Below are 55,387 nucleotides of genomic sequence, written 5' to 3' on the forward strand. Positions count from 1 at the left end.
ACTGAGGCCAATAGGAAAAGGGGACCAGGAACTAGAGAAAAGATTAGATCAAAAAGAATTAACCTAGAAGGTAACACCCATGCACAGGAAATCAATGTGAGTCAATGCCCTGTATAGCTATCCTTATCTCAACCAGCAAAACCCCTTGTTCCTTCCTATTATTGCTTATACTCTCTCTACAACAAAATTAGAAATAAGGGCAAAATAGTTTCTGCTGGGTATTGAGGGGGGGAGCGGGAGGGGGTGGAGTGGGTGGTAAGGGAGGGGGTGGGGGCAGGGGGGAGAAATGAACCAAGCCTTGTATGCACATATGAATAATAAAAGAAAAATGAAAAAAAAAAAAAGAAGAATTAACCTAGAAGGTAACACACATGCACATGAAATCAATGTGAGTCAACTCCCTGTATAGCTATCCTTATCTCAACCAGCAAAAACCCTTGTTCCTTCCTATTATTGCTTATACTCTTCTTCAACAAAATTAGAGATAAGGGCAAAATAGTTTCTGCCGGGTAGCGAGGGGGTGAGGGGAAGAGGCAAGGTGTGGAAGGGTAAGGGAGGGGGTGGGGGAAGGGGGGGAGAAATGACCCAAAAATTGTATGCACAGATGAATAAAAAAAAAAAAGTAAGTGAAAAAAAAAAAAAGAAATAAGTGAGAAAATTAGCTAAAGTTTTGTTTTTGGTATTCAATGTTAAAATTTTCCTTTTGTCTTTGAACTTAGGTTGTTATTTTATTTATTTTTTTTTTTTTACTTCTGCAACTGTAAGTTTTATTAGTGATGCTCTATGATGTTTGGTAAGTTTATTTTTTTTTATTCATATGTGCATACAAGGCTTGGGTCATTTCTCCCCCCTGCCCCCACCCCCTCCCTTACCACCCACTCCACCCCCTCCCGCTCCCCCCCTCAATACCCAGCAGAAACTATTTTGCCCTTATTTCTAATTTTGTTGTAGAGAGAGTATAAGCAATAATAGGAAGGAACAAGGGGTTTTGCTTTAAAAGAAAACTTTTTAAAACATAAAGATTCATTTTAATCACTTTTGGTTTAGCTTAATTTTGGTTTATCTTAATTTACATTTTAATAAAATGTGGCCACATTTTATATACTTAAAAAAAAAAAGAAAAATGAAAAAAAAAAAAAAAAAGAATTAGCAGGAGGGCCATGACAACATCTCAGTGGAAGTCCAGCCTCACGATCTCATTCTTCATGACATATTTAAGGCTTTGTTTCCTCTTTTCATGGAGGAGAAAACTGGGGCTCATATAAAGAAGGTGGCTTGTCCAATGACCCCTTGCCAGAAGGCATCAAAGTAAAGACTTGATCCATTTGCTTACAAAATATAATATGGAGACCATGGACTTTGGAATCAGTTGGGTTAGAATCTTTCTGACTATGTGTGAGGTTCAGCAATTGATCTGACACCTGCAAACTGGGAGTAAAGAGAGCGACACCATCATCTGGTCATGGTGTGAGGATAAGTGACTACTCAAAGGGCTAAGCCCCCCAGCTAGAGAGCATTAAGCTCTCCCCAACGGTAAGTCCTAGTTTACTGTGTGCCAGACACAATTCGTGGAGGAAATTATCCTTCCTTACTACCTAACTGGGAGGATCTTATTATCCTATGTTTCAGAAGGGCAAACTAGAGCAACTCCTCAGCCGCTACCTGGTGGAGCTGAGATTCAGACCTATAGTTCAGGGCTAAATGTCTGAGCCTTTCCTTGCCCAGCTCTGCTCCTGTCTGTACCTGTTTTCAGGATTGGAATGGTATGGGCCATGCTTGGCATTCTTTCTACCACACCACAAGGCTTTCCTTCCAAACAATACTCTTGTGACCAGCAAGGAGGGAAACTAGGGACTGGTGGGCCACTCAGCAGTCAAGCAGGAAGCAGTCATCCTGGACTGCCCAGGCAAAGACTCCACAACTCAGATGGCCACCAAGGCCTGGCCTGGATCCCCATCTTCACAATTCATTCACTTTCAGCTGAATATACTCAGGAAAAATTGGGCCCATGTATGGGTAGGTTTGGAGGTGTGACCAAGGTGTGCAGAAAGTCTGGCTGTGCTGATCCTAGGAAAGCAGGTTTTTCTGGATTGGGCCATGCCCAGCCTGGCTCTCCTTAGCCCAGCAGTGGGCAGGGTGAGGAGGGTCTGTCCACTTTGCTGGAAATAAGAGCTATAGAATCAGCCTCACTGAGTATGATTGGCACTTCATCAGGCACCACTGGTCTTCTTTTTAGTGGCTTTGTCTTCTTGGAGCTGCAGGGCATTTGGCTGTTCTTCCTCTTCATGCTTTCTCACTGCTCCTTATTCAGGCTCCCAGCTCTGTAGTGTGTTTTAGAAACAACAGAGCAGAGACCTGAAGGAGAATCTTCTCTTTGTGGTTAGAATGCATTTGCATCACATCTCCCAAAAGCAGAAGAGAAGGGTTATAGTTGCTAGACTTGCATCTTTCTGCCTTTCTCTCTCCCTTCTAGTTTCCTTGCCCAGAGTGAAGGAGAATATGTTAGGATCTACTCTTCCCTGGGCTCTTGCACTCGCATGTATTCACAGCTCCAATTCCACCATCACAGGGCATAACCTTTTTTTTTTTTTTAATTGTTAGACTTCTTTATTTTTTTTATTTTTTTATTTTTTTAAATTATTTTATTATTCATATGTGCATACAAGGCTTGGGTCATTTCTCCCCCCCTGCCCCCACCCCCTCCCTTACCACCCACCCCACCCCCTCCCTCTTCCCCCCCACCCCCTCAATACCCAGCAGAAACTATTTTGCCCTTATTTCTAATTTTGTTGTAGAGAGAGTATAAGCCATAATAGGAAGGAACAAGGGTTTTTGCTGGTTGAGATAAGGATAGCTATACAGGGAGTTGACTCACATTAATTTCCTGTGCATGTGTGTTACCTTCTAGGTTAATTCTTTTTGATCTAACCTTTTCTCTAGCTCCACAGGACACAACCTAACCAGCCACCTGTGCAGGAGGCAGAGATTGGCAGGGACAGTGGAGATCATATGAATGCATGGGACTTTGACTAGATAAACCCCAAGGTTGCTGCCAAGGCAAGGATGCTCTGCTTCCTACAACTTTATGTGACATGTGAAGTGGGTAGGAGGGGGCGAGCAGCCACCTTGTGAAGGTAGTAAGACTAAAGCCCTATAATTTTACATCTAACTCACTAAATGAAGGAACTGAAGCACAGAACTGAGTAACCTAGCCAAGATCACACAGGCAGCTCATGGCAATCCTGGGATCTGAGCCCAGGCAGTCTCCTGAGTCTCTCTTCCATTTTTTTTGTTGTTGTTGTTGTTGTTTTGTTTTGTTTTTTGGCACTGGGACTTGAACTCAGGATCTTCACCTTGAGCCACTCTGCCAGTCCTTTTGTGATGGGTATTTTTGAGATAGGGTCTCGAAAACTATTTGCCCGGGCTGGCTTTGAAACTTGATCCTCCTGATCTCTGCCTTCTGAGTAGCTAGGATTACAGGTGAGAGCCACCAGCACCCAGCCTGAGTCTCTCTTCTTAAACTAAGTAGTGCAGCCTCTCCAAGGCAGTCCAAAAAGACAAAGTGACTTTCCCACAACAACCAGTGTCCTGGCTTAGAATCCATCTTGTGACCTTGGCAAACAAACTCTACCTCTCCAGGAGTAGCTCTAAACATTATACTTGGGTAGGGGCATTGGAGGACTCTTCCTTGGGAACAGAAGGGGAGGAGAGGGGAGGGAGCAGAGGTAACCCCTCCCCTGGAACAGGTCAAACCATCTGACCCAACACAGGGCTAAATTGTGCAACTTCACATCCTGCTCTGCCTTGGTCCCATCTCTCACAATGCATCTAGAGCCTTTAGAAGGGGTCAGACTGGCTTGGAATGTGTTTAGGTAACTCTGGAAATGGGAAGTCCAGCTGGAAAACTTTGGAGAAGAGCATGGCCCTGATGTGATTCACAGCAAGGTCAGAGTGCAGATCCTGCCAGCTCAGGACAAGTGGCCAGCACACCCCCCACTTACACTGCCCACCTGAGGCCTATAGCTGTGCCTTCATCCCTTGGAGACGCTCTTCACCACCTGCTTTGGTAAGGAGTCCTCCCTCTCTCCTGAGCCACACCACACACTCGATCCAGGCCCTGCTCCATGAACACTAATGTAATAGCAGAAATCACAACTCATAAACTATCACTTCCCATCAACTGAGTCCTCAGGGACCAAGTAAACAGCTTCATATACTTTCTCTCATTTTGTCCTTTGAATGAATCTCAAATCATAGGTATTCGTTTCACAGGCAAGGAAATCAGCAGGTTTACAGGCAACTCGATGGCCCAGTGGTTGGAAAGCTAAAACTCAAATCCAGAATTATCTGACTCCAGTTTTACTATTTGCTCAAGGTAATCCATCCAGATACTAATTCCTTTCGTCTTAAAATGAAGGAGACCCAGAAGTTTGAAATCAAAGGGCAAGTTCCTATCCACAGTACCTGGTTACCTATGACAACCACTAGCTGCTGTTTTAAAACTGAGTCTCCTCTACCATCAGCTGTGGCTCCCAAATCAAATCTAGTTACCAACCCTCTCCCCACAAGGTTGTACAACACGAACATCTCCAATGGACTAACAACCCCACTTCTTCAACCCACCCGGCCCCAGAAGTCAGGAGTTCCTCAGAATAGAGGGGAATTTGTGGTTTAAACAAACAAACAAACAAACAAAAAGCTTCTTTTGCTTGGACTATCCCTGAAAAGCCCAGGGTTAGTATTTAACTCTGGGCATGCCGTGGAGACCAGTCTAGCCTGTGAACTGGGCTCAGCAGAACAGTACAAGAAAGAGACCAGCCAGGAAGCTCCTGGCTGGTCTCAGCATCCAAGGAGGGCACAGACCTCCAGTCCAGTAAAGAAGGGAACAAATTAGAAACTTGAGGAAAAGGTACAACTGTGGCCAACTTCATACAGTCTCTCTCTGGGTCTAGACCTGTGCTGTCCAATACAGCAGCCAGAGCCATCTGGGCCTCTTACAGTGTCACTAGTCTGCACTGTGAAATCCATTCAGGCTCAAAGACTTACCACAAGACAAACAGGTCAATAATCATTTTCATATTAAATACTGAATTATCTTTGATGTGTTGGATTAAATATATTAAAATTAGCTTCTTTTGCTGTTGTAACAGGGGTTGGAAATTTTTTAGTTACTTATGTGGGTGGAATTGTATTTCTATCTGACAGTGCTATTCTGGATAAAGGGTACTGTCATCCCTAGAGCCAGGTCTTGGACACAGCCACATCTTGGGGTTTCTTTCTCCACCCCCTCAAAGCCAAACTGCATAGTCACCAACGCCACCTTCATCCTCTTTGAAGCCTGCCCCTCCCTTGCTCCAGGGCTCCCCAGTTTAGGTCATGTCAAGCCCAGGCTGCTCACCTCAACCTTCCAGGCCACCCTGGTTGATTCATAGCCCTGTCCTGTCCTCAGTAAGTGACCCCTGGGAGCTGTCTCATCAGCCCTTCTGGCACACCAGGGCCTCCAGTACACAATATCCCTTCCTGCCTCCACTCTTGTGGTATTTACCTTCAGAAGTTGGTATGTAATTGTTCCTTCCCTCCTCTTTAATGAGCTCCTGGCTCCAGGGTGCAGGAAACATGGGTCTAGACTTGCCCCTCTGTCTAGAGCTCCTTGCTGCCCTGCCACACCCACCTCACCCAAGTGCTAATGCCCAACAGGTGTGGTCCCATGGAGCCCAGCCTTGAAGCCGAGCTGCACACCTGTCAGACGTTTACAGTGGGCAGAGCCAGGGAGACTGTATGTTCCCTGCTCTCATGTGCAATATCTCCCCGGAGCTGTTCCGCTGGCACTGATCTCCCTGCCTCCTCTTTGTCCATGGATACAGGCTCTACCTCCCCACCCCCTCATTCCTCCCCCATCACCCTAGTCTTCCTTTTCATTTATCAACTGAGCCCTGTGCCTTCTACTCTTAGGAGCTCCTAAAAGCACTTACCAGGGGCAGAAGAAGGCCCCTGTCTGAGGTCATTTGATATTTATTGCAGTGTTTAGTCCAGGAAGCAATTCCATGTGCTAAGAATTAGTCCCATTTTGCAGAGAAAGAAACCAAGGAAACTGAGAATGATCTGTTCAGCATCACCCAGAGCCAAGCTTGAACTCAGTCTAGATATGGCCATGCTATTTAATGTCACAAAAAGGGCACACACAGGTGGACTCTTAAATCCCAGTTTTACCATTCTCTAGATCTGTGGCTTTGTGCAAGCTTCTTTATCTTATTTTACTGACACATAATCTTTGTACAGATTTATGAGATACAATGGGGGTGTCTTGATTCATGCATATGCTCAGTAATAATCAACTCAGTAATTAACATATGTGTCACCTTACACTTGTATTGTCTAAAATGAGTCCATTCAAAACCCTCTCACTATTTTGAGATAAGTCATGCATTATTGTTAACTGTATTCACCCAGTTGTATCATAGAACACCAGGATTTATTCCTCCTATCTGTCACATTGCACCTGTTGACCACGCTCTCCCCATCCCTCCTACCTCTCAACTTCTATGAGTGCAACATTTTTAGATTCCATAAATGAGCAAAGACATGAAGTGTCTGTCTTTCTATGCCTGGCTTATTTCACTTAACATGTCCTCCAGGTCCATCCCTACTGTTACACATGACAGGTGCACACTTCCTTTGACTGGGAGTATTCCATTGTGGATATGTACCACATTACCTATTTGCCCACTGATAGACAATGGTTATTGGCCATTGATGATCTGGCTATTGTACACAGGGCTGTAATAAATATGGGATTGCAAGTCTCTCTTCAATTGGTTCCATTTCAACTTTCTTGATCCCTCTACACCTCGGTTTCACTTGTCAATGGAAAGGGAGAGATTATCTCAGAGTTGTGACGTTCAGTAATTGGTGCAAGAACCACACTTCAGACAGTGCCCAAGGAATAAGTGCTCAGCCAACACTAGTTGCTGATAGTGTAAATACCGAACCTCCTTCTACACTTGGCTGTGAGCCCTTGGGATTAAAAAAATGAGGCCCGGGCCATTCTCAGCCCTCCTGCTTACATCTCTAGTGATGGTCTGTGAGGATACAGGATGCTATGATAAAGACAGCAAGACAGGGATTTTGATAAACCCAGGTATTTTGGACTGGGTGTTTGTGTTCCCCCAAAATTCATGTTAAAGCCCAAACCCTTCCACTGATGGTATTTGAAAATGGAGCCTTTGAGAGGTAATTTGGGTTACATGAGATCATGAAGATGGGGTTCTTAAGAAGTTAATACCTTTAGAAGGGACACCAGATAGCTTGCTCTCCCCCAACTCATGTGAGGACACAGTAAGAAGGTAGTCATGTGCAAGCCAGAAAGAGAGCCCTCACCAGAAACAAACCATGCTGGCACCCTGATCTCAGCATTCCAGCCTCCAGAGCTAGGAGAAAGTAAATTTCTGTTGTTAAAGTTCCCGGTCCATGGTATGCTGCTACAGTAGCCCAAGCAGATTAAGACAGTAGGTTCATCTGCTTTCACTTCTTGTTGAGGAATGCTCAGGAGAGAGATGGTTGCAAACATGACTCTCCAAACCTCAGGGATCATCACACAAGATCCCGCTGGCTAATGCAGGAAGACAGCCTTCCACCACCTCCCTTGGACCCCTTAGCCAAGAAAGGGTTATAGGAGTCTGGATAAGACACACTGACCAAGTGGGATGTTCTACCTGAGGGTTATACCCCATGGAGTCCAGACTACACTTTACAAAAACACTACAACCTCTCTTCCTGATCACAAAAGGAATGGTAAACACTGTAGAAAATATGGATCAATAGAAAGAAGCTGGACCCAGTGACTTATACCTGTAATCCTAGCTACTCAAGAGATGGAAATTGGGAGGATTGTGGTTCAAGGCTAGCCTGGGGAAAAAGTTTGGGAGACCCCAGCTCAACCAACACCTGGGAACCTGTCATCCCAAGCTATGCAGTAGGCTGAAATCAGAAGCATCACAGTGCCAGGCCAGCCTGGGCAAAAACATATGCAAGACCCCACCCATCTCAACCAATAAAAAGCTGGGCAAGGTGGTGCATGCCTATCATCCCAGCCACGTGAGAAGTGTTAACTAGGAGAATTATGGCCCAGGCATAAAGCAAAACTCTCTCTCAAAAATAACCAAGGCAAAAAGGGCTAGGGTCATGGCTCAAGTGGTAGAATGCCTGCCAGCAAGAGCAAGGCCTTAAGTTCAAACAGCCACACACAAACAAAAGAAGAAAATACATGTCAATCTTACAAGCCAGAGACAATACACTGTTCATTTGTGCATTTCCCTCCTCTTTGTAAAGCCAAGCTGAAGGAAAAAATATTCCTTAAGATCCTTGCCCAGCTGAGATCATGCTATATATGCTCTTCTGTGGCCTGCCTTTCCCCTTCCAGGTTATGTCAGAACTGTTTCCCCTTGTCATTAAAATTCTTTGTAAACCACATTTTAATGGCAGAATAATATTTTATCATCTGGTTGTGCCATAATTTATTTTTTTTTTCAATTTTCTTTTATTATACATATGTGCATACAAGGCTTGGTTCATTTCTCCCCCCTGCCCCCACCCCCTCCCTTACCACCCACTCCACCCCCTCCCTCTCCCCCCCCCCAATACCCAGCAGAAACTATTTTGCCCTTATTTCTAATTTTGTTGTAGAGAGAGTATAAGCAATAATAGGAAGGAACAAGGGGTTTTGCTGGTTGAGATAAGGATAGCTATACAGGGCATTGACTCACATTGATTTCCTGTGCGTGGGTGTTACCTTCTAGGTTAATTCTTTTTGATCTAACCTTTTCTCTAGTACCTGGTCCCCTTTTCCTATTGGCCTCAGTTGCTTTAAGGTATCTGTTTTAGTTTCTCTGCGTTAAGGGCAACAAATGCTAGCTAGTTTTTTAGGTGTCTTACCTATCCTCACCCCTCCCTTGTGTGCTCTCACTTTATCATGTGATCAAAGTCCAATCCCATTGTTGTGTTTGCCCTTGATCTAATGTCCACATATGAGGGAGAACATACGATTTTTGGTCTTTTGGGCCAGGGTAACCTCACTCAGAATGATGTTCTCCAATTCCATCCATTTACCAGCGAATGATAACATTTCGTTCTTCTTCATGGCTGCATAAAATTCCATTGTGTATAGATACCACATTTTCTTAATCCATTCGTCAGTGCTGGGGCATCTTGGCTGTTTCCATAACTTGGCTATTGTGAATAGTGCCGCAATAAACATGGATGTGCAGGTGCCTCTGGAGTAACAGTCTTTTGGGTATATCCCCAAGAGTGGTATTGCTGGATCAAATGGTAGATCGATGTCCAGCTTTTTAAGTAGCCTCCAAATTTTTTTCCAGAGTGGTTGTACTAGTCTACATTCCCACCAACAGTTTAAGAGGGTTCCTTTTTCCCCGCATCCTCGCCAACACCTGTTGTTGGTGGTGTTGCTGATGATGGCTATTCTAACAGGGGTGAGGTGGAATCTTAGCGTGGTTTTATTTTGCATTTCCTTTATTGCTAGAGATGGTGAGCATTTTTTCATGTGTTTTCTGGCCATTTGAATTTCTTCTTTTGAGAAAGTTCTGTTTAGTTCACATGCCCATTTCTTTATTGGTTCATTCATTTTGGGAGAATTTAGTTTTTTAAGTTCCCTGTATATTCTGGTTATCAGTCCTTTGTCTGATGTATAGTTGGCAAATATTTTCTCCCACTCTGTGGGTGTTCTCTTCAGTTTAGAGACCATTTCTTTTGATGAACAGAAGCTTTTTAGTTTTATGAGGTCCCATTTATCTATGCTATCTCTTAGTTGCTGTGCTACTGGGGTTTCACTGAGAAAGTTCTTACCTATACCTACTAACTCCAGAGTATTTCCTACTCTTTCTTGTATCAACTTAAGAGTTTGGGGTCTGATATTAAGATCCTTGATCCATTTTGAGTTAATCTTGGTATAGGGTGATATACATGGATCTAGTTTCAGTTTTTTGCAGACTGCTAACCAGTTTTCCCAGCAGTTTTTGTTGAAGAGGCTGCTATTTCTCCATCGTATATTTTTAGCTCCTTTGTCAAAGATAAGTTGGTTATAGTTGTGTGGCTTCATATCTGGATCCTCTATTCTGTTCCACTGGTCTTCATGTCTGTTTTTGTGCCAGTACCATGCTGTTTTTATTGTTATTGCTTTGTAATATAGTTTGAAGTCAGGTATTGTGATACCTCCTGCATTGTTCTTTTGACTGAGTATTGCCTTGGCTATTCGTGGCCTCTTGTGTTTCCATATAAATTTCACAGTAGATTTTTCAATCTCTTTAATGAATGTCATTGGAATTTTGATGGGAATTGCATTAAACATGTAGATTACTTTGGGGAGTATCGACATTTTTACTATGTTGATTCTACCAATCCATGAGCATGGGAGATCTCTCCACTTTCTATAGTCTTCCTCAATCTCTTTCTTCAGAAGTGTGTAGTTTTCCTTGTAGAGGTCTTTCACATCTTTTGTTAGGTTTACACCTAGGTATTTGATTTTGTTTGAGGCTATTGTAAATGGAATTGTTTTCATACATTCTTTTTCAGTTTGCTCATTGTTAGTGTATAGAAATGCTAATGATTTTTCTATGTTGATTTTATATCCTGCTACCTTGCTATAGCTATTGATGATGTCTAGAAGCTTCTGAGTAGAGTTTTTTGGGTCTTTAAGGTATAGGATCATGTCGTCTGCAAATAGGGATATTTTGACAGTTTCTTTACCTATTTGTATTCCTTTTATTCCTTCTTCTTGCCTAATTGCTCTGGCTAGGAATTCCAGTACTATGTTGAATAGGAGTGGAGATAGTGGGCATCCTTGTCTGGTTCCTGATTTTAGAGGGAATGATTTCAGTTTTTCTCCATTAAGTATAATGCTGGCTGTAGGTTTGTCATATATAGCTTTTATAATGTTGAGGAACTTTCCTTCTATTCCTAGTTTTCTTAGAGCTTTTATCATGAAATGATGTTGGATCTTATCAAAGGCTTTTTCTGCATCTATTGAGATGATCAAGTGGTTTTTGTCTTTGCTTCTGTTAATGTGGTTTATTTCGTTTATTGATTTTTGTATGTTGAACCACCCCTGCATCCCTGGGATGAAGCCTACCTGGTCGTGGTGAATAATCTTTTTGATGTGTTGCTGAATTCGATTTGCTATTACTTTGTTGAGGATTTTTGCATCAATGTTCATTAAGGAGATTGGCCTATAGTTCTCCTTTTTGGAGGTGTCTTTGCCTGGTTTTGGGATAAGTGTAATACTGGCTTCGTAAAATGTGTTTGGCAGTTTTCCTTCCCTTTCTATTTCGTGGAACAGTTTAAGGAGGGTTGGTATCAGTTCTTCTTTAAAGGTCTGATAGAATTCAGCAGAGAATACATCAGGTCCTGGACTTTTCTTTTTGGGGAGACTCTTGATTGCTGCTTCAATTTCATTTTGTGTTATAGGTCTATTCAGGTGATTAATTTCCTCTTGGTTCAGTTTTGGATGATCATATGTATCTAGAAATCTGTCCATTTCTTTTAGATTTTCAAATTTATTTGAATATAGGTTCTCAAAGTAGTCTCTGATGATTTCCTGGACTTCCATGGTGTTTGTTGTTATCTCCCCTTTTGCATTCCTAATTCTACTAATTTGGGTTTTTTCTCTCCTCATTTTAGTCAGGTTTGCCAGGGGTCTATCGATCTTGTTTATTTTTTCAAAGAACCAACTTTTTGTTTCATTAATTCTTTGTATGGTTTTTTTGGTTTCTATTTCGTTGATTTCAGCTCTTATTTTTATTATTTCTCTCCTTCTATTTGTTTTGGGATTTGCTTGTTCTTGTTTTTCTAGGAGTTTGAGATGTATCATTAGGTCATTGATTTGGGATCTTTCAATCTTTTTAATATATGCACTCATGGCTATAAACTTTCCTCTCAAGACTGCCTTAGCTGTGTCCCATAGGTTTCGGTAGGTTGTGTTTTCATTTTCATTGACTTCCAGGAACTTTTTAATTTCCTCTTTTATTTCATCAGTGATCCATTCTTCATTAAGTAATGAGTTATTTAGTTTCCAGCTGTTTGCATGTTTTTTGTCTTTACTTTTGTTGTTGAGTTCTACTTTTACTGCATTGTGGTCAGATAGCATGCACGGTATAATTTCTATTTTCTTATATTTGCTGAGGCTTGCTTTGTGCCCTAGGATACGATCTATTTTGGAGAAGGTTCCATGGGCTGCTGAGAAGAATGTATATTGTGTAGAGGTTGGATGAAATGTTCTGTAGACATCTACTAGGTCCATTTGATCTATTGCATATTTTAGATCTTGGATTTCTTTATTGAGTTTTTGTTTGGATGACCTATCTATTGATGATAATGGGGTGTTAAAGTGTCCCACAACCACTGTGTTGGCGTTTATATATGCTTTTAGGTCTTTCAGGGTATGTTTGATGAAACTGGGTGCGTTGACATTGGGTGCATACAGATTGATGATTATTATTTCCTTTTGGTCTATTTCCCCTTTTATTAGTATGGAATGTCCTTCTTTATCTCATTTGAATAATGTAGGTTTGAAGTCTACTTTGTCAGAGATAAGTATTGCTACTCCTGCCTGTTTTCGGGGGCCATTGGCTTGGTAAATCTTCTTCCAGCCTTTCATCCTAAGCATATGCTTATTTCTGTCGGTGAGATGAGTCTCCTGTAAGCAACAAATTGTTGGATCTTCTTTTTTAATCCATTTTGTCAAACAGTGTCTTTTGATGGATGAATTAAGTCCATTAACATTAAGCGTTAGTACTGATAGGTATGTGGTGATTCCTGCCATTTAGTTGTCTTAGTTGTTTGAAGGTTTGATTGTGTGTACCTAACTTGATGTTACTCTCTACTGTCTTGCTTTTTCTTATCCTGTGGTTTGGTGCTGCCTGCCTTTTCAAGTTGGCTGCCTGCTTTTTTAAGTTGGGTGTCACTTTCTGTGTGCAGGATCCCTTGCAGAATCTTTTGTAATGGTGGCTTTGTGGTCACATATTGTTTTAGTTTCTGCTTATCATGGAAGACTTTTATTGCTCCATCTATTTTGAATGATAGTTTTGCTGGGTAGAGTATCCTGGGGTTGAAGTTATTTTCATTCAGTGCCCGGAAGATCTCACCCCACGCTCTTCTTGCTTTTAATGTTTCTGTTGAGAAGTCTGCTGTGATTTTGATGGGTTTACCTTTGTATGTTACTTGTTTTTTCTCTCTTACAGCCTTCAATATTCTTTCCTTAGTTTCTGAACTTGTTGTTTTAATGATGATATGTCGTGGAGTAGTTCTATTTTGATCTGGTCTGTTTGGTGTCCTGGAGGCCTCTTGCATTTGTATGGGAATAGCTTTCTCTAGATTTGGGAAATTTTCCGTTATTATTTTGTTGAATATATTACGCATTCCCTTCGCTTGCACCTCTTCTCCTTCTTCGATGCCCATGATTCTCAAGTTTGGTCTTTTGATGGAGTCAATGAGTTCTTGCATTTTCTTTTCACAGGTCTTGAGTTGTTTAATTAATAGTTCTTCGGTTTTTCCTTTAATTACCATTTCATCTTCAAGTTCTGACATTCTGTCTTCTGTTTGTTCTATTCTGCTGGATTGGCCTTCCGTTTTGTTTTGCAGTTCTGTTTCGTTCTTTTTTCTGAGGTTTTCCATATCCTGGCTGTTTTCTTCTTTAATGTTGTCTATTTTTGTCCTGAGTTCATTTATCCATTTATTCATTGTGTTCTCTCTTTCACTTTGGTGTTTATACAGTGCTTCTATGGTTTCCTTTATTTCTTCTTTTGCTTTTTCAAATTCTCTATTTTTATTGTCTTGGAATTTCTTGAGTGTCTCCTGTACATTTTGGTTGACCCTACCCAGTATCATCTCTATAAAATTCTCATTGAGTACTTGTAGTATGTCTTCTTTTAAATTATTCTTGTGGGCTTCATTGGGTCCTTTGGCATAGTTTATCTTCATTTTGTTGGAGTCTGGATCTGAGTTTCTGTTCTCTTCATTCCCCTCTGGTTCCTGTACTAATTTTTTGCTGTGGGGAAACTGGTTTCCCTGTTTTTTCTGTCTTCCCGTCATTGTCCTTGGTGTTGTTACTGTCCCTGTACTGTGTGCAATTAAGTATTTTCTAGCTTGTAATTATAACAATGGTAATATTGAGAATGGAAGGGTGAGCTGAGATAGAAAGCAAGAAGTTAAAGAAAAGGGGGAAACAAATATACAGACAAGAGGGAGAAAGCAGAACAAGGTATCAGACAAGAGAGTTTCAAAGGTATAAACAGGGAGTGTTAGTGTACTAATCTACAGTAAGCTGAACAGACATTAGAGAGACAGAGAGAGGATTGAAAATCAAAGATAAAAAATAAAAAATAAGTAAATGCAAGAAATATCTATATATAAAAATGAACTAAAATAAAATGGAAAGTAGAAAATTAAAAAAAAAAAACTTCCAAGTTTATATGCAATGCAGTTTCAGTCTTAATAATTTGGGTGTCCATCTCAATCTCCAGTCCTGGAGTTGGTGCCTCAGATGTTGTTCTGTAGTTGTCTCATCAAAGGGGATGCATAAAGTAGAACAAAACTACACACTCACACACACACACACAAAAGCCCCACCAAGTGTCCCCAGTTCAAATGCAATACAGTTTCAGTAAGTTTTTCGGCTTGCAGGTGTAATTCGGTTGTTCTCTCATCAAAGGTAGGGAGAAAAAGAAAAAAAAGCGTCTGGAGGCAGTTCTGAGAGTGGTATCTGCAACTGTGGCTTGCCTGCCTGCTGCTCTCAGCCTGTAGCTGGCGGCGTTATTTATGCAGATCTCTGGGGTGAGCTAGCACTCACCTGGTCCCACAGGCTTTGTTTGCTCAGAGTTCTCCTGTGTGGGAGCCTCTACTACAGGCTTTCCCCTTTCCAAGCACTGGGAAAGGTGACACTGCCCCCGCATTGTCAGGCCTGCATGTTTATTTACAGTTCATGTGGGAGGTGGGTCTTCCCTATTGTTAGACATTTAGGTAGTTTCTAATATCACACAATCATAAATAATTTTGCAATGAACATGCTGCTATGTAAATTTTTATTCACCCACCTATTCTTGATTATTTCCTTATGATAGAATTCCAGCAGCAGGAATCCTAGAATTGACTGCATGATCCAGTTTGTATAAGAATACCCATCTCACCACATGCTCACCAGCATTGAGTATTAGCTCTTTTTAATCTTTTAGCAGTGTGTTATGACATTTGCTTGTGCAACACCTGAATACAAGAACAATTGATGTTCAGATTTTGGTAATCTGTCTTGGGGGGGGGGGGGTGGAAAAAGCAAATAGGAGAAATGCTTTGATTTCAACACCAGCCAAGATTAAACATTTGTTTTCAAGAAATTCAGGGTTACTATGTTTACCTGCAGTTTGTGACATTAACTGTAGCTAGCAAAGTAAATGAAGCAGAGGTTTGAACAGCCAAGCTTTATGGAACAGATAAGCCAAAGGAAAGGCAAATACCAAGTTACTGAGTGGGTCCAAGTAACTTACTCTTGACAAGCAATATTATCTTTACTCTTCCATCCTATGAAATATTGGTAGTCACAGAGCATGAGACACATACCGTGCAACTAGAATTTGAACCCAAGACTGCTCCAGGTCAAACACCCCATCTCTCACCCCTTCCCTCCCTCCCTCTCTCCCTCTCTTCCTTGATAAGTTCTTGAGATCTAACCCCAGGGCCTTTCTCCCTACACCCCATAGCTCTCTCTCCCTCTATCTCTCTGTCCTTCTCCCCCTCCTTCCCTCACCCTCTCTTCTTCCCTTTCCCTGTGAATTCTTGAGAAATTCATAGTAGGCAAGTGTTCCACCACCAAGGCACACCCCCAGCCAAACGCAATTCTCTTATCCAGAACAAAATCACCTCATTCCAGTCTATTTTACTAGATTCTTTGGGACTTTTCCCCATAGATAGGCAGGGAGACTTCATTAGCCCTTACCTAAATTATGAAAACAGTAGTGAATTCCAAATAACCTTGTATGTTTGCATATATTCAATTTCTAAAAATGATATTAAATGTAAAAAGTGTCCAGTACAGGACAAGTATGTGTTAAAGAGAAATCTCTGTCTTAGGGTTGAAAGTGATTTGTGAAATCCCCATTTGCTGTATAACATTGATAGGATTATTTATAAAATACCAAAACCTATAAAACCCCAGCTCAGAGAGAAAAAGTTAATTCTCTGAAATACTTTGGTACTGAAAACCTGGTTCTATACTCATGTATAATTTAAATTATTTTAAATTTAAAGTTACATTCAAAAGATGCAAAAGATTCCATGCTGGGAAGAGAGGATGGAGCAGTGAGCAGAGTAAAGGATGGCCTAGGGGATTGCTGACATTGACTTTAAATGCCTTTGTACCAACTAAACAGAGGTACAAACTTAAAGCTTAAAATATGACAGTGATTATAATCAGTATAATGAGCTAAACTCTGTAGTTAAAAAAAACCAGGATTGTTAGATTCTATCTCTGGATTTTAAAAAGAAATCTCTAAAACCTAAAGACACAGAGCAGTTAAATATAGAGAACAGAAAGAAACAAATCCAAACCAGAAGATGACTATCACTGCCATATTAACACCAAACCCAATAGATTTTTGATGTGAACATCAGGCACATAAAGGACACGATATAGTTTCCTTTCATCAGAAAGACATCAAGTGACCAAATGAGTACATTGCCATCAATCCCCTTGCATCTGTGAGTCATTGGGAAAACAGCCATAGAAACAGGGCAGCAGCGTCCAAACCTCAGGGGAAACTCACAAGTGGCTGGAGATGTACCAGCATGCGAGGGGGGCATGTGACCATTCTTCATCACCACCCTTACCTCCTCAAGCAGAAAGACCTCTCAAGCTCAATACATCATTTCCCTGGACTCTTAGCCAGTGGTCTGACTTACGCCATTATATGGCACCCTCACTCAGTTGCCCCACGTTGCTATTCAAATGTCCGCTGCTCTTTCAGCCCCAGGACAGACAACAGAGGGCATCAAATTCTCTGAGCCAAAAACCTTTCTTTGTCCTTCTTCCCCAAGTCATGAGTCTGATTTAGATTCTTTTGGTTCTTAATGTTGCTTCTTTATTCATTTATTTGTTCAGTCACTTTCCACACTTTCTAGGTGCCAGGTACCATCTCATCCATATGAAAGTCCCCATATGGATTCCCAGGTGCTGGTGTAGAACACCATGAAGAATGAGATTCCAAACTGTCAAGCTGTTGAGCCTTGGAAGTTAAAACCTGTCCCATCTTCAAGCATAAAGGTGTCCCATAATTCACAGAGATCTTTCCCCCCAATGTTTTCATGAGGGTTAATTACAAAGATGTCAATCATGACCTCATTTATCCATTTTTATGTTAAAAACAGCCTTTATTGCAAAGAGAATGCATGTTTATCATAAAAACTAGAACAAAAGATTAATAAAGTTAAAAAAACAATTCTGCCTGTTAATTACAGGTTACACTTTCATGTACTTTTTTTTCATACATATACATGACTAATTTTACCTGTTCATTTCCACTATGAAGCAGGACATTGAGTCTGGCAGCAAAAAGAAGATAAAAGACTGTCGGATGCCACCAAGATAGACATTTGAATCACCCCTAAATATCACATTCGAAGGATTAACTGCAGGTTTTTTATTAAACTGTTGCACAATCAACAGCACACTAAACAGTAAGAAAGATGTTTTCAAGGGGTGGAGTGGCTCCAGTGGTACAGCACCTGCCGGGCAAGTGTGAAGCCCTGAATTCAAACCCCAGCACTGCCAAAGGGAGAGGGGAGAGAGGAGAGAGAAAATATTTTCAAGTTACTCCCTCAAAAGAAGAGAAATCCTAGCTATCAGTCCTCTACTTGTCTATTTGTTATGATATAAAAAATTGCCTCTTTACTCCCTAGAGGTCACCGAGAGGAATGAAAATGGTATTACTCCCAAAGAAGATGTATTTGTACATCTAAACTCTTCATTAAAATTTAATTCTCTTTTCTTTCACTCCTCTCTCTACTCCTCCAGAACACAATGTGAGCTCTACCTTCAACACATTTTTCAGAGTGTTGGAATTAATAAACCTCTTGTGCCAAAAACAGATACACAAGGGACAGAAAATCTTGACAAGGCAATTTCTCTTGATCAAGATGGTGTAAGCATGTGCTCACTCCAGCTAAGCAAACACGCGAGCACAAAATGACTGACAGTGGCTCCTCCTTATATCCATGAGGCAGTCATAACTGCTTCTCACCTAGGATTTTTCCAGGTCAAAAGTTCACAATCTCCCTCCATTGGCTAAAAGGCTTGGGAGATGGGTTAGGGCATCTCCTAGGGCATACAGTTGGATTGTACAGGAATCCAGAAGAAGCAGCAAGGACCCTTTAAATATGCAAGTCACCTAAGATGGCAACCTGAGGAATTTTTGAGTAATCTAAGATGGTAACAAATACTTCGATAGAAAAGATCATTTTTCTTACAAGAGCACAATACATTAACTAGGCACAATGTGGTCCAGCTGATCCCTAGAAATCAGCGATCAGCATGGCTGAAACTTTACACCAGTGTACCAGGCATCTCCCCTCCCCCACCCACCCCATTCCTGTAACCACCATTTCTGTGTTTCTGAGTTTGACTGTTTTAAATACCTTCTCTAAGTGGACCTGTGCAGTATCTGCCTTTCTGTGCCTGGCTTATTTCACTTAGCAATGTCCTCTAGATTCTTCTGTGTTGTCTCAAGTGCCAATAATTCCTTCTTTTTTAAGTCTGAATAATATTGTGTTGTATGTGAATTCCACTACTCCATTATCCATGTATCCACTGGACACTTAGGTTGCTTCCATATCTTCACTACTGAGAATGAAGATGAGGGTGCAGCTATTTCTTCCTAACCCTGCTTTCAATTCTTGTGGAGGGATTGTTCTAGGAACTTAGCCCTCAAGAGAGCTGGGTCCACAATGCTCCACCCCTGTCCCCACCTCCAACTGTGCTGATTGGACAATGGGCAGACAGTTGAGCCAATCAAATCCCTTAACCCAGAAAGTGGTAGGTACTCTGTAAGCCCTAAAGAGCCAGATAACCAGGAGCACAAACTCTAGGAGCAAGGGTTTCCAAATTGCTGCTTGAATCTCACACAGGAGCCTAGGAAGATACAGATCTAAGCACTCCTTCCAAGGACAGTGAATCTCAATATCCAAGGGAGGGCGGTAGATCAGTACTTCATTGATATCTTAGTTCTGAAGTTTTCTTAAATTTGGAAAACACAGCCAAGGTGAATTCCTGTCCCAGGTGCCCAGAGCCACTCTGATTCCTCTTCGGATCCCAGACCTGGACAATGTTCTTCCAATGACTCTGCATTTTATTGCCACCTCTATCTGAACTTGGATTCTACAATTGTACTAAAAGAATTTAACTAATGCAGTCCAGAGCCAATGGCACTGTGAACACCTGTGTCTTACAGCCTTCTGTTTTGCAGTTTTGGGAGCTCCTGTGTTCTTCTGGCCTCTCCGTGGCTTTTTCCTTGTTTGATCTGAGAGTTTCACATTCTAAATCCTGAGGGTTTTGCTCTCTATAGTGTGTATTTCCAGCTTAACTTGACACATCATTGACTGCAAGTTTCTTGTGCTAATGAAAGGCAGTGAAAGTCACATTTCTCTCTCAGATGTTTAACTGAATATATATCTAGTAGGGTCAGGTGTGGTTCTAGGCCAGTGCTGATCCAGAAATTTTCATGATGGGAAATCCTGCAGCTCTGTTGTCATTTCGGGTTTGTTATTGAGCCCGTGAAATGCAACTAGCTTGACTGAGGAACTGAATATTTTAATTAAATTGACATAGCTTTGCATGGCTAGTGGCTCCTATTTTGTATAGCATTGTGCAGGTAGTGCCTAATTAATTCTGCAAGGAAGGAAGCACCAGCTGAGTGTTGCAGATGAGGCTGTTGATACACAGAGAGGGAGAATGACATCCCTGAAGTCACTGAGGGAGGCAGAGGGAGGATTCAAACTGCAAATTCAATCTGTGATACAACTGTTACACTTACACACACACACACATACTCAGACACACATATACACACACAGTGCAAAAACTTTGATAGAGGCTAAAATAAAATGGAACATCCCATCTCCTAGGCATTGACTCTGTTTTAGTTACAAAGCCAAAACAGAAAGGAAAGCCACAAAGCAGGACGCACACTATCAATTCTGCCTAACCATGTAGACGGTCCGGCCAACGGCCTTGGCATTCAGCACTAGCTGTCCTGGCTCAACAGAGGCCTTGTGGTTGAGTATGTTTTATTGCATGCCGAAAACTCCAAGATAGCTCAGCCTCCAAGAACAAAAGTGATTGCAGGGTGAAAAGGGAAGGGGGCCAAGGGGCTGTCCCTCTGTCTCCTGGGGTGGACACCCCATCTGGCAAGCTGCCTTTAAAATACCGCACCCTGTCTTGGAGAGGCCCCAGTGCTTGGGAAGTGTCTCCAGCTGCCTGGGCTCCTGCGCCCAGGGGAAGCTCCATCTCTAACAACCACGGCCAGCCATTCAAATCGCATTACATTGTAAGTGGATATACAAATTGTCAGCCCTAATGAAATTTAGCAGGAAGCAGTGGGAGAGGTGAAAACACTTAGAAATGGTTTCTTGGTTTTTGAGACCCGAATTCAAGTGGTTTAACCTTGCAAATACACACAATGTGGGTTTCCTACCAGCATAGGGATGCTCCCCTGAGACTCCTTTCCTGGTTCCCCATAAAATGGCACCAGGCAACAGACCTTGACCTAGATATCCAGCTCCCCCAAAGAAGGAGTCTTACTCATTTCTGCACCCATCAAAGGACCTGCCACACAGAGGCACCCAGAAATGTACAAGGAAAGAATAAAACCCGAGAGGCCAGGCTTAGCTTGAATCATGGAAGTCAGAGAGGCCCTTGAAAAGAAAAAGCATCTCAGTGCCAAAAACCCCTCCAATAAAGACCACGTGCAGGCTGGGTTGGGATGGGCACTACCCTCCCTCTGCTCTCTCAGCAAACACAGGCTCGTGTGATGGCGAGCTAAGCAGCACATTGGACGTACCAGTGAATTATTGACCTCTAATAACGTATCGAGCTGCTATCTCCAGGGCAGAAGGGGTTCCCACAGAAGTAGGGGCTAGCAGATTAAGATAGTAATACTTACATTTATTGAGAGATGCTGGTACTTCCTGTGAAATCCTCAGTAAAGCCCTGCACAGTGGTAGGGTTTGTCCCTTTTACAAATGAGACAATGAGAGCTCAGAATGGTGGAGAAACGTGGCTAAGCTTGTGCAGGTGAATCTCATTCCACAACTCTTAGTTTTCCTGTGTGCCCCCCTCCCCGCACTGGCTATAGAAGACCTGGATGGATGCAGTGAGGGTAGGATGAGTGACAAAAAGATGCTTTCGCTACATCCTCATGGTGCTCTGTCAAAGCAATTTAGGCCAGGTTCCATTTGCCTTCCTCTCGTTCCCAAAGATCAGGGTTTGAGGTCCTGTTCTCCACCTCAGTGTAGAATCAGCTTCCTGGAGCATGATTTTGCTAAACAAGAAAGGAAACTCACACACATGACCCTGTCCAAACCATTGTGCTATGTTGGGGAATGAGGCCCAGAGAGGACATAGGATTTGCCCAAAGCTGCACAGCAAAGTGGTGGCATTGTTGCACCAGAGTCTGGACAGAAATATTTCTTTGGGATCAATCATGAAGTCTGGGTCCAGGATCCTCTCCAGCTTCGCTCACTTACAGGAGAGCTCCTTGCCTGACACCCAGTGGGGCCTCCAGTAGGTGGAGAAGAGTGAAGAACTCTGAGGTGAACTTCACTGGGAAAAGAGGCCAGTGTCTCTGGATCAGGAAGAAAATGTTAGGTTTCTAGAATTTTTTTCTGATGAGTGAGCAAGATGAAGCACAGAGTTGGCCTGTTCCAGGCACTGAAGGGTCATTATTGGTGGGGACAGCTCTGGTAAGAGCCTCTGAGGTGAGGGACACAAGAGGACCCTTCCATGGGTAGGGGAGGGTGTGTATAGAAGGCCACCCTGGGATCAGAGCATGAGGTAGAATGTAAGACAAGTGGCACTGGTGAAGTAGGGGTGGCAAGCATCTGACTGGTTCCCCCAACTTGCCTTAGACTGTGGAGTTCAAGCCAAGATGATGAGACACCAAAATATCCCCAAGATCATAAGGCCTTGAAGTTCCATGACCAAAATGAGGGTCTGAACCTAATGAATTGAGGAGGCAAAGTGGCTCCATAGAGTCTTTATAGGTCAGCCCCTATGTGCTCCACCCTGCTGAAGACCTTTTCCTTGGGAGGAAGTCACAGGCTAGCTGTCTGAACCAGGTTGCAGTGCTTAGCCTCATCTTCCTCTGTGCCCCAGTGTACCCCAGACTCACCTCTTCTCCCACCCCTGGGCCTTTGCACAAACTGAACCTTCTTTTTCTAGTGCTTTTGCCCACTCCCCCCCACATACACTTAACCTGGATATCCCCTACTTGTCTTTTTTTCCTTTTCTTTTTTTTTTTTTTTGGTGGCACTGGGGTTTGAATGCAGGGCTTTGTGCTTGCTAGGCAGGCACTCTACCACTAAGCCATGCCCCCAAGCCCTCCTACTTGTCTTTTGAAAACTCAGCCAAAGCACTTTTTTCTCTGTGAAGCAAACTTGAGCTCCAAATCTGAATTTGTCTCTCCTCTTTAAGCCATCTGTGTCACCCTGTCCTTCCCTGACTTCTTGTCAATGTGACTACAGGTTACTAAGACGTGTGCTCTGGGGGACAGGGACTGAGTTTGATTAGATTCCTCTCCAACTCCTAAATCAGCACTCAACACACAGCAGGTGGTCATGAAATGCTCCTTCAATTGTGTAAATGATAAATTGAGTTGGATGGATTCTTACAGAAACAAAAGTAATGACAAGGAAGTCAGAGCTCAGCAAGGGAGAGACTTGTCCTATTGAACACGAGCTGGGTCAGAGTGCAGACAGCACCTGTCCTGACCAAATGACACCCATTCTCCTGGGTTCCTAGAGGCAGACAGGTGGATGGAGGAAAACAGCCTGGTGTTGATGAGTGTGGGCAGGTGTGAGTTTCCCAGGATGGCATTCTCTGGGTGAAATGGCACACTTCTCTGGGCCCTGTGTTTCTGTGACATGTCTCCGTAGGGTGGAAAGATGTGCCAAGGACCTTCTGGCTAGGAGACCCCATGGTATCTGGGGAATGGTGTCTGACAGCCTTGAGAAGTTCCAAGGGAGGCAGCACTCTGGGTAGAATTACTAATCTCTGTAACAAAGTCCAAAATCTGTGATTTAGCACAGACGTTTATAATGTAGTGACACACCAGTCTGAAGAGAGAGCTTCCGGCCAGTGTCCAGCTGGCCTCCATGTGGTGAGTCAAGGACTCGGGTCTCTTCCATGTTGTGACTCCATCAACTGCTAGGACTTTAGAATGGAGAAGGGAAAAATATATGGAGAGCTCACAGTGCCATCTCAAACACTTGAGCTCCAAAATCAGCACCCAGAACTCCCTGTCACCTTCCACTGGTGGCATTCAGTCACCTAGCCATGCTGGTTACAAGAACCGTGGGAGATGCACTGTCTGGCTAGGCAGCCATTGTCCTGTACCACCACATTGATGCAGGAACAGTGTGATTTTTGTGGTAAACAGATGAACTCTTGGGTCAGACTTGTGCTACAAAAGGAGGGTCAAAGTAGAACCTCAGAACATTTGTGACAATCTTGCTTAAGCAGGATGAAAGATAAAACCTTTAGCAAGTGCCAGGCAAGAATAAATGCTTGTCAAATGCTACCTTTTTTTGGTTGGGAGAATGAGTTTGGTCTGAAGGTATGGCCAGAGGGCAGCCAGGTCTTCTCACTTTCTCACATTTTACCCCTTCCTCTGCCCTCTCTCTACCCTCTTTCTCTTTCTTCCTTTTTCCTCCTCTTCCCTACCTTTTGTTCTGTGTCTTGGGACCCCCGCATTGCCTCCTAGAGAACATTCTCTTTTTTTCAGCAGTAAATGTTATCTTTTGTTATAAAAGTTGTGGAAATTAATGAAATTTACTGTGATTTTTGTTTCTAATTCTTCCCCCCATTCCATTACTTGCTCTGAGAAATGGATTAACTTCCTCTCCAGGCAGCCCTCCATCACCAACAGTGACAGCCCAGCTCTCCAGACATGTCACCAGAGTGCATGTGCTCTATTTGTGGCCACAGTGTAAACCAGATAACTCTTCACCTGAAGAGGACAGGTGCCAGAGGGACACTCCACACAGGCACATCCCACCAACTGAGAGCTCACCAGCAACTTTCTTTTCTGCAGATCATCTTTGATTGTTGCACTACCGATCTGCTACTGACCTCATCAATGATTTATGAGTTTTGTTTTTAAAATGAATTCCACTTTTTATTAGTTTGCTACTATTGTTAGGCTTTGGAGGCTGCCTGTTCCAGGTTATATCGTGTAATTTAAACATCAACCGCAATGGGGTGATTGCTTCTATCCCCATATCTCAGTCAAGGGCACAAAGATTCAAGGTCACACTGCAGGTGGGTGACAGGGTCAAACTTCTGTTTCTTGGGAGCTCATGAAATATTTGAGTTCTTGTAATATGCCAAACATTTCTTTACACCAAAATACTAATCCTTTTTTTTCCTTTGTTATATTTCTTTGTTTTAACCACATTGGCCAGAGTATAAATATACACCTTTGGGATTTAGAACAGTGGTTTTCACCCTGGGCAATTTTGCCCCGGAGAGGACATTCAGCAATGTCTGGAGACATTTTTGTCAAAAAGGAGAAGGTGCTATTGTCATTCTACAATGGGCAAGACAGACCCTTATAACAGAGAGTTCCTAGACCAAAATGTCTGTAGTGCCAAGGTGAGAAAACCTGATTAGCAAGAAACACTGATATAAACCATCACAAGTGCAGAAGCTCCCAGGTTCCAAGCAGGTGACACAAAGGACTGGCAAACTGGAGATGCCCGGTCCTGTCCAAAGGGATCAGCAGCTGCTTGAATCTGGTTGACAGCTTCTACATGTGACATATGACACATGTAGCCAGGGGCCATGCTCTTCCCATATTTGAAGCCTGAGACCCAAGTTTTAATGTGAAAATACTCACCATTTAAAAAATTGGCAACTAATTTGAGTATTTTTTAAAGTGCTATGCCAGTGAACTGAAACACACCTGGAAGTATTATATAGCCAGCAGGACAAAGGTTGCAACCTCCCCCAACAGGAAGGGCACCTTTCCAGCACTGAGCACTGTGTGAGGTATGTTAAACACCAGTGGTCCTGCACTCCCTTGGCTTATTAAGCCCCTCAGGCTTAGTCCAGTGCCCCTTGCTTTATCCCCCTCCCTTCCTAGCTAACATTTATTATGCTCTTACTATGTAGCAGAACCTGCTGGGAACACCCATTTTATGTTTCACAACAACCCTAAAAGCTAAGTAGTCAGACACTGTCATTAAAAAAAAAGGTGCCTACTTCAGAGGCACGGAGAGGTTATGCAACTTTTCCAAGGTGGCACAGCAAGTGGCAATACTAGAAGCTGAGCCTAGGCTGCCTGGTGTTAGATTTGTTCTTAACTTTGAAGCCAACTTGTCCTGGAGATGATTGTGGAACTCTACACTCTAGGCAGTGAAACTCACAAGGGACTTCTTTCACTCACAAGACAACCTATACAAGAATCAACCCACCATTGTGGTTAGCCCAGATCCCCCAAGAGCTTGGAGCCTTAGCTTCTCCATCTAAAGACACTGAGCAAGGCTTCAAGACATTTTGGGGTGTCCCAAAAGGAAGGAGCATGGAGTGAATAGAGACGAGAAATATGGTTAAACACTGCACAGGACAAATCCCCACAACAAAGAATGATCCAGTCTAAAAAGTCATAATGGCAAGACTGAGAAACCCTGTTCTAAAAAACTCACTAGCAACCATTGCAAGGTGCAAAAACCAACCAGTAGAATATTCCAGGTGATTCTGTGCTTCATCTCAAAAACTCCTCTGATCATTCTTTCTGGGATCTCTGATCATTTCTGTCCTGGGATCTCATGGCAATTCCATCTCTCTCAGGTTCCCGTCTCCTGTCTACACTGAAGAATAATCTCCTGGCACAACTCATACATCTTAGCAGCAGCACAGCAAGAAATAAAACAAAAACAGCAATAAACAAATGAAAAATAAGCATTAAGGTGCAAAATAGATCCTTAAGATTCAAACATATCATCTATATACCCAAAATATCCATATTTTTTTTTTTAGATCCCCTGAACCAGTCTGCACCCACATCCAACTCCCTTCTCAGCTGAACACACACACATGAGCATGCTGGATTTCATAAAATGATTTTAATAGAAAAGTACAAGGTATGAACAAAAATAAATAATCTTTATCTCATTTCTAGCCCAGCAAATTGTACACTGCATATAAAAACGGTCCAAGAAACTATTTTCCTCCATTCCTTTTTTTTGCTTTTGAAATATTGAAACAGCATTTTAATTCAATCCTCTAGATTCAAACTGATACATTTAAAAAAATCATACCAACCTTTAATAACATCCATTTTTTCCAAGTTGGCTAACAGGATGATGTTTCCCTATAATAAAATATTATCCAATCATTGACTCTAAGTGTAAAATTTGTGTCAACAGGTAAATTAAAAGATCCCTTTCTAAGTTTTAATTCCTATGCCTCGGAATGTTTCCTGAATTAAAAATTTTATCATCTTACTTTCAAAACACAGCATTGAATTTTTACTATGCTGTAGAGAGAAGGGAGACTAGAAAATACTTATTTTTTAAAAAATAAATATTCTAACATACACTTTACAGTGATAATGCAGTATTGTAGACCTGTGCCTTGGAGTTTATTTGCATTAAATATGCATCAAGTTAAAAGTCCCGTTCTCTCCCTGTCTCTCGATTTATATTATGACTCACTCAGTGTTTGGGGGCTGTTCTGCTATGACCACTTGGGAGTTACCTAATACCAATCTCTTAGTTGAGAACTTATCCTGCTATTAGGTCTTATTTGATAATTCCAGTGGCTTGAGTAGAGTTGTATAAACACAAGTTGAAAATTGACATTGGCAAATCGTTTGAAAAGGGGTTTTGGGAAGATAGACTGCTAACATCTCGGCAGCCTTCCTGATGAACAACCAACGAATGGAGCAGAGAAGCTGGACTGAAAAACAGCAAGCTTGCTTTTCCTTGAGTCCATAACGACCATTTTAAACATGGCTGTTCGCTGCTGCCTGTATATACATTTTTCGTTAATTTTCCTGTATTTGGGAAGATCTTGAAAGCACTCCAGAATGAAAAGAAAAAAGATGCTGACATAGCTACATTGCATATATGTTTTTGCAATAAAGAACACTGGTCAATATACAACTGAGGAAAAACCAAAACAGATGTGACTCCTAGAACCACAAGCGTTTGAATTTGCCCAGAAATGCTATTTTAAACACTCTATATGTTGGTCTACTGTTTTTTTGTGGAATAATGCATTCTTGGCATCCTTAAAAAGTTTCAATATGTTACAAGGTTATCCTAAAAAGAAAAAAAGCAGAGGGCTAATGTATCAGACTGCAAAGCACTGGCCAATTTTCAGTATACATTTTCAGAAAGCACAACTCCTATTAATTGCACTTAACACAATGAACCTTTAGTTTCCAATGAGTTTTCATTCTCTCTGGACTGAGGCTTTCTTTTCATAAGAACTGCCTTTAAAGGGGCACAGAGACACCACACGTGGTCCACAGTAAGTTCAGAGAGATGCTAGAGTTGCAGTGGTAAATGCAAAGATACATTTTCTTTTTCCCGACTAAAAATCTGGTCATGGATAAAAGCTTTTTTGGTTATTCTCTGGGATGTTACAACAGCAACACGCTCTAAAACAATTAAGTTACATGCATAATGCTAAAAGAATGTGAGCAATCCTATAACCAGCTTTAACCATCTGCTTGATTTTTTTTTTTTTTGAGGAACATATATAGGAAAAGAGAATCCTCCTTTTGTTCTGTTACATATAGAAATCTTTTGAAGCTTGCAAATAGTTTGGTTTGGGTAAAATTCTCCACTCTTTGATTATTTTAACATGTAGTCATCCTGAGCTATTCTTCATGGCTTCACCAAAAATCTCCACATGAATTATCTGAAGGACAACTGAAACCACTTACCAATATACAAGTAACATTTTATTTTATATTCTATCTTCCATTGGCATAAGCCTTTCGATGTTTGTTTTTTTAAACCAGTGAAATGTACAAATCACACAAGACAGAAATATGTACATGAAAAGTACAGAATAAAAAGCCATAGAAGATATACATAATATCTGAATGATACGTAGAATATTTTACATTAAATAGTTTCTTTTAAAAGCTAGGATTGTTAAACTCAACTCTGTTCATAAACAAGAATCACTAAAAAGGAACACAATCTGATTTAGCAAATAAAAAAAAAGTACTTCATGGTTTTTGTAGAATAAAAACCAAAAAAGTGACGTTTTAAACTAATTAGTGCTTTTTCATTTCAAGATCTTTTGTCCACAATTCACTGCAACTGAGGGGAAGTGAATATCCTTGTGCAATAAGTTAAGAGCCACAACTGGCTGAGGTGATGTGAAGGCCACCAAGCCTAAGAAGGGTATGACAATGTGTCTTTCCAAACCTTTGAAGCAGTGTCAGTCAGTCTGAGACAAGAACACATTTGATGGCACTTTGGGGAAAAAGGTGTCCTTGTTGAAAAAATTGTTAAAGCTAGTTGGTTTTCCTTCGGAACTCAAATCAGTGCCACCAAACCCAACAGGCACAATCCCACTCTGCATAACCACTTAAGCCAAGGGAAACGATGCTCCTGGGTTTTAAGTATCTCTAATGTCTACATCCGTGACGAACAATAATGCCCTCTCCACCGATGACACAGAAAGAAGGGGGGGAGATCCGAGGGGTGGGCAGAAAAGAAAAAGGAAACCTTCAAACCAACATGCATTTCAATGTGTCAGACCGTCCAGTTTCCTCTGAAACAATCTTCTTCGTGCTCAGGGTATGATCCTAGAAGGGCCACACACCAAGCTCAAGACTCAAAACTCTTGGGAAAATCCCAACTGCATTGCAATGAAGGATGACAATACTCTAGACAGAGAAATAAGCCCAGAGTCAAATGTAAATCTAAATCACTGGCTGCACAGAGATATAATTATATTTATATTTATATATGTATATATATATATATGTTATGTACAAAAAACTGAGATATCAGGCACCATTAAACCACCTTCCCTCCCCCCTTATAAATGCAACTGTTCAAGTACACTAGGAACAGTTTTAGGGTACACCTGCAGGATATTAGGAAAAGCAAGAGTGGATAGTCTAAACACAGGATTATAACAGCGACAAGCTGCAACACTTCCGTGGACTCCTTTACCCAAGTATGTCATCAAAACATATGAAATTACTCCGCCTCCAAATACAAGTTTTAGAAAAAAAAAAAAAATCCCTAAGTAGTGAACTGTTTTCTGAGCGGAACTCCTCATGTTTCATTTCCTGTCCTATAATCAAAGGGAACCCAGCCGAGCTGCCGTTTGGACGCGTGGCCAGAATCACATTATGGCCCAGGGGGACCAAACGGGACTTGGGGTCAAGTAGGAAGGTGGATTTCACTTTTTTCCTCAAAGAAGTTCTCTGCTCTGGTGCAAAGCTGAACTACTGTGATCGCCTTGTGGTCTGAGCTGAAGGTCTGTGAGTGGAATTCATATATTATTTTCATGATTAACATTCAGGAACTAAATATTCCTAAGAAAATGACAAGATATTTTTCTTTCTATTCAAGCCTATATCCCTCCCCTGAAGAAGAAAAAAAAGAGTCTAATATCCAGAATCATTTCAGGATAACACTTGTCAAATCATAGTCCCGATACAGGAGTTTTCAAATTTTCTAACTTCTAGGGACTTTACCCCTTGCCCCCAAAATTTCATGGGCTCCTAGAATAAGTCCATCTGCAGATGGAATATTTCAGATACACGATATGTCTTTTTCTTTTCTTTGAAGATGAGATTCTTACTCTTAAATTTAAACGATCATTTTGAAAATATAAAAAGCAGGCTGGCACCCCACCAGGAAAGGAGTTCTGGTTTTCTGCATTTTGGCTTTTGTATTTTTTTTTCCAAGACTTTTAATCTTGCACCAGAGCGTGAATGATTTATTTTGGTCCTAAAAGCTGAATCATGCATAGATTTGTGCCACCCTCTTGCAACTGGGTCCTACCCATACCATAGGACTCCATAACTGAGAAGGAAAACATGAATTTCCTGAACCTTCTGGATGTGAAGGCTAATTTGGGTATGCATTATTTCCTCCTTATCCTATACTTATCAGAAGAAGGCTTGCACTACCTTTGCAAAGATCCACAAAATAAATATTTTTCTTGGTTCCCACCCCCCACTATTGCCAAATAATAATTATAATATTAATAATAAACCACAGAGTTCTTAGATGGTAATAGAAAAAAAATATGCTTCTGGTTGCGGTCCTTGGGGAAAAAAATAAAAAATATTTAAAAAGAGAGAGAAGGAGAGAAAGAACCACAATCACTGTACTTTCTATAAATAAGTGGGTCCTGGGAGTGGGGCTGGGTGGCGAGCAGGTGCCCACTATTTGCACACAAACTGGTCCACGATCTCTGTGCACTTCTTGCACTTGACGTAGCAGCACCAGTGGAACTTGCAGTGGCAGCGCTCGGTCTGCACGGTCTTGAACTGGTCGTAGCCACGGCCACAGCACATGAGCTCACAGCCGTCCATGCCCTCCGAGGTCTTGTTGCACAGGCGGCCCTGCGTGCCCAGTGAGCCCGTGCTCTCGTTGCGCACGCAGTAGTCGGGGCTCGGGTCGATGTAGACCAGGTCCTGCGTGGTGGGTGAGTTGAAGCGGCTGTTGACCTGCACCAGCTTGCCCCGGCTGTTGAGCCGCATGGCCGCAGCACTGTCATACTTCTCCTTCAGTGCGTCGCCCACCTTACGGAAGTCTGCCAGCTGCAGCCAACACGTCTTGAGGCTACATGAGCCTGACACCCCATGGCACTTACAGGCCACATCAGCCAGGTTGTACACCGTCTGCAGTGAAACGGGAAGGGTTAGTGCGCAAATTCCTCGAGGACCCAGGATGCAGACATGGCTATGTGCTAAAGCTCTCCTAGATGGAGCCATGTGCCCCAGCTGAATTAGGAGCTGTGTTATTTCCTCTTTATTGTCCTCTACCAGAAGTCTTGCGTTGCCCTCTTTAAAAACTACCAAATAAATACACTCTTAGTTCCTCATCATGATTATCACCAACCACCACACAGTTTTTGAACGGGACCAGGAAAGAAAATTATTCCACTGGTCTCTTCTTTGACAAGGAAGCCTTAGCACAGGGATGTGCCAGCCTCTGAAGGATGGGCTATTATTGCCCCATGTCACAGAGAAGGAAGGGTGGCCCAGAGAAATGAGTTCCTCATTCAACCCCTGGGAAGTGCCGTGAGCAGTGCACAGGGATTTGAATCCAGGCAGTTGGACTCCAAGTCCATGCTCAGTCACTTCCTGTGGGCACCCAGTTGGGAAGTGTTAAGTTGGGAAGGGATCCTGTCCCACTTGGATCTGGGTTCAAACCTTTACCCACTCCTCCGATAATAATTATTCTGTGCCAACCACACACTTTGTGTCCTTACACTCTTATCTCATTAAGCTATCGCCAGCTTTGTAACATGGGTAGGATTAGAAGACAGCACAGTGGCACAGAGAGGGTAGCTGTGCCGTACAGGTCACACAGTCAGAATGTAAGGGTTTTGGGCCTGGATCTTGGATATCCTTGCTCCTTCTTCCTGTACACACCCTCCTCTACATACTCCCCCCACCCCCAGCACACCAAGAGCACACCCTGAAGCCAGGCAGACAAAGATTCTGTTCCTGACTCTGCGCTTGAGTTTAGGCAACCAGCCACACCTTTGTAAGCCTGCTTTTCATCTATGGATGGCACCAACCTCCTAGCACTGTTAGAAGGATGAAAATGAAAGTGAGGAAAACAAAGTGCTTGGCACACCACTCAAGACTCACTCAGTAAATCTGGTCTTTCTCCAGGGTGATGGGGGCATACCATCTGGGCCTTTGCCCAGTCACCTCAGGCCTCCCAGTAGCAGTGCCCACGGGTCTGGCCAGCAGCACTGTGCCCAGCAGTCTGGGAGGTGATGGCTGCCTGTTTATAGTCCCTCCTACCAAATTCCTGATGCCAGCGACCTTCCAGAGTCCACATGGGTGTGGGTGTGCTGGCCCATGCCTATCAAGAACCTGAAGTGGTTTCTTCCTATGGGATTCATAAGAGCTTTCATTTATAAGGGGCCAAAGCTAGGAGCCAGTGGCTCATTTCTATAATCCTAGCTACTTGGGAGGCTGAGATAAGGAAGATCACAGCTCAAGGCCAGTCCAGGCAAATAGTTCTGGAGACCCCATCTCCCAAATAACCAGAGCAAAATGGAACTGGAGGTGTGGTTTAAGCAGTAGAGCACCTGCTTTGTAAGCACAAAGCTCTGAGTTCAAGCTCCAGTCACACCAAAAATAAAAATAAAATAAAAGGGGACAAAGTATTCTCTCTTGGCATGAAGACTTTCAGGTGCTCAGCTAGCCTGAAGAAGGTTTTGCAAACATACTTAACCTCTGCTCCCTCTTGAGGAAAATCAAAATCTAATGCCCCAAGGAAATTCTAATATGATTGCCCGGAACAGCAGCCAGCTTTCCACTCCTTGCCATCCCACCCCCACCATCCTAGAGAAAAGCTATCTTCTATGTAGCCTCACCCACTGAGATCCATACTCAGCTCACTACTCTAGTGATAGAATGTGCCCAAATAAATCTCACTACTTGAAAATGCAGATGTTAAGTGAAATTATGAAGGTGCTTTTCAAGTTCTCTCTTGCCATTTGGAAATCCCTTGACCCTCTCTTGTTGGCTGTCAAGCCCTTTATGATTTCTCTACAGGAGAGAAATATAGAACACCCCAAATATGGCTGAGCATAGGGAGTATGGATGTATCCTTGGATGGGCCCTGGAAGACTCAGCTGCACCTCTATCCTGGAGACATTTCTGCTCAGAGGTGCTGGGCACATCATATGCACAGAGTTGAGTGACACCTTCCTGATGAGGATGGGAGCAAGGTCGTGTAGGCTTCCAGGGAGTATGGGGCAAAGCATTTCCCCAACCACCATCACATGGCCCTATGATAGCCTCAGTAGGGAGAGAGGAGTAGCCCACACACCACAGCAGGGGATGCCTGAGAAAGGCCATGCTTCTTCTGGGACAATTATCTGCCCCACTGGGGCAATACAGGCAAAATTCTTAGTCCTTCCCTGACACTCCCAACAAATATCAAATCAGAGAGGAAAACAAATTATCTGGAATTATCTATATAATCTCTAACTTCTCTGCAGCCTTTACTTCATGATGTTTAATAATTAAGATATCATTTATCAGGCTCTTCCTACACTAAGCTAAAACCTTACACTGAACCAAATGGAATTGTTATTTTGTAGATCAAAAAGAGTCAGGTACTCTGAATTTTGTATAATTCAGCCCAATACATGACTTTATACTTAGTACTCATAATAATCCCAAGTGATGGTCATTGCCATGACACTGACAGACATGGAAATTGTGGAAACTGAGGCTCAGAAACCAAAAGGAACAGACAGAGCTGGCTTTAAACTTACATTTCTCTAATTCTCAAACTTCTAGTTCTTCGCCCCTGAGCTGTGATGCACAAGTTCAGTACAAGTGAACCTAGGCTCAAATTTCAATCCATTAATTTTCTTCCATGGCCACTAAGTGACTCTCTTGGCCTCAGTTTCCCAATCTTTGAAATGAGGGTATGAGGTCAGGGGACTCTAAAGTTCCTTCCAGTGCTCTCTGGTCTACTCTATGATTATCTTCCTTTACCCTCACCCCCAAAATACAGAAGAGTGAAATCTCTGACCAGAAAGTTCCTGGCACCTACCTTGGGTTCTGTGAAAAAATAATGGCCCTGGTTTTCAGTGCTGCCAAAGTTAAGAAAAGTTTTCACCCCTTCATTTTAAAGCAGCCATAAAGTGCCATGTGTTTAACCGCAGGGGGAAAAAGGGTCTTTTTAACTATTGTAGAGTAACTTTTCCTATCCCCACCAGGGGAAGGAAAGAGCAGGGTGGACTGGAGGCTCATGAGGGCTGCAAGATAGTCCCCTCTCTGGGCACTGCTGTGGCTCTGTCTCTTCTCTCCCTAGAGCTGCCCTGTGATTGGCCTGCTGGTCAGACCCCAAAAAAATTCCACACTGCTAAAAATGCTGTCCTTTTCCTAGAAAAGCCCTTTTTAAAAACCCTCCATCCATCAGGCCTGCTATCTAATTGACATAAGGAGGGCAGGAGAAAGAAAGGAGAGAAAGGCAAGGCCCAAAGCTGGGGTGAAGCCCTTCTCAGCGGGGTACCCACCAGAATAAATACTAATTCTCTCTCCCAAATTTAAGCCCAACCACAAACTTGTTCCAGGAAGGAGGGAGAACGTTAACATTTTCATTCGTGAGTTCCACTAGTCAGTAACACTGGGGACTGACTAAAAAAGGCAAAAAAAAGCAAGAGAAAGAGTTTTCTCAGACAACAGCCTGGGGACCTGGGCTGGGGACCCATCAGGGGCATCCTGGGAGGCCTTTGTGGGGTGTACACATCTCTCCAGAGAGGCCAAAGATAATATGGGGGAAGTCAGAATGGGGAGAGATGAAAGCAGCAGGGAAGAGGCAGAGAGCAGGTAGAGGGAAGAGAGAAAAGGAGAGACAGGGACAGTCAGACCTGGGTGGTGGGGAGCAAAAGGACACAGCCAGGACGCAGCACTCACCCTGCGGCCGGCCTCGTTGTTGTGCAAGTTCATGAGGATGCGCGCGCTCTCGTAGGAGCCCTTGGCGTGGATGCGCTCCCGCTCGCGCGCGTCCACGAACTCCTTGGCAAAGCGGTAGCCGTAGTCGATGTTGTCGCCGCAGCCGCCCCACAGCCAGTCCCGCGGCAGGTCCTTGGGGCGTGCGGCGCGGCTGCAGCCACAGGTGGACAGCTCGCCCTCGCGGCAGGCTCGGCTCATGGCGTTCACCACCCCTGCAGCGCTCACCGCGTAAGTGAAGGCCGTCTCGCGGCTGCCTGTGGGCAAGGACAGGGGTCACCGGGTGCCTGCCCCACCCAGAGGCCTGGGCCCTGCTTGGGAGGCCAGAGGGAGCTCCAACACACATCCGTCCTGGATCCTCCTAGGGTGCGCCCCAACACATCCGGCCTGTGCTCCAATGGGAGACTGGGACAAGGAGTCCAGGGGGAACCACTGGCCACCATAGGAGCGTGCTGTCCCCAGGTCCACTGGCAGGGCAGGGTGAGCCCCTGACAGAGCAGCCCTGGGCCCCACTGGGGAAGGCAGAGGGTGCCCCAACACACACCGACCCTGGATCCTCCTGGATAAGGTGACAGAAATAAACCCCAATACCCTACAGCCACTGGATGGGGAAAAGCAGAAGTAAACCTCTGACTATCAGCTAAGGCTGGGCCCCACCCATAATACACCCAGACCTTGGGCCCACCTTGAAGGGAAGCTGAAAGAGATTCCCCCAACATACACAGAAGCAACAAGTAACAAAAGAAAAAGACCCTTGGTATCTGCTCTGACATTTCAGAGCCTAAGGCAGGACTCTGGCAGCCCTGGATTAATTTTCTCTACTGCTCTTTTGAAGATATTCAAAACTTATTTCCAAAAACGCACATGAAAGAAGTCATTGAAGGAAAGCTCAGAATTGGGGTAGACTTCCTTACTGTTGTTCTAATGTCTGGTATCATTTTCATTTTGAGCAGAAACATGGAATTTGCTAGACTTCTAAGCCTCCAAAAGACTTAGCCCCCCACTAATTTTCACCTGGCATCTCACTGCTTCTATGGCTTGTAACCTCTCCTCCCTCCCCATCAGGCAGCAAAAAGACTGTCTCTGGACAAGGTTTTCTACCGTCCCAGGGCACAATTCTAAACCTGTTCATAGAGAGTTATAAATATTACTTGCTTCTTCTTAAATCCCAGCTTCAAGCTGATTGCTCTGATACTTCTCATTCAAGAATGTGCATTTGCACTATGAAAGAGAAAGGGTTAACACTCAGCCTGCTGAAGTTAGGCCTGGAGGTGGGGAGGGGGGACAGAGAGCCTCCCTTTCCTCAACTATAAGGCTATTAAACTAGATGCCTAGGAGAAAAGGCCCCTCCTGGCACTGAGTGCCCTGTACCAGAAACAGTTTCTGCTGTACTTACTTGGACAGCTTGTGGATAGCACAAGGACAGCTGACAACAGGACCCAGCACCAAGAAGAAAGCTCATTCTACAGGAGCCTGACCACACCAACTCAAATACCCAGCAGACTGCCGATTCCCTGGACCTCTCTGCTCCATACTTCAATCACAGCCATTCGTGATTCCTACCCCCTTTCCAGCAATGGCGATGGTTCTGATTCACCACAGATCCTCCCCTCCCACACTTTAAAATATGAATAACTTGAAAAGTGTGTTGGTGGTTGGCGGGAGGATCCCAAAAGTTCCCGTGGGGCTTTACATCTATCTAGCTCAAATTAGAGAGGCACAGAACATCGGGGGAGTAGAAACAAATGAGGAGACGGGACAGATTCTAGGGAGTTATTTGGGAATTAACACCGATAATACAGAAATGCCGTAGCCCTGGATAGGAGGTTGTGGCTAGAGGAAGAGGAGATAAAATGACCCTCTGAGGACAGAGAGAAATAAGACACTGTCCTTTGAGTACACAGAACATAAAAGGACTTTTATACAAAACACAAGTAATGCTGCTGTTTTCCTAAGTCTATCTTGATCATTTCCTTTTCTTTTGCCCCAGAATACAAGCCTGGTAGAAATCTCTAATGGGGGGTGGGGAAGTCAGTGTGAAAAGTGCTCTGTGGTGAGTAGTCTGTGGACCCAGGCATCCTGATTGGAATATTGCTGCTTGAGTTAGGTTTCCGTCTGTGTGAAATCTAAGTCTACTTGGAGCCTCACACCCCTTATAAATGGTACCTTCCTGACATATCTTTTCACGGCATGGAAACAAAGACAAGACGGGGGACAAAAGCTGGAGGGAAAGGGTACCACGATGAAAAATGAGAATGTTTCCAAAGTGAGGAGTGGGCCCTTCATGAGGCAATTGTGCATGGTGCCTCCAAGCAACTGGCACCTTAGAAAAATGAGCTGAGGAGGGGGTCAGAGGTGGTGGCTGACTTTCTCAGACTCAGGCCCTTCACAGGGTCAAATTCTCACAGACAAGAACTGCTCTCAATGTCCCTGGGGCACTAAGCACTTTGAGGTGGCCTGTGAACACCTTTGGGCATCAAAGGTGTTTTCAATCGCCCCTTGGCTCACTCTCTTTGAACAGACCCTGAGGTGGAGTTATTGAAGTTGGGTCCATGCTCCTCTTGCAGAAAAATTTATTCTATTTTTTTTCTGCTCTTTGTCACTTCATTCAAGTAAGTGAGAAAGTGGAGGTGCCATCTATATCCCACTACAAGCCACCAGGCAGCAGCTTTCTGCTCTGAGACAGCAAGTACTTATGGATCTCTGGCCAGGGAGGAGGCAGCCTGTGCTCTTCTCCTCCCTGGGCATCCAGGAGGGTCTCTGTAGGTCATCAGGATGTATTCTTCCCACCCAGGTCCCCTCACCCCAGATGGTCATACCACACAGCCAAAGACCAGAAAGTGTTCTTGAAGGGACAGTTAAATGTAGGCCTTGGCACCAAGAGTTCTGATTGTTCCCTCAGTAAACAGGCTTTTTGAATCTTGGACCACATTTGAAATAAATCTTCAGCAGCACTCAAATTCATAGGACAAATGATAGCTTATTCTGAACACTCTGGACCCAAACAGGCCGCGTATGAAGATGAGAAGAGGATGTTAAATCAAAGCCATGTTCCAGTGACTATACAGAAAGGCAGATCCAACTGCTACTTCCCTCTGGTTACCATCAGAGGTGTATGATTTTTGCTAACTCATATCACTGTGAAAAATCAGTCTCATAGTTGGAAAGGCAGGCAGTTGAGAAATTTATAAAAAGGGGGAAAGCTTACAACTTACTCTGATAGAGTCTTTAAAGAGCTTTTTGCACAATATCAGAATGCAGGAGAATTAAGTCTCTACCATGTCCCTGGTTATCTACCAGAGACAGTCCATATGCAGGGACCACTCCTGTGTTCCTGAAGCACCATTCCAGCCCCAAAATATACATGAGCACATTTTAATCATTGACAGAAAAGACAATGCCCTATGAAAGCTGGGGCTACATGCCACTCTCCCGTTGGGTTTGGAGGAAAGGTCTGCAGTCCCGTATTATTTTAGTTTATGAAGCCCTTTGGCTTAAACATCCACTGACAACTCCTTTATGTTCTCAATGAATGCATTTTTCAGGGTTTTTAAAAAAGCATTTTAACCACTGGTGATGGATATTAAGCCAACTTTTTATCTCCAGTCAGTATTAACAGTTAATTGCTTTGATAGATTGCTTCTTATTTTCAAAGTCACTGTAGTCATATCAATTATAAATGCTTGTTTGCATAAAACTAAAGAAACCTAAAATATTCACCCTAGAAAACACACATAAGACCCAAATGTGTGTCAAATATGGTCTTAGCCTATTAAACCAAACCAGAAGCAAATTGATTTTTTTTCAATTTTGTTTTTTTGCTTTTTGCCCAGTTTTAAATGCTATCTCCTCCATGAATGGAAGAACAAGTTAGACAACATATTTTAAATTAAAAATCAGACTGTGAGCAATATACTTAAGCCTTTTTGTTTTTAAGTTCTAGGTTGACAACCCAAACATTTGCTTTTCTGTCAATTGTCAAAAATCACATACATAAATTAGATCATTTCTAATTAAAATGTTTCTGGAACTAAAAATAAAACTTTTAACATATATATAGTTTTAGCCTCAGAAAATATGTATGTTAGGAAAATTACAACCTTGTTCACTTCCAATCTATCCAGCATTCCAAAAGATGACATTCTTTAGTTTGATGCTTAGGCCATCTGAATTGTGTCAAAAGAGTATCTAGGTTCCCCATCTACTAAAAAACCAAATTGTGTTCTGCTCTTCTACTTTGAACAAAATGCATTTTAGAAAAATTAAGTGTTGGGGAAAATAAAGGTAATTTGTGATGCTCCCCTGCTGATTTGGTTAAAGAAGTCTGAAACTTATAATCAGACATGGAGACTGGACTTAACACCATTCTCCATAATGACAAAAATCCCCAAAACCACCCGAATTGGAAGGTACACTGTTCGTCACACATTCAACCATGCACTAAAAGATTTTTCTAGGAAAAAAGTTTACATCTATTTTAAGTGGTTTCCTACCTATCTGCATAACCCTGCCAAAGACAGAGGTGTTGTCCACAGTGCTACAGTTCCATCTTCGATGTCGGAACTGATACTGGCATTCTTTGATGCCTGTCTTCGCGCCTTCTCCGATGTACTGCATGTGGTCCTGATACAAATGGCATAGCTTCTTCTGTCCTTGAGAAAGTCCTGCCAGTTGACTGCAGAGAGGCTGCGCTCCTATGATATATACTTCTGACATCTGAACAGGGTTATTCATACCTAGCGACCTGCAAAGGGTGGGGGGAGATGTGCATTCAAGATTTACGTGAACTCTTGAGGTAGGCTCCCCCAAAAGCATGTCAGCAATACATAGTTTTAAGCACACAGATGCTTTTTCTCTCCTGCTTGTCCTCATGACAAAGTATGAGAAGGGCTTCATAAAACTCCTCTGTTTAAACTCCACTCAGAAAACGGTGGTATTGTGTATTTCCCTCCCCGCCATCTGGCTCCTCAGTTAGCCTTTTCACAGCCTCCCTTGCCCCTGTTGCCAGATACCTGAACCACTAGTTTCCAAAATCCACTCCAAAAAGGGGGAAATGATGGTTTCTGGGACCAGGCTCTGACACCAGGGAAAGTGACCCATTTTGCCCCACAAATTGGGCCAATGTGCCTTGAAAACACATGAACGTGGAAGGGAGACACAATTAGATATGGGTAGGAGATAGCAGTTCAACTGTTGGAAGAACAGAGAGACAAGTATTCAGACTGAAGAAAAATCACCATGTTTCTGGACACTTTAAAAGGGCTCCTTATGTGATTGTGAAGGACCCAAGGTAGGGTATCCAGTGAACAGAAGTCATGTTTGACAGTCAGAAAAATGCTGTTCGTTTACAAGGGGAAAAATATCCAGAATGCCGTCAAAAATAATCCTCTGGATATATTGCAGTTGATCTACAAGGCCCTTCCAGAAAGAAACTCCCATTTAGAGACATTCACCTACTTCAAATTCCCCTTTTTTGATCAAATTTTAAGTCCAAACTGTACTTGGAGTTCAACTGTCTTCCTACAAATCTCCTCCGTCAGAATGTAAGTTAATAACCATAAGTGACAGAAAATAAAAGTTGAAACTCACTTTTACTATCTAAAGGTGACAAAAAGTAAATTTTATAGTTAGGCTTACAATTATTAGAGTAGTGAATTTCCCTTTTATTACATGATGTACTACGAGCACACGTCAGAACAAGGGCCTCATAGAAAAAGGCCTAGATTTATAGGTTCCGATTCCCAATGGAACTGAAGACACGCTTTGCAATATTAGCAAGTTAAAAGAAAACTCGGATTGAAAAAGATATATACATATATATTAGATAAATGCAGACATTCACTATCCAGCTTTAAACACTGTAACATCACACAAAGAATCTTAAAAAAAAAAAAAAGAAGAATAGAATGAACTTACCACCAAGAATTGGCTTCTATTACAACCTGGGCGAAGGAGAAAAATATGGCCAAAGCCATTAGGAAGAATTTGGAAGACATTGTACTTCCAGCCGTCCCCAAAGCCACGCCTGGGCTTAATATTCCAATGGACTTCTGGAGAGGGAAGAAAGGAGCAGATGTTTATTGCCTCTCAGTAATTTTCAAGCATACAAGTTTAAACAACGGATGCATCCGGGGTCTCTTAAGTTTACTGTTGATTGACTGCTCTTCTCCGTGAGTTTTTTGATGGCAAGATACAGGCAGTTTCTTTTTCCAAATTAATCCACCCACGCAACCTCACCAGGAAATCTGATTTCGCTGGGATCCTGCGAGCGGGGCACGCCAGCGATTACAAACATGTCTCAGTGCTGTTGAGTCAAAGCCCCGGTGCCAGGCGCTGCCTCCTTCCTGCTTGCTGGAGTCCCGCACCCCCTAGCTCCCCTCTAGTTTGCGCTCGGTCCCTCCTCGGAAATTCACTCGGGAACCCGCCGCCACCCTCGTCCTCTCCCCGACCTGGGCCGAGCAACAAGTGGAGCCAGAATTAATTCCATGGGCGAGAGGAGCGCAAAGGCGAACGCGAGTGGAGCGCGCCACCGCGGCCGCCGGCTGCGGAGCAGGAGGCGGGGTGGTCAGAGCAGGGTGGGGGTGGGGGCAGGACGTGGGAGGGAAGGGCAGGGGTGGGGGCGAGGCCCCGGGGACCAGCGCGCGCGAGTGCCCAGCTGGGAAATGCAGCTCAGAATTAACATCGTATGTTTCATAATCAGTTTACTGGCCGATTTGGGAAAGCCACTTCCAGATGGGAAGAGCAGCCTGGGTTTCCTTTAGGACGCTCTTCAACCAGATTGGGGCGGGGAGATGGAGATGGGGGACCTGGGGGATAACGGAAAGAGAGGTCTGTTCTCCCAACCAAGAGAACCGGAAAAGAGTGCCCCCCTCCCGCTTGCGGCCTCCTGCTCCAACTGAGAGAAGGAAGGGATGGAACACCAGGGGATACTGGGGTCTGGCTCCCGTTTTGGGAGAGGATTCTTTCCCTGATCTCCCCACAATCTCCCCCAAATTCGGATTTTTTCTCTCTTCCTTCTGCCCCTACACCCCGCAGCTGCCACAGAAGTTGGGGATCGGAAGCCCAGAAGGCCTTGAGTTTCTTTTGGTTCTGGTCTAGGGTTGTCGGCCACTTCGCCATCGCCCTGAAACACTGCCATCCCGCCTGCTTCCAGCCTAGCCTCTCCAGCCCAACTCAGACTCAGTTCGGTCAGTTCCAAAGGCAGGGGCTCGGGGCGAGGCCAGGGCCGTGGTAGATGAGTCCCCAGCAGAGCCAGAGATGAGCTGGCTGCGGAGTAGCAGTTGTGCCCCTGGACTCCAGGGCGCAGGGGGCCGGGCGCGAAGGTTCCCTTTTCCTGAAGAATTTCGGGGACAGACGGCCTTGGAAGCTTCCGCTGCCGTTCCTCCCCACTGGTGACTTCTCCACCTGTAGGCGGCGGCGGAGCGAGGCGAGTGCGAGTGGGAGGAGCAGGTTTCCAAAATCCCCTTTCACAGCTCTGATAAGTGTAACTCAGCAGAGCCGCCCGCCCGCAGCCCCAGAGGGAGCCCCTTTCTCGGGAAAGGAAAGAAAGGTGAGCCACCTCCAGGCGGCGGAAGGGCCCCGCCAGGAGCCTGCTCCGTAAAAATTTGCAGAAGACCCTGGCAGAGGTGGAAACGCTAAGGGGCTTTGGAGCGTGCCGCGGCTTTCCCCCGCGAGCCGCCCCTTTGCCCCGACACCTCTGGGCTTCACCGAGAGGAAATGCTTATGTGGTCCCCAGCGTCTGCTAACCGGGGCTCCGTGCCTCAGGCCCAGTCCACCCCCAAAGCACCGCAAAGCTGGGGGCGCATCCTGGAGAATGGAAATCTGGGGTTTCCCCAGCCTAGGAGAGAGAAGGCTCATACTCCCTCCCTACCCCCGCCCGAAGTGTCAAGTTTCCTCCAGGGGAGGGGTGAGCTGCGCGGTCTGCTTTCGCGCGCGGCCGGGGTTGCAAAATCGACTGTCTCCCACGGCGGCCGAAGCCGCGCGCAAACACACTCACCCTTACGCACATTTACACACATACGCGTTCACAAACACACGCGTTCCGCCGTGTTTCGGAGTCCGCTCCCAGATCTCTATCGGCCGCGCGCACTTTTCTAACTTCGCCGGGTGCAGGGCGCGCGGGGCGGGGCGCGGGCAGCGGAGAAATTGATAACAGATTCGGAGGATTACAGCGAATCTCTTTGTTAGAGCCGAAGCCACACAAACCGAACCCACTCCTGGCCCGACGCTCCGGGGCGAGTCCACTAGATCCCAGAACAGGGGCCAATTGGGAGTGGAGCCATTCCGTTTCCTCCACTTGGGTCTCCCCAGCTCCAGGGTACCAGCAGGCGGGGGTGTCCCAATGGGATCGGACAGGAGAGCGCTCGAGTAGCATCTCCACTTAACCCCAAGCGCTCGCCCGGAAACACCTTGGCCTTCTTCCCGCTCCAATCCCGTTGCAACTCAGAAAAGGCCCCACAAGTTTGAGAGGCTCAAGGAACCCACAACGAACTCGGTAGTAAATACATCCACTCTGTAGGGTAAAGCGTCTGCATCTGTTTATCAAAAGATCTGATCCGAAAAGACAGTACGAAACGAGACCTCTCGGGAGACTGTCATACCAGCAGTAAAACCAAAGTTCTGGTCAGAAGCTGAGTTTCCCAAAGAATGAGCTAAATGTTTTCCAACAAGGGCCCAGGGAAACTGACTCTGGAAGGACCCTAGAAATCGGCTCCCCCCGTGCATGCAGAGGGCTGGGGGCTTTTGAGAAGTTCAGCACAAGGTTGGAATAAGGTAAAAAAAAAAAAAAAAAGAGGGTGTTAGTGTGCCCAAATCTAGAGCAGCTCGATCGCGTGGTTCCCGCTTATGTGTCTCCCCTAAGCCTTCGGGTTGGATTAAAGATGTCAACTGCGGTGCAGGACAGAGGCAATGAGGTAAGGGAGAGGGAAACCTGACGAGGAAACGGAAAACTGATCAGAGGACATTCCGCGGTCTCGGAGAGCTGCCGGACGCACGTGCAAACCTGCCCAGCACCCAAGAGCAAAGCAGGAGGTCCCTTAAGAGAAAGGACGAAAAGCCTGGACAAGTATCCTCCGCCGGCCACTGGCCCTGCCATACCGTCTGGGTATCCCTTTCTACTAGATTCTACATCTAGGGCCCAAGTCTGGGAGTGGAAATGATTTGGGATGCCAACTAGGCGGAAGAAGGGAGTTTGACCCTGGCTCGCGTTGGCGAAAAGGAAGATGGGAAACTCCAAGAAGAATCTCCGCTCATGCTGGAAACTAAACTGTGTTCCCCAGTCTGATACCTTCCTAAAGCAATGAGAAATGGAGAAACTTGCAGGAGAAAAACTCGGTTGCAGTCACAAACTTGGGATGTCTGCCCCGAGGAACGCAGAGAGGACACGATGAAAAAAACGGAACGGCCAACGCCAGTAAGGAGGTCCGCTTTTGGGGGAGCAGACAAAGAAGCCATTGCTCCCCAAGCCTGGAGCCTGGGTGCAGGGTAGCAATGGCCGCCCTATGCCTCAGGTATCTGTGTCCATCACGTCGTGTGTGCACGCGTGCAGCAGGGGAAGAAACAGCGGAAAGAGAAGGCGGAGGTTGCTCCTGGAGCAGAATCAGTGCAAGAACTTTAACAGCCTCTGACCTGCCGGCCTCAGAACGAAGGAGGGAGGTCTCGGAACCGGTAAGCTCCTGAGAATAATGGTCTGACCTGGTTCTCCTCTTTCCTGCCCTTGTCATCCCCTCCACAGGGCTCTTCACATACATACACACCACTCAACACACACACACACACACACCACTTAAACTTTCTCACGCGGTACATCTAACTCTCGGCACAGGGCACAAGCTCAACTCTGTCCAGAGTTAAGCAGTGTCCGTAGGAAGAGGGACTGATCTTTACTTGAGCAGTCCACCCCCAACGTTTTAATAGACAAGAGAGGGAAAGCAACACGTCTCCACGACCACAGAGAATTGGTGAGACAAGAGGCCATACCTGAAGCCTCCTAGGGCTACAGTCTCCCTAGGACCAGAAGGGGAACCAACCCTTCTTCCAGTTGCCCAAGCCCCCTTTGGCCTTGGTTAGACACATGGCTCCTTCTCTATTGCAGCGGCCACTCCATAAAGCTCGTCCTTGGGGGGTGGGGGAGGCGATGGAGTCAGAGGGGCCATGCTGGGAAAATGGGGCCGAATGGTCGGAGGGATGAGGGGGAGCAAAGGTGGGAGTGAAGGCATAGCAGCAGCCGGACCGACCGCCCGATGGAAGGGAGATCGGAAGCGTCCTACCTGCAGATGGCCAACAGGGGGCAGCCGGCACCGCACAGCGGGGAGGAAAAGGCAGCGGTACCGCTCCGAGTTGTGCGCGCACAGTGCTAACCCCTTGTGCACCGCAGCGCTGGGGAGGGGAGGAGAAGACTAGAGACACAGGCGGGGCCTCCTCAGGAAGGTCTTCCCTTGATGGGGGTCTAAGGGAGGGTGACCAAAGCTAGTATGTCCAAGACTTGAGAACTGATGCTGCTCCCCCCGCACCCCACGCAGGACAAGGATCCCCACGAGCCAACACACAGCCCACTTTCCACCGACCCCCCTTTCCACCGCCCCCCGCCCCCCGCCCCAGTCGCTGCGCGCGGCTCACGGCCTAAAAAACCCCCTAATAGAGACTGGCTGGTTCAGCAGAGAATGTGCGAATGGTGGTGGAAAGGCAGAGACCAGAAGGTGCGATCTCAACGCAGGACCCAAGTTACTTCTAAACAGCGAGTTGTCCATTTAAAGAAAAACCGGAGAGTAGTCCTGGTGCCAGACGAGGAATGGAAAGCAAAATAGGGTCGTGGGGTCTCCAGGACTTTTTTTTTTTTTTTGAGAGGGGTTCTTTGCTTTTAGGAAACATCTTAATTTCAAATCTAACTTTATTTTCTAGGAAACTGAAAACGGAAAAGACCCAGAAAAAAATGCAAATAAGGTCTTAACTTAGAGGGAAAGTTGTTTGGAAAATAGCGAGTTATATGGTAAGGAGAAACGTTAACTTTTGGTAAAAGTGAACTCTCGGTGACCCTCGGAGTGTGTGACTCGGCTTTAACATACAACTGACAATTAAAACAAACACGAGTTCACAAACTGGCCCCCGCCCGCTCTCCCAACGCGGAGGCCCAAGTGTTTGTAAAGAACAAGGCAGACTCCGCTCAGGGGGTCGGGGCGCACTCTCTCCCAGCCGTCAGGATTACAGCCACCAAGACCACTACTCCCCGCCCCCACCGCCGCTGCAAAGTGCCGGAGCTCACCCAGTGGCGGCTAATAATGCTAATAACGCAACCCTGCTCCCCGCGCCGGGGTGCGCGCTGGCCCCACGCCAGGCACTCTTAAAGGCACAGGGGCCTGTAACGCTCGGGTTACTCTGCTGGGACGAGCCTGCAACCTGGCTTCGGTCGTGGGGTGGGGGTGGGGAGTACGTTGCTCTGGGGTAGCTGGTCCCGCTGCTGTGTCTCCTAACCAGAGTCCCTTTCCTTTTTCCAAGCGCCGGCCGCACAACTCTCCCGGTGCCAGCGCAGTGGGTGCTTGATAAATATTTGTTGAAGTGAATCATTATCCCATTGCTGAAATACACGAAGTAAATTACACTCGAGATTCTTAAGGTAAAAGGAAAGTCGTCCATGAACCGAATTCAGTGTTTTGCCATCGCTCTTTCTCACTTTTTCTCCAGAGTTGAAAAAGGTTTGCAGAATAGTTGGTGCGACGAGAAGTCTCCAGAGACGTAGAGGCCGTGCACCAGGGTGTAGAGGGTCGAAGAGTTTGGAGTCCCTGCCAGCGAAGCTGGAGTTTAGCTTTCTCGAGGCAGTTGGAGAAATGGAGGGATAGGAAGAGATGGAGGGAAGTCAGTTAACTTCCAAAAAAAAAAAAGCAGTGGCGAGCGTCGGCGGCGCACTGAACACCTACCTTCATGGCGAGGGGGAGGGGGTGCGCGGGGAGGAAGTCGCCACCCGAGCAAGGGCCGCCAAGGAATCCAAGCGGAGCGGCCGGGTTAAGCCTGGGGGGACGATCGGGAGCAGGGCTGCGGAGTCCTGGGCGCGTCGGGTGGGCGCAGTGAACCGGATCCGAAGCGGGCACTGACGCCCAGGCCTGGGCGCCCGATCTGGGGTAGCGCTGAGATGCGCCCAGGAACCGAGGGGGCGCCGACGCGCGCGGGCGGGCAGCGAGGGCAGGGCAGCGCAGCGCCGGGACGCAGTGAAAGAGCCGCGGGTCCGGCGAGGGCGCGCAGGCGACTGTTTCGCGGCGAGGCGCTCCCTCTCCAACGTCCATCAGCAACGGCGGTAATTAGGGCTTTCCAACCCCAAATGTGGGCGTGATTGTGCAAAAGACTTTACAACAAATAATAAAAAAAAAAAAATTCTTCACAAGAGGGTGAAAAAAATGCCCCACTACTCAACTGTGGCCCGAGGCAGGGAAAGGGGGGGGCGATCTCTACTCCCAGGTGCCCCCAGTTCATTCACACCACGGATTCTGCAAACTCCTGGTGGCTCACGCCTCCTGATCTCCAGCTCCTCCTCTACGGGTATGTGGCCGAAACGTTTGCTTCCAGGGGCTGATCCTGCTGCAGGGTTAGTGTGTGGACGTCTGTGTACACACAGACACACACAGACACACACACACAGACACACACACACACTACAGCTTTGGGGCCACAGAACAATCAGGCGCGCATGGCCTTTTCTCCGGGAGATACCGCTGAAAACGCACAAGTCGCCATCAGAGCTGCAAGAGTCAGCGCCAAATTTTGTCCTTTCATTTTTAGGAGCTGGCAAAAATGGGGTGCAAAATGGGTGCAAGTAGGTCCCGAACTTTCTGTCGCGCGGTGGGTTGAGGGGAGGGGAGACTTTGGCTTCCCCCTTCTCACCCCGTTCTTTCTCTCTCCTGGTTAATCTCCCTCTTTTCCCCGCCTTTCCAGGTCGAAGGGCGAAGCGAAGCGAGGGCACCGCGGGCGCGGGGCTGGGGAGCAGCGAGAGCCCAGGGCTCCGCCGCGGCGTAATCTCAGCTCCGGAGGTCCATGGCCGGCGAAGCTGCCCACCTCCTCATTCGGTGCCTGGGTCCCAGGGGCGGGAGTGAGCAGGCGGGCGGCGGGCGGTCCGGGACACAGTGGTGGCGGCGGCGGAAGGAGCTCGCTGGGCAGCGGCCCCACGGATCCGGACTCTGGGTGGCGGAGGCGGTGCCTTGGAGCCTGCAGCAGCTTTCCACGCGATCCTGTGCCCCGCAGACTGACTGACCGACCGCGGGGACCGCGTCCCCCCCCACCCCCACCCCCCCAGCCCTCTTGGCCAACTGCCTCACTTTCTCCCTCCCTCTCTCCGGACTCCTCTTTCCCCTGGTGTTCTCAGGAAAAAAAAAATTAAGTTGCAGAACCAAAGGCAGCTAGAAACAGAGAAGGGAGTTTAAAAAAAAAAAAAAAAAGGAAAAGAAAAAAGAAAGAAAAAAAAAAAACCCTAAACTTTGCCTATGCGCATGCGTGGTGAGGCCGGCCTATGACAAACTCCGCAGGATTTTAAAGCCGTACTACGGGCTGGGGTGCCGGGAGGCGGGGTACACCCACTTTGGGCCCCCTTCTCTAGGTTTCCCATCCCCCAGGCATCTGCTGAAAGAGTGAGGTCCACTCCGCAGCCGCTACCTCCCGCCGCCTGGCTGTCTGCGCTTCTCCCAGTGCCTCGGATCCGCGAGAGAATGAACCCCAGCTTTCGGGACTGGACCCCTTGGCTCGCCTATCCCAGATCCCTCCCACTGGGGCTCTACAGAGAGTAACGCCCTGACGTGTAACCTCATGAAGGACCTTTTCCCCCTTACCACTGGTGGAGGGCACCTAAGCCCCGGGCCCGGAGGATAGGGTGGGCCAGCACATCCTGCGGAGCCCCGGGTGTAGCAGGGGTTTGGTAGGCACGCTCGCTCCTTTGGCTGCGACCCAGCCCAGTCGGGCGCAACGCGTGGTCCTGCCGCGCGAGTCTAGGCGGCTGCTCTCAGGTGAGAAGACTGCGAAGTTCAGCCAAACCGGGTTCCGGGCTCCGGAACTTCTAGACACTTGTAAGATGCTCGCAGTTTTTGGGACTCTAGTGGGGGGTGGGGGTAATGTGCACCACCCCCTAGCACGCTAGGGGCGCCACCCCCAATCAGTGCCTCGCACTGCAGCCCAAATCATGTTCTCAGTAGTTCTCAGCCTTCAATGGTCAAAGGTGGAACACACACACACACACACACACACACACACACACACACACACACACACAGACGAATCCATTTCCATCATCCATCAGCATGCACTTGGCCATAAGGCGCAAAATCTGTGGTCTAGGTACTTTGGGGTGGTGGCTGTTTTGGTTTGTTCCTCCTGTCCCCACCCTCACCTCCACCCCCAACCCATGCAGACCACCCTAGGGCGCGCATAGGCGGAGGCTCCAGCATTGTCCTCCAGCCCTCAGCACCTTCTGCCCAGCACTTACTGGACGCCTCCCCACTTTTGGCTTCCTTTGCCTGGAGCGCAAAAAAAAAACGGCTTCGTGAGCTTTCCACAAATTGTGAGAGATCTATGCCCCTGGGAGATCTATGCAGGGTAACCTGCATGACTTTCTTTTGCCAAGGGCGCCTTAAGGAGTGAGAGCATGAGGGTCTCAAAACTCCCCCTTGGGACTCCTGCATCTCTTTTCTTCTAACCCTCTGTAGGCTTTAGCCACTTAGCAACTCGTGGACAGTTTACAATTTTTTTATATAGCTTGAGATCTACCCACTGGAGATAGAGGGATTAAAAAAAGAGGGGACTCTGAACCTGGCCAATGGCCCCCAGGTGGTGTCCTTCTGCCCTAGTCTCAGCCCTCAGCTCTTCTGGCAAGTGGCCACAACCTGAAATTCCCCTAGCTACTGGAATCCTGATGGCTCTGCCTTGTGGTACAGATCTCCAGGACCCAGTTCACCTGTGGCAGTGAACAGGAGTAAGTAGCTATGAATGGAGCTCCAAAGAAGCCACAGAGCGCCTGCCCTAGTCCTTTGGTGTCCAGACCAGTTTGCACATGAAATGATTTTATAAAGAGCAGGAGCCTTAACCTGAGAATTGACTCCACCTATACAATAGGTCCAGAAACACTGGCTACCCAACCATGAATTTTTTTTCATTGCTGTTTTCTGAGTTATCTGGATAATTGACTGCTCCTGTCCCATTGCCTCTGCATGTTACACACAATCCCAACAGTTCTGTTCCTTGCTCTGCACTATCCCTTAGCAGCCGATGGTGTTGGGTAGTATTTAAGAGTGCCAACTCTGGAGCTTGGAGTTACAATCCCTGCCTGGCCACTTTTGAGTTATGAAAATTTAGTGGAGTTCCTAAGGCCATTCAGCACCTCAGAATCCTCTTAAACACAGACACATGACAATGAACAGAAATAGCATGGGGTACTATGCTGGTAGGAGTGCACTGCAAATGAAATAGGATGACCTTGAAAATTAGAGAGTGGTGAGAATACACCATGATGACTATGAACACACTGAACCTGGATCAGGCACTCTTCTGACACTGGATATTTGCTCTTCTAGAAAGAGCAGCTCTGAAACAGTTTTTCAAACCCCTGTAATGATAAAGCTGAACCTCGCTTGACAAGACCACTTACTGTCCTGATTTGTTCCACTTGTGGTGAATGTTCATACTTTTTCACTGGAGAAATATGAACAAATTTGATGACTGGGTACTTCACCAGACACCACTGGCACTGTCTGCAAAGCAAGAGTCATGTACCTTACTTTATCTTTCAAAATTTTTTCAAAATTGTCAACAAGCCTATATGGTTCCAAGGACTTCAGAGAAAGGGATGTAAATTTTATCTGATGATATTAGTCATGGGTATGCTGAGCTGATGCCTCATGAGCTCTAAGCTCCTTGTCAGCAAGACCTCAATTATGTTTCCTATGGCTGTGACCCTGGTAATCAGAACTGTGTTGGCACTTGGGAGGTGCTCAATAAGGACCAAATGAATGGATGAAAGAATTATTTCGCAGAATGATGTCAAGGGGAACCAACTGGAAATTCCCTTTTTAGCCTTCAATGGAGGGTAAGTGGGCTGAAAGCAGGACTTAGCTGTAAGCACCAGTTCCACTGGGCATGTGGATTGACTTGGGAGATGAGCAGACAGTGGACAGTTGGAAGGGGAGAAATCCATGTTTCTCCATCTGCAAAGTTTCGTGACAGACAGCTCTCCAGTGCATGGAATTCTGTCTCTCCTGGCAAACTGTACCTGCACCTCAGCGTGTGCTCTCAGATTGAGTCATCCAAAGACACACTGGCAAAGCACCACCATGCTCCTCTCATTAAAAATGCTTTGGAGTCTGAGGAACAAATAAATCAATATTTTTGGCTGCTTTCCCAACAGAGTTGTTTCACAAAGCAGAGTGCAAGATAAGGAATTTAGGAACCGATTGCATCCCTGGGCTGCCTTTCCCAGCAGGAGAAAGCAGGGCCTGGGTTGTCATTCTGGGAAAATCTACCCTCCTTTTTATGCCCGGCAAATAATGTTTTATGGCCCTGGGTTTATGGTAGTGTTTTAATGATCTGCTATAGAAAGCGGTTTTCTCTCCAGTCACTAGAATTTGTCAAGAAGGGCTGGAGGCTATAAAAGGGGGATGGGCCCCAGGGACAAACAGGCTCCATCTTCTGAAATAAACTAATAAAGAGCCCCAAGATGTTTACTCCTTCACCTCAGAGTCAAGACCAGCAGGGAGGGCTGTGTGAGAGGCCCACAGATGGAGCACTAAACAGGACAAAGAGGCCGGAAGGGGGTCGGGGGCTTCCTCACTGCCACATGGCCACAGTCAAAGTAATCCCATCACATTATGCTGCCAGTGGCCTCTGGGGGACAAAGGCTGTCTTGAGGTTAGAGGACATTTTTGGGCAGACTTGAGAAGGCTCCTTAAGAATCTCAGTGTGCTGGGCCTGAGCTAACTGAGAAGCCCCCTTTAGTTTTAGACTCAGGGGTGCATTTTGAGGGGCCTGAATGAAGCTTTGTCCAGGCATCCTTTGCTGCTTATTGTTTGGTTTTTGTTTCATTTAGTTTTAATGGATACCAGATAGACATGAATTTGTATCTTAGCTCTGGCTCTTGCTGGCTGAGTGACTCTATAGCAGTCACTTGCCCCTTTGAGCCTTTCTTCCTATAAGGTAAAAATAAGAAACAGATGAAGCTTGTCTCAACAATGGAGATGCTAAGTCCAGCCCTTGCCCCTGGTGACAGCTCATGACGGCAGCTGCTGTGATTACTTCAGAACTAGAGATGTCTGTTGCTGGGTCCTTGCATGAAATCCCAAGACACAAGCAGCTTGAGGAGGGTGGGGAAGGGGTGCAGGATTCAACGAGGATGAGGCAGAAAAGTGCTGAGATAATAGTGATTTTTAATAATAATAATTGGTGTTAACATTTACCCAGCACTTTCTAGGTACCAGAATCCAACATTGTCTAACCTCTTTGCATCCATCGCCTGTTTCATCCTGAGTCATAAGACAGATCTTATTACTATCTGCATTTTAAGGAGAAAAGGGAAAGTTCAAGGAGGTCACAATTTCTATAAGTCCAAGCTGCTGTTTTAGTGGCAGGACTTGGAATCTCAGCAGCTTCAGATTCACTTCACTAAACAGCTAACACACACACCCTGAAATTGGGCATGCCAGAAACAGCTCATTCAAGTCTAGTTCCACAGAGTTGTCAAAAGATTTGTCCTTATTTCATTAATTGGCTGACCTGAAGCTATCGCTTTCTTGCCCTGGCCACTCATCCTCATTAAGAATGGCAACATCCAGATTCAGCAGTTCACTCCAAATTCTCACCTTGGGTTGGGTGATATCCTTGGAATTCCCTGCTCTCTGAAGAGCTTGGGCTGGGGCTTCTCCCAGAGGGTTCCAGATGTGGATGAGAGCACAAGGTCTGGCTCTCCCTTGTGCAGCTCAGGCCACGTGGCTCCCCTGTTTAAAACTCATAGAGAACTCCTAGAGCTTCTCAAATCAAGTCCAAACAAGTTTACCTGGCCTTCGCTCCCTTTGTGCCATCTCTTCCACAGATTTATTAATTTAAGCAACCCCTAACTTATCCCCAATACTCCCTACCCCCCTACCTACTCACTGTAGATGATATTCTACCCCCTCACTCCATCAAAAATGATGTCATTTAATTTGCATCACGTTAGTGTTTTTGATTTTCTGTCACAAAAAAACGTGAGTCCCAGGAGGGCAGAGATCTCTTCTGTCCTGTTCAAAGCTATGACTGGCACAGAGCACAGTCTCTGAAAATATGATCGAAGAAATGACCTTACCATGGCCACATCACTGCTCAGCAAGAGTTTGAACCCTGGTAATTGGACCCTGAGTATCAAAGACTTAACCACTATACTTCAGATGTCTCCCTGGTTCCCCAAATGGGCTTTCATTCTTCCCCTTGGCCTTTCCTACTCCAGTTAGCAGAGTGAATCCAAAGTTACCAAGATTCTCTGATATAGAAAAAGTCCGCCCTTTATCATGTTGTTTCCTCTAAGAAATTGTGTTCTCTGAACTGGCATTTTCTCATGAAAGGCAGCCACCATGGACTGGTCCCATGAGGCAGCTCCACCTGTTCACTCCATATTCTCTGTGGGCCACTGGCAATCCACAGGCTGGGTTCAGAAGAACATAGACTGATCATTTCTTCCTTTCTTCACATGGAGGAAGCTGACTTTGTTAAAGGCAAAAAAAAAAAAAAAGACTAGGATTTTAATTTTATTTCATTATTATCCTTTTTGCAGTTGTCAATTTCTGTGTCTAAATCCATGCTTTGGGACTTTGGAAGTGATTGAACTATTCTCAATAATTACTTTCATTCCCAAACAATGCATTACACAGCCTGCCCCTGGGGATGTAACAGCAGGTTGTTAATCTGTTTAGCTAAGTTCCATTCTCTGGAAGGGGAATCTAGATAGATGGAGGTTTTTCGGTCTTCAGCATGCACTGGCTGGCAGAGGCATAGGGTTTGTTAGAAAACAGCTGACTAATGTCCAGATCTGTTCCTTCCAGATAAGAAGCAATGAACTCTTCTCATGTCCACCTAGAAACCCTGCCTGGGACACATTTGGACTAGTGTTAAAATAGGCTTTGCCAGAAGGAAAGAAAGCACGCCTTGGCATTTCATGACCACTGAAGAATGTGAGCAACTTTCCTGGTCAATTTCATCCATGTAACGTAATTTTTTAAAATTATGAATATTTTAGTTCTTTGTAAATTGACAAAAACTATACACGTGTATGATGTATAACATGGTACATGGTATGGTAAGGCAAATCAAGCTAGTCAACATGTCCATTACTTTTTTGTTTGTTTATTATGAGGACTTTATTGTTTGTTTCTTTTTTTCTTTTTTTTTTGGATGCTAGAGATCAAACTAGGGACTTGCACATGCCAGGCAAGCACTATATTATACTCTCAGCCCAAGAACTTTTAAAATCTGTTCTCCTAGCAATTTTCAAGTATAAAATACCTTGTTGTTAACTATAATCACCATATTATAAATAGAGCTCTTCAACTTATTCCTCTTGTGTAATGAACTTTTGTGTCCTTTGATCAACATCTCCCCAGACTCCTTTCCCTTCAACCCTGATGTGTTAATGCCAATCCATTGCTCTGACAAAATACCTGAGAAAATGAACTTAAATGAAGAAAAATTTACTCCCACTTAAGGTTTCAGATGATGGCTGGCTGACTCCATTGCTTTGGGCCTGAGGCAAGGCAGCACATCTTGTCAAGGAGGGTGTGGTGAAGTCCACAAACCTTATGGTGGCCAAGAAGGAGAGAGGGAGCAGGGAACAAGATAAAAGGCACCAATGGAGTCCTGCAAATGACCTACCTCCTCCAACCAGACCCCACCTCCCACAGTTTACACCATCTTCCAATAGTCCACTCAGCTATGAACCCATCACTGGATTAATCCATCAAAGAGGTTAAATCCCTCAAGATTCAGTCTCCCATGAATACTGATTCATGGCTTCCAAACCATCATGATCCTTTGGGGAGCATTCCATACCTGGTAATCATAAGGTAGTTTGATTTTTAATTTTTTGAGGACACTGCATGTTGTTCTATGTATTGGTCATATGACTACAGGTTCCCATCTACAGATGTTACACTGAATTTTTAATAGGAAACTAATGATGGAGAAAATGTTTAAGTAAAAAAAATTACAACATTTCTAAGTGACAAGGACAAAGTTTAGACATTCAGTCAGTTGTTTGGTTCCTCACTCCAAGCTTGATGCAAAATAACCAGGAAGTTGACTGCTTTTTGAAATCTTTTCCAGGAAGTTGTGACTTATCACAGCAATTTCACATCTTTTTGAATTTTAACTTGAGTTATTCCAATAGAATTTTTCTTCATATAAATATTCTCTGCCCCATTAAAAGGATCCTCAAGTAA

General features: G+C 45.1%; 1 protein-coding gene and 1 long non-coding RNA gene across 9 annotated transcripts; one reads left to right on the forward strand and one right to left on the reverse strand.

Moving 5' to 3' along the window:
* Positions 1-26,373: 26,373 nt before the first annotated feature.
* Wnt5a (Wnt family member 5A) lies at positions 26,374-48,986 on the reverse strand. Of its 8 annotated transcripts, none has more exons than XM_074043972.1 (5): positions 48,770-48,986; positions 40,878-41,011; positions 39,455-39,705; positions 34,926-35,218; positions 26,374-31,151 (listed from the first exon to the last, which is right to left on the reverse strand). In XM_074043972.1, the coding sequence occupies exons 2-5, from the start codon at positions 40,955-40,957 to the stop codon at positions 30,693-30,695; spliced, it is 1,083 nt and encodes a 360-aa protein (XP_073900073.1). In that variant the 5' UTR covers positions 40,958-41,011; positions 48,770-48,986; the 3' UTR covers positions 26,374-30,692. The 8 variants fall into 8 exon arrangements, with proteins under 8 accessions (XP_073900073.1, XP_020014749.2, XP_073900075.1 ...); XM_020159160.2 differs by lacking the exon at positions 48,770-48,986 and adding an exon at positions 46,874-47,255; XM_074043974.1 differs by lacking the exon at positions 48,770-48,986 and adding an exon at positions 46,630-46,768.
* LOC141411511 (uncharacterized) lies at positions 43,112-48,021 on the forward strand. Its single transcript, XR_012436315.1, has 3 exons — positions 43,112-44,627; positions 45,861-47,763; positions 47,883-48,021. It is a non-coding gene; the product is annotated as an uncharacterized lncRNA (long non-coding RNA).
* Positions 48,987-55,387: the final 6,401 nt, after the last annotated feature.

This window comes from Castor canadensis, chromosome 10, assembly GCF_047511655.1.
Source record: "Castor canadensis chromosome 10, mCasCan1.hap1v2, whole genome shotgun sequence".
Lineage (NCBI taxonomy): Eukaryota > Metazoa > Chordata > Mammalia > Rodentia > Castoridae > Castor > Castor canadensis.

Bases quoted from the DNA above. Each gene is read 5' to 3' on its own strand.
- Wnt5a (XM_020159160.2), bottom strand. From the start codon at position 47,236: ATGGACGTTGGAGAGGGAGCGCCTCGCCGCGAAACAGTCGCCTGCGCG. The intron at 39,706-40,877 runs GTAAGTTCATTC...CACCCTTTGCAG, and splicing joins ATAGAAGCCAATTCTTGGTG to GTCGCTAGGTATGAATAACC. The intron at 35,219-39,454 runs GTAGGAAACCAC...CCTTGCCCACAG, and splicing joins TGGCAGGGTTATGCAGATAG to GCAGCCGCGAGACGGCCTTC.